This window comes from Triticum urartu, chromosome 2A (assembly GCF_056163025.1).
Source record: "Triticum urartu cultivar PI428250 chromosome 2A, HENAU_Tu73, whole genome shotgun sequence".
Lineage (NCBI taxonomy): Eukaryota > Viridiplantae > Streptophyta > Magnoliopsida > Poales > Poaceae > Triticum > Triticum urartu.
In genome coordinates, this window is record NC_141874.1 from 764,914,751 (window position 1) to 764,986,839 (window position 72,089).

Consider the following 72,089-nt stretch of genomic DNA (forward strand, 5'->3'; position numbering starts at 1 on the left):
AGTAGCGCGTTAGTCGAATAGTGCGCTACTACTACAATTGCCACGGTGTTGCCTCCAGACTAGGTATAGTAGTAGCGCCGTTTTCCTTAAACGCGCTATTGCTAATGTACTTTAGCAGTAGCGCTTTATCCTAACGGGCGCTACTATTAAAGCCATCATATCTTCTCCAACCAGCCGTCCCTCACTCTCCCCTCTCCACTCCACTCTCGCTCTCCCCCGCATCCCCCAGTCGTCCGCCGCCGCCGCCGTTCACTGACCACCGTCGTCGCCCTCCCCGACCAGTGTCGTCGCCCGCCGCCGCCGACGTTCCTGCTCTCCTCCACTAAGGTAGTTCCTCCATCCTCCATCCTTCCACCTCCCTCCCCGCCTCGTCCCTCTCCCGATCCCTCCCTCCCTCCTCACTCCCCTGCCTCCTCCCTCCCACCTCCCTCCCTGCCTCGTCCCTCTCCGGTTACCTCCCTCTCCCTCCTCACTCCCCCGCCTCCTCCCTCCCACCTCCCTCCCTGCCTCGTCCCTCTCCCGATCCCTCCCTTCCTCCCTCTCCACCCTCACTCACCCCTCCCTACTCCCTCCACTTAGTGTAGAAGTTTGTCGGTATTAAGAATAGAAATTTTTAGGTATTAAATTTAGTAATAGAAGTAAGCAAATTTAGGGTAGAACTAGGCTACAAATTTAGGGGAGAACTAGTTTATTTAGTAAGTATTTAATAGAACTAGTTTATTGAGTAAGTGCTTAATAGAACTAGTTTAGAGAGAGACCTATATTGGCAAATTTAGTTATACTTCAGAACAATTAAAGACTACTCAGATACATGTTGATAGAATATATTTTGTTTATATTTGTTTATGCAGAAATCAAGTATTTGCCCCTGCCTCATCCCCGCAGTCGTCCCCATCACCGACCCCTTAAGACCTCTAGGTGAGAATAGCCAAATCCCCATGTTGTTGATATAGATGACAATGTGTTGTAAATGTCGATGATGAATATGCTACTGCTACTAGCCATCACTAGTAGAAAAAGGCTCATTTGTCCCGGTTCATAAGGCCCATTTGTCTCGGTTCGGGAACCGGGACTAAAGGGTCAGTACTAAAGCCCAAAACCTTTAGTCTCGGTTCGCCCACGAACCGGGACAAATGAGGCTCCACGTGGCCGCTGCGGCTTTCCTAGGCAGGGGGGCCTTTGGTCCCGGTTGGTAGCACCAACCGGGACCAAAAAGCGTCCACGCGTCAGCAGTTCAGGGGATGGGGTTTTTTTGAAAGGGGGGGGGGTGGGGGGTTTTGTAGGGTTAATTTAGGGAGTTTCATATATTGTTTTAGCTAGCTAATAGAGAGAAGTGTCCTCTCTTATCTCCGTGCTTGGTCGACGCTATGTACTACACGTATAGAGAGGACTCGACACGCTAGCTAGTAAGCAAATAAAGGAAACCATTAAGTACACAAGATCGTCATGAACATATACAAAGAGAAGTGATCGACCTCTCTTTCTCCGAGAGATTGGTCGAACAACAATTTTTCGTACATCAATCCGGTGCTACTAGCTACATATATACAATATAAGATCTCTTACAATCCCTAGCATCTGATGTCAAGTTCCACATGGTATTCTCCGTCTTTATCTATGACGTGGTCAAGAAAAAATCCCGCCAATTCCTATTGAATTGCTTTTATGCGATCTTGTGGTAGGAGTTCATCCCGCAGCTGCCAAAGCTAATTTGAAGAAGGGGGTCAATACATATATATATGAATGAAACTCAACCCAAATGATGGTAATAAAATAAAATTGTGAATATTATTGCTTACGCACTTCATAATCTTCTTTAGAGTAGCCCCGCTTAAAGGTCATCGCGTTGTAGATGTACTCGCAAATGTAGTATCCACAAAAATTATTCCCGCCTTCCTGCCACAACCACTTTATAAGAAATAGAGGTCAATCAAACTGATAATCAAGCATTATAAATGGTATTGATGAAACTAGCTAGAATCAATGGGAGATGCGCGGAACTACCTAGTAGCACTTACTTTCGGGTGTGTAAATCGCAGCTTTGATGACATCCATGACAAAAACATCATTCTATCTGAACAATGGTAGGAGCCCCTGCTTTGTTCCTTTTGGCCTCCTGCCTTGGCTTTCTTTCTTCCTTTTAGATTGCTTAGCATGCATGTTGTTTGAAGAAATGGCAGTGAGGAATGTGGTCTGCGAAAGCCATGTTGGATTCTGGAATCCCCTGAATCCCTGATACATAGGCCTATGTATCGGATAATATTTGAAGGCGCGACACTAGTAGAAAAAGGGCCATTTGTCCCGGTTCATAAGGCCCATTTGTCCCGGTTGGTGAACCGGGACTAAAGTGTCGTTACTAATGCCCTAGGCCTTTAGTCCCGGTTCTTATACGAATCGGGATAGATGGGCCTCCACGTGGCCGTTGCGGCGAGCCCAGGCAGGAGGGCCTTTAGTCCCGGTTGGTGGCACCAACCGACCAAAAGGCATCCACGCGTCAGCAGCTGGCAGGAGCTGAGGTTTTTTGTTTTTTTCTGAAAGGGGGTGGTTTAGGGTGCAATTTAGGTGTGTAAGCTAGCTAACAGAGAGAAGTGTCCTCTCTTATTTCCGTGCTTGGTTTACCAACGCTACTGCTATGCCTAAACATGGCTTAGATTAAAGTGAAGGCAACATGTAGTGCATGTCGAAAGTAATATTAATCCTAACTTGATCAAGTTTGGATTAGTACTATTTTCGACATGCACCTTATGCTTGTTGCCTTCACTCTTCATGCCCGCATCTTGCATCATCGTAATAATAAGTCCTACTAATCGTCATCATACAACTTCTACTCGTTATTAATAACAAGTCATACGATCATCATCCTGATAGTCATCGAACCAACCCTACTTAATTGTTCTAGGCACATGATCATCAGAGTATTAGGTAGGACCTAAATACCCACTTTAAGGTAAAATAGCATAAAACAATATAGACCCTGACTCTCCATTATGGAGAATGGAGATCATCCTGTCTCCAATTCTTGCGCTTCGCTTCCTTTTGCTTCCAAGAACCTCCTTACGACTGTCCATACATTTTTTCCATTCTTTGATTTTCATGTCTCCACTTCTTTTAGAAATCCGGTATGGACAGTTGAGATTCATAGGATGACCTGGCCGTATGTTCAAAACATCAAGGCGACCATGCTCATACATCAGATGAGGCACACAATCATTCGGGATTATCTGTTGAAAAACATAGTAATATAACCTCATAGTTATCAATAATGTACTAGTTTTAGAAGTATGCAAAAGATGCAAGGATGTCGTAATAGTAAAAGATCTTACCAGGGTATCTGCATGGAAGTTACTGTTGTTCAACACGTGCACTAGTGGCACGTATTGACCATAATGTTGAGGAGTTTGATTGTAGATATTGTAATTCTCAAGATCAGTACAAAATGCGGTCAGATGATTTTTCTCCTGATAAGTTAATTCGTAGTCATTGGTGCAGTGGGTTTTGTCTACCATCTTCCGCACATTCTTTGAAGAATGAAAATAAGCTGTCAACATTTTGAAATAAACAATATAAATTAGTTAATAACTATGTTTGAGAAACTCACATAGCGGTAGAATTGGAGGCGTATCAATAAGGACCCAAATGTCCAGATTGTTTTGCTCGATTTCAGGATCACCAAGATCCATGGTGACAAGCATATCCTCATGAAAACCATACATCTTGCAAAGTGATTCCCAATTTTTGCAACCAAAATGGGTTACGCTCTCAGAATTGTACAATTTTACTTCGAAATCCATACCATGATGGGTCCTTAGGTGAATTTTCTTTGTTTCGAAATTTTCATGGTCTTCAAAACCCATCCTCTTCAAGACATAGCGTCTTGCATAGCATGGGATAAGCTAGTCGAACTGAAATATATAGTTGAAGTCGTGCTTAATTATGAAAAAAAACACTTGCCGTCGTTGCGTACCGTTTCAACATCGACGGTCTCCTCGAGCTTAATGCTGAAGCGTCGATCTTCGTCCAGCTCAATGAACCTATCGCACTGACCTCGGTCGTCATGGCACCAGTCGCACTCCCCCGGGAGACTTTCGTCGTTCGAGTACGACATTTCCTATGTTCATAATTCAAATATTAAATGTCTACAATTAAATATATGTACTAAAAAACCTAAGTTAGATCATTATTATTCATCACGGGTTGACTATCGGTCTGTCGAGTCTTTTCTTCAAAACTCTCAGCTCACGTGGTGTATACATTCGACTATTGGTGATGGTCGCTCCTCCATTCATCCCCGAGTGCATTACACCAAAATGTCTAGCACACGGGAATGAAGGAGAAGCGACCCCCACGACAACAGTTGGGATTCTTCGTCCTCTCATATATATATATATAGTGGAACTCTCCCTCACTGATTCCTCTGTGACATTTGCGACCGTCAGTGATGGTAGCTCCTCCTTTCGTTACCGAGTGCATTACACCAAATTGTCTAGCACACGGGAACGAAGGAGAAGCTACCCCCACGACAACAGTCGGAATTCTTCTTCCTCACATATATGGTGGAGACTCAACAGACTTAAAGTCAACCCGAAATATCGTTTAATTATCTACTAATCATATGCATACGCCTTGCATAGTGCTCTCCAATTTTAGCATTCAAAGTAGGAGTAGTTTTCCAATTTGAGCATTCAATAAGAAAACCAAATCGTAAAATAAAGTAGTATTCAAATTAGCATGCATTCAATTATAAGCAAAACTACATCACCTCTTGCGTCCGTACATCGTCGAATATTATCTTGAATACTATCATACATATAGCATCGCTAGTACAGCTAGAACCGTAGCGCCCGACGGGTATCGGCGCGGGCGGTGGACACCCAAAGGGAAGGAACCATCACAGGATCATAGCTCCAGTGAGATCCCTGAAGAACCTGCCAGGTATTGTCGAACCTGCCCTCCAACGCAACCATGTAGCGACGGACGTGCTCGTCCTCCTCGCTGACACGGTGACGTACCACCTCCGCGGTGTCCGGAAGCCTCGGCACCGTCACTGGCCCACGTGACCGCCACCAAACAAGGATCGGGTCAACGACGGGCTGGCTCCTCACCAACCTACACCCCCCGTAAGGTAGCACCTCCCAAAACCAGCCCGGCGGAGCCCAGTCCCGGACATGGCCCCTCTGATCAAGCCGGCCTCCTCCGCCGAGTCGACGACGAGGATGCGGGATAGGCATCGTCGACGTCGATGCGGGAATAATTGCTTTAACTAAAAAAATAAACTAGTTCTATTAATTTTCTTGCTAAAAATAAACTACTTCTATAGTAAAATAAACTAGTTTTATTAAATCAACTAGTTCAACTACTAAGCACTTACTATAAATAGAATAAAGTAGTACTTACTAAAAATAAACTAGCTAGTTTAACTAGTTCTATTATTTTTCTAACTAATTCTATTAAACACTTTCTAAGTAGTACTTACTAAAAGTTATCGGGGAGGGGGGTATATCGACAACGACATACCCGATAAAAAATAAGAAGAGGAAGAAGAAGAAAAAAAAAGAGGAGAAGAAGAAGAAAGGAATAGAGGAGGAGATCGAAGAAAAAAAAAAGAGGAGAAGAAGAAGGAATAGCTTCTTCTCCTCTATTTCTTCTTCTGCTACTCTTTTTTTCTTTTTTTTTCATCTTCTTATTTATTTCTCCTCTTCTTCCTCTCCTCTTCTTATTCTTCTTCTTCTCCTTCTTCCTCTTCTTATTTTCCTCTTTTCTCTCCTTCTTTTTCTTCTAAATATGAACATACATAAATGACTTTGATCATACAATTTTCAGATTCCTACACAATATGAACATATACATAAATTGACAAAGAAAATTTTATGAACAAAAAAAATCATAAAAATTCTATGAGCAAAATTACAACAGAAAAAAATCATAAAAATTCTATGAAAAAATTGACATATTCTTTGCATATGAACATACAAACATTTGCATATTCAATAATAATATCACCAAAAAAATCTAAACTACACATCTAAATTAATACATATAAATTACAACAACTAAATTAACTATACATCCAAATTAATACAACTAAATTACAAATCTAAACTACACATAATAGCTAGGGGGCGCGGCGGCGCGGCGGCGGCCATTACAGGGAGGAGGAGGAGGGGATCGGGTGGCGCTCACAGGGTGCGCGGCGACGGCGACGAGGAGGCAGCGTCGGGGCAGGGGCGGCACGGGGCGGCGATGGCGTCGGGGCGGGGCGGGACGGCGTCGGGGCGTGGCGCAGGGGCGCGGCCGGTGACGGCGTCGGCGTGGGCTCGGGGGCACGGGCGACGGCGACGGCGGCGGGGCAGGCTGGCGGCATCGAGGAGGTCGGCGTCGTCGGGTGGCAACTGGCGATGAAATATGAAAAAAATGCGAAGTGCTGGCTTATATAGGGAAGGCTTTAGTCCCAGTTCGTGGCAAGAACGGGGACCAAAGCCACCCTTCAGTCCCAGTTGGTGCCACCAACCGGGACTGAAGGTTGGCTTTGGTACCGGTTCGTGGCACCAACCGGGACCAATGCCCCGCTTTAGTCGCGGTTGGTGCTACCAACCGGGACCAAAGGCCTGCGCCTGCCAAAGCCGTAGTGCGGTGGGATGTTTAGTCCCACCTCGTTAGCCGAGGAGTGGCATGACCTGTTTATAAGCCCTGCCCTGCCATCTCCATTGAACTCCTCTGAATTGCAAGCCTCTGGGTCTAATCTCGCACAGCTATGCCTGTGGGCCTGCTGTGCTTTCTGCGGGCCTGAATCCTGGCCCATTGATGGGTTTCTAGTCGTATTCACGCCGTGGTTGTCTAGTAGGTGGCATTTTTTTTATTTTTTCACAGTTTATTTATTTTCTTTTTGCTTTATTTATTTTATTTTGTTTCTACTTACAACAAAATACTTATTTATTTTATTTTATTTTGTTTCTAATTACTTATTTATTTTATTTTATGATAATTCTTTTTTCTATTAAAGTTTCTAACAAAAAATGTTTTTATGAAAATTCCTTTTGCTTTTAATGATTTTGAACAGAAAAAACTTTGATAATTTTAGTTGCATCAATTTTATATAATTTTAGTTTCAATAATACTAGAGGTTGCTTTTAATGTTTTCAACTGAAAATACGTTGATAATTTTAGTTTCATAAATTTTATTTATGTTATTAAAGTTTATTTTATTTTGTTTCTACTTATATATTTTATTAAAGTTTATTTTATTCTGTTTCTAATTACTTATTTATTTTATTAAAGTTTTTTCTGTGTTTAAAATGCACCATTCAAAGACACATCATCAATTTTCAACCCTTTCTGACTTCATTTGTTATTTTCCATGCATTTACTGATTATTTTGAGCTATAAGACCCTGAAATTGAAAAGCACTACAAATGAACTCTGAAAAGGTTGAAAGTTGGCATGGTATCATCATTTCACCCACATAGCATGTGCAAGAAAGTAGAGAGGGTTACGGCAAAAACTGGATGCACTTCGTGTACAAAATGGACAATCTGTTTCGAAGTATCAGGATTTCATACGGAAACTCGTCTGTTACAACAGGCATTTCAAATGAACTACGAAAAGGTTGAAAGTTGGCATGGTATCATCATAATAGTTGTGGAGAGAAAGTCTTCGCTTTTTTTGCTTGTGTGCTTTGCTTATTGTGCCGTAACCACGGATAGTCTTCATCGTTTATCAGGATCACTACTAGGGAAAAGCTTAGCAGCAGCGCGGGTTTTGGGTGTATCAGTAGCACGGATGCCCGCGCTACTGATACGGCGCCACAACTAACTTGTAGCAGTAGCGCGTGTTGACACACGCTACTGCTATACATGATTAGCTGTAGCGTGCGTTGCAAACAGCGCTACTGCTAATTAGCTGTAGCGGGTCTTATACCCCGCGCTACTGCTATTACTTTCAAAAACAAAAAAATCTCGATCCCGTGCGTGTTGTCAATGGCAGCAGTGGTTCGATCTAGCGATGATTGGCGTCGCCGGAGGCATGAACGGACAACGGAAGACCAGATCCAACACTGGTTGTTGGAGAGGGCCCGTTTCTATGGCAGAGCCAGGCCGCAGCGTGGGGCTCCTCTTCCCGACCATGCCAGATAGCTCCTGGTCGTCCATGGCGACGACCTGCATAGGCATGGACATGGGAGGGTGAGTCAAACCAGAGAGAGAGAGAGAGAAAAGGAAAACCGAGGGAGAGAGGAAGGTGATGTAGGGAGCAGCAGAGCTAGTCACCGGTGGTGAGGTGCTCCGGTGTGGTGGCGCGAGGCGGCGGCCTCCTAGACGTCGGTGGAAGACCGGCGAGCTCCTAGACGCCGGTGGCGCGAGGCGGCGGCCTCTTTCGGCGCCACGGAGGAGGATGGGCGCATGGGCAGGAGGTCCATGTGAGAGCATATGGAAAGTGAGAGGAGAGAGTGGTGGAAGAGAGGAGGGATTTGGGGGAGGAGATGGGGATTCGACCGAGGATATGGTGACTTCACCTACCTCATACTTAGTAGTAGCGAGGGATATAAAACCGCGCTACTACTATCAACTTAGTAGTAGTGCGGGTTTATACCCCTCGCTACTACTATGGCATGTGTCGGGGGGCACGGTAGAGACCGCTTAGTAGTAGCGAGGGTTAAAAACACGCGCTACTACTATCAACTTAGTAGTAGCGAGGGGTAAAAACCCGCGCTACTGCTAATTAGCAGTAGCGCTTCTTTTTGTGCCGCGCTGCTGCTAAGATTCTGTGTATAAGGTTTTCCCTAGTAGTGGATGCTTGGGTCAGCCTTGACTTTGAAGGGAGGAATTTCATTAAAATTTTCATAATCTTCAGACATGTCTGTCTTGCCCTCCATTCCCACGATGTCCCTTTTTTCTGAAAGAACTATGTGGCGCTTTGGCTCATCGTATGATGTATTCACTTCCTTATCTTTTATTTTTCTCGGTTTGGTAGACATGTCCTTCACATAGATAACCCATGCCACATCATTGGCTAGGACGAACGGTTTGTCAGTGTACCCAAGATTGTTCAGATCCACTATTGTCATTCCGTACTGTGGGTCTACCTGTACCCCGCCTCCTGACAGATTGACCCATTTGCACTTAAACAAAGGGACCTTAAAATCATGTCCGTAGTCAAGTTCCCATATTTGCACTATGTAACCATAATATGTGTCCTTTCCCCTCTCGGTTGTTGCATCAAAGCGGACACCGTTGTTTTGGTTGGTGCTCTTTTGATCTTGGGCGATCATGTAAAATGTATTCTCATTTATCTCGTATCCTTTGTAAGTCAATACAGTCGAAGATGGTCCCCTGGACAACGAGTACAGCTCATCACAAACAGTGTTGTCACCTCTAAGACGTGTTTCCAACCAACTGCTGAAAGTCCTGATGTGTTCACATGTAATCCAGACGTCACCTCTGAGACTGTTCTTGTGTTCATCGACATACGGGGTCACCAAGGTAGAGTTCTGTAAAACTGTGTAGTGTGCTTGAGACCAAGAATGCCCGTCCCTGCATATTATTAAGTCCGCTCCTAGCGTGCCTTTTCCAGTCAGTCTCCCATCATACCGCGATTTAGGGAGACCTGTCTTCATAAGGCCAGGAATGAAGTCAACACAAAACCCAATGACATCCTCTGTTTGATGGCCCATGGAGATGCTTCCTTCTGGCCTAGCACGGTTACGGACATATTTCTTTAGGACTCCCATGAAACTCTTAAAGGGGAACATATTGTGTAGAAATACAGGGCCTAAAAAGTAGCCATAAAGCCACAACTGGCTGGCATAAGAAAGATAGAGAAACTAATTGCCTATCCTATTACATGACCGTCATCCAAACTGGTTGAACATATTCCGTGCTACCATCTTCCACCGGATAGATTCAGTAACCAAACGCTCCCTGGCCTCCATCGGAGTGAGTAGCGACCACATACGGATGAACGCAGTAGCACGGAAAATAACCTGCAAAAAATGAATATTTGTTGTTCTGTTAAAAACCAAATCATTTCTGCAGTTCCAGACTGCCCATAATAAAGCACGTACTCCTACGCGAATGTGTCTCGCTGTTTCGGACTCTATCCCGTTAAGCCACGTTCCAAATAACATGCTGACGGAATTCGGAGGAGTAATGTTAAAAGCTATGTGGACCGTCCGCCAAAGAACCTTGGCCAACGACCAATCAAGAAAAAGGTGTTTGATAGTTTCATCCCGATCACAAAAACTACACCTAGTAGGTCCTGTCCAGTTACGCTTTGCCAGATTGTCCTTAGTTAAGATGACTTTTTATGTACAAACCACATAAACACTTTAATTTTCAAAGGAATTTTGACTCTCCAAACATATTTGGAACTAGGAATGGAGCTAGAATTGATAACATCGAGATACATTGATTTAACTGTAAACTCCCCAGTCCTAGTAAGCTTCCAGCGCAACTGATCGGGCCGTTAAGACAGCTAAACCTCCATCAGTCTACTCACTAAATGAAGCCACGCTTCCCAACGATTACCGGCTAGCGTCCTCCTGAATTGAATATTAAGGGGGGTGGACTGAAGTACCGTTGCAACGAAAGCATTGCGTCGTTGGACAATGCTATAAAGAGACGGGTATTGAAGCGCGAGGAGTGTCTCTCCTAGCCAAGTATCCTCCCAGAATCGCGTGTTGGTGCCATTTCCGATTATAAACTTTGTTCTATTGATAAAGGCTAATTTGACTCTCATGAGCCCTTTCCAAAAAGGCGAGTCCGTCGGTCTCGCTTTCACCCGAGACAAAGTTTTGGAGTGAAGATACTTACTACGGAGAATCTGCGCCCATGTGGCCTCAGTCTCTACAGATAACTTATACAGCCACTTGCTGAGAAGACATTTGTTCTTCACTTCAAGATTTTCAATGCCAAGACCCCCTTGGTCTTTTGGTCGACAAATAATATCCCATTTGGCGAGTCTATATTTCCTTTTTAGTTCATCACTCTGCCAGAAGAATCGGGATCAATAAAAGTCCAGCCTTTTTCTAACTCCAACTGGAACCTCGAAAAAAGACAAGAGAAACATAGGCATATTCGTGAGAACCGAATTAATGAGAATTAATCGGCCTCTGTACCTGTGGTGATGTTCGCATCCACTTGCAGGTTCTTAAAACTGCCATTTCTCCCTTCTATAAAAGTAAGGTACGCCTTTGGCATACTCTCAAAACAAATTCTCAATGCATTGCTACTATTAAAGAAAAAACAATGTCACAAACCACAAATTAACTCATGGACCAATCGTTTCCTCCCCATCTTGATTATTTTCCAATCCTCCTTGGGGATAATGCTTCATCAATCACGATTTGTCTAAAAGAAAGTCATTGCGACGCATGGCGCATCAAGAAATAAATTGCCAAACACAAGACTTGAACCAGGTTGGCAAGGATAGCACGCACCCATGAAAACCAACTCTACTAGCCAATACTCTTGTGCATAAACAAAGGACTGGAGAAATAAATATATCAAAGAAATAAATTAGAACCAAACAATCACTGAATTTGAGTCGAACTCTGCATCTATCGCGGCCTTTACTACCCTTCTCGTATATAATGGCGATCAGAGCGGGGTAAATCTCTGGATTCAGAGAGACAATCGTAGCGCGATAAATCAATTCTTGATTGATTACATCAAACAAAACGCATGCTGCATGCTGAATCAACCACACATAAATTAACTACGTTGTTTCACTGTCTTTGGCAAGCAAGCAGCACTCTGGTCACACTCACACCAAATGGCCGGGGTTGTGTGGCCTTACGTGGTAGACACAACACACCCACGGGACGGGCACATCAAACCTTCATTATCATTACAGGCACACTCATTACAGCAGACCAAATCAAGCCACACACAGATGATACAAAGTATCATTCTTCACGGGAAAATAATTAATCAGGTGCACACACGCAGCGTCAAACCAGCACCAATTTATTCTTGGGAAAAAAACACAATCTTGGCAAGAAAACACCTGAACCGTTGCGGCAACGACAGCAGCCGACAACAGCAAGATGCCGTCGTCGTTCTGCAATAACCGAGCCTACACAACACAGGTAATGATAGTATGTATATAGTATGTAACAGAGTATTTAATCACAAAAAGTCTCTGATGTGTGTGTACCTGAATAGTGTCTGGTCGGCTCACCGGAGAACTGAGACTCTAGGCAGGGGCTTCTTGTAGTACGCCGAGTGGCGCGGCTGGAAGAGGGAAGGGTCGTGGCCGGCCTCTGGCCCATCCCACTCCAGCTTATCCCACCAGTCCTTCTCACAGTTCACAATCGGACGACTGTCTCGGTCAACGGCTGGGAGGCGCTTGAGACCCCAGCATCCCCTGACCCTGATGGTCTCAAGCTTGGGAGCAAACATCTTGGCTTTGCATATGTGTTGCAGCTTGAAGAGCTGATGCAAGTAGATATGCTTCAGGTTTGGGAATTCTAGTACACCTTTATGGTAGTTAGCTATTCTTGTCAGAACCTCTGGCGCCACAGGGAACACCTGCCTTAGATCACCACAGAAGACGATGTGGAGGGTCTCCAAGCTTCCCAAGGTGTATAACATGGAGAATGGGAGAACAAATGTGAGCCTCGGACATGAGAAAAGGTGTATGCTCTGCAGTTTTGCAAAGGAAATATGGTCTCTAAGATACCACGTCCTTTCTTTGCTCCAAATGCAATGGGTCATCGGGAGATCAGCTGCCCAAAAGTTCACTAGTTCTTCAAAGTTGCAGTAATTATTGGTAATACTAAAGGCTGTATGCATCTTGGGGCATCTCACCATATGACAAGATTTCAGATGTCGCCATGTAAGTTTCTCATTTCCTATGGACATCATATGTTCAGGTATTGTAGTGGTGATGCAGGAATTGTCGTGTGCATGCAATGACTCAGCCTTGTTCATCACAAAGATGATAGCCTTCACTCCTCTTTTGTTGTCCGTTCTGGTGAAACTAATTCCATCACCAATCTCAACATGGGATCCCAACGGCTGAAACTGCATTCCATTGTTGTAGTCGTGATCAATAATTATGTTGTCAATAGAGACATCAATGTAGGTGTTGTAAGTGTTGGGGGTTAATGATTTTGGTTGAGGAGGACCCATTATTTTCCCACTATTACAAGGGTCCATCTTGTCCTTCATATAGCTTTGTCCCTTAACATTGACGGTACAAGGGACACAGAGATTTAGATGGTACCTATTGCTCTTCCAACAAAATCGAACATTGCTTTGTAATACCAAGGACTGGAAAAACCTTATGTCCATTATAGTAACATAAACTTCAGGTGGTTTTGTTTGAGCAGGACTGGCCGAGGAATCAATGTGCAGCACTGTCAGTGTTGGCAGACCCTCTTCTGGCCATATAATTGCACGGAGTTGCAAACATTCCAATAGAATTATTTGCTGGAGATTTGGGGCTTGTACCACCTGAGTTGTGAGGTCAAGTGTCTTGACTCTTGTGCTTGAGAGGTCCAACTCCTCAAGGTTTGGAAGTGATCCACGCAGTGTGAAGTCAGACAATCTTGCACAACCAGCCATGGAGATGCGGCTTATTTTGGCTTCCTTGTAATTATCCTTTCTTGGTCTTGCATGTAAGCTGAATGATTCAAGTGATGGAGGGAGTCCTTCAACGTGCTCCAAACCAACACAACCATCTAGAACTAGAGTCTTGAGGATAGTTGATCTTGACAAGCTGGGCAAAACTGTGAATTCATCCTTTCCGCCCGTCTCACAAGAGCAAGTAGGGTCAATTACTCGAAGCTTGCGAAGGTTCTGCAGTTGCCCCAATGCAAAAATGATGTACCAAAACCTTCCGTTCTTTATATGAACTTCCCTGATGTTTGCAGACATCTGCTCTATTCTCTCTGGTGATGAAGGCAGATCCCAATCTGTATTGCATATGTCTATCACCCATAGGCTCTTAAAAAAATCCATTGTTGTCATATCTTGCTTCTTGGGTTCTTCCGCTTGTTGATCTTTGCAACTATCTAATCCGAGGAATCTTAAGTTGAGGCAAGAATGGAAAGGAGGTGAAGAAAAATTGAAGCTGCAGTGGCATAACTTGAGCACACGAAGTTTGTCTGACTGATGAAACATGCCATTGGGTAATAATGGAGGATCAGATCCACTTGTGGCTGCTCCGAGAAAAAATGATGTTGACTCTGGATGCACAAAAGACCTGTCCTTGACAAATATCCATCGTTTTGGAGGCGTCTCCAATTGTGCACCAAAATAGGGCAGTGCATTAGATGAATAATCATCTATATTTAGGTGTTGATGCAGAGCAGCTGCAACCTCCCATGCTTCGTCACCCTGACCTCCTTGTATGATCCCATCGCAGACCCAATAGTTAGAAGCATGGGGGGCCCAGTCATAGTCCATGATGTTGCCTCCTTGATAATTTAATGATAGCAGATACAAGCAACACTCTTCAACTGCTTCTCCAAGCTTATCCATGTACCCGGAAATTTCTCTAGCCTCATTTTGTAGCAAATAATTCCAAGGTTTAATCAACGAGTCCTCATAAAGAAAAAGATGTGAATTATCCACCTTCTCACTAATTCCTGGGTTGAGCCGAAGCCTTCCTCGAAATGTCCACAATACTTTACTGCCAAATGCAAACCACTGATCCATTAGAGGTTGGGGAATACCAAAATCATTCAAGTCAATTGTGTTGCCGCTTCCATTGTGGAAGAACACTAAACATATGTGTTCTCGTAAGGCTCGATTGATCTCTGCCCCAGCGTCTTGTATCTCAGCTCTAGAGCTTTCGTCTACCCCTCTGAAATCATCTTCTTGATCTTGCTTGTCAAAAATATCCATTACCCTCTGAGGAAGCTTGAGTTCTTCTGCGATCAATCTCTGGAGTGCTCTTCGGCTTTTCCACTTCGAGCAATCGACGTGTATGATCTTGTCAAATTTCTCCACCAGAGATGGTGGATGGTGTTCAGCTATGGCTCTAAGCACCGCCGAAGCAGCCAGCCCTTGCCATCCATCAAAATATATGGCCTTGTGTGCAGTATTGCTCGTATCCTCCAGATAAGGGATTATCAGTCGCACCGCTTGTTCGACGGTGTCCGGACCAATCCACTGCATAATTAGTTAATGGTAATTAGTTGAGGTGGCTCACTTTAGCAGTTTTCGACTAGTAACATACTAAATGTAAAAGGTACAACTATTTTTTTTATTTGGATCAAGACTAATTAATTAAAATGCAGGCACGGACGGCACTCACACCAAGCTGTGCACTGGTGGCGGCATACGTGTTTTCATTAGGAGAGAATTCCTTATTTGACACTACTTCAAAATATGTTCCCTTATTTGACACTAGAATTTTCTTTCTTCTCTATTTGACACTTGGTGGCGGCGCTTCGATGGCTCGGCCAAGATGGAGTCTTGGCGAGCAGCGAGCGGCTGGTCAATCCTGCGCGGCGTGGCGAGCGGCATTGCTCTTCTGCTAGTGTCGCCTGGGTTCTTCCGTGGAGAGGCAGGTCTGGTCAGACGCAAGGCTGTCCCTTGGTGGGTGACAACCGTCGCGGGCGTCCCGGACCTGGCCGGAGGTGCTGGTTGGCTATGGTACGCCTAGGCATACTCTCCAAAAAAAACTATGTAACCAAAGCAGGCAGCTTGATCATTGATGGATTATAGGTAACACACAACACACGTACGCGGAACCGCAAGTTGCTAGAGGCGCCATACAGTTTCAATAGTTCCGTGACTCAGGTCATTTCTCTCCCCGCGTGTGTTGCTACCTAGTCCGTGGCTCAACTCGTTGCATGTAACATGATCTTGATATAGCATTTATGTAACATGATTTATTTAGCTGTGTAGAAAATCCAGTCATCAAATATACGGATCTCAGATGGCCATTTAACCTTGACCACATATCTCATATACTTCTTTGTCTTTTTTTGGGTGAAACATATATTTCTTTGTCTTTAATAGTAAGAAATTGGGTCGCAGAATGCATCAAGGGTAGTAACGTCCTTTTACATCTCTACTTAACACCGTTGGAGTTAAAAATGAACTAGAGTGTCATACAGGGAATAAAATTTACGCCTGGTGTCAAATAGGGAAGAAAAACTTTTTCAGTGTCAAATAAGGAATCAGATTTTAAGATAGTGTCAAATAAGAAAATCTCTCTTTCATTATCTGGTAGTTTTATAGTACTTAGTTATGAGAGTTTGTCTTACTTTTGGTGAGCTGGATCCTATGTGATCATGGTTGCCAGATTTTGCTACTCCCTCCATCCATCTATATAACATAGGGTCTAGTTCATTCTTTAAGGCTAACTTTGACCATATGCGTATGTCAAAGCAATAATATATGACATGAAAATTACATAAACCATACCGTCAAATTCGTACGTGAAAGGAGCTTTCAATGTTATAATTTTCACATTATACATCTCATATACTATTAAGCTTATATATAGTAACACTATTCATCAACCAGGGTGCAGAATAAGTTATTCTTCACCCGAGGTAATCTTACGATCGTTTCATAAATAAATTATATTTGAAATACAAATAGGTACATTCATATTGATTAAAAAACGTAAAATTTGACATAAGAAAACAAAAATATAGGTCGTAAGAGACCAAAAAAATTGTATTTTATGTATATTTTACATATGTTTTTTACATTTGAAGTTTTACGTAGCATAAAATATATTTTTACGATGATTTTATATTTTCTTATGTTCTCTTTTCACACATGAAATAAGACAAAATTTACGGAATGTAAAATTATAGTGCATTGATGTTAAAACAGAGAGGGGTGAAGAATAACTACTCCTCACCCAAAGTGAAGAATAACTATTCTACCTCATCAAGTAGTGTCTTTGTGTTAATGCTGATGAACTGTAGCTATTGAATTAGCTTTAGGTGGTCTCTTTGGTGTCGATTTTAAGATAGTTTGTAATTGGCTCTAGGAATATGTTTTGTGAAACTTAGCAATGTAGTGTCTTCAAAAGTTCTTTATATGCAACACCGACAGTGATAATTATGTTGAGTAGCAGATAGTTCCATGGCTCTTGCTATAGTTTAATTGTGTATAGTGACGGAAATATCTTTAATGCTAAAACTAAAGGATCTCCTTTTTGGAATGGGATCCAAGCGGTGAAACCTGCGTTTACGGTTGGGGCCCGTTTCCAGGTGAATAATGGAAAATCCACGAGATTCTGGCTGGACGCTTGGTTGGGGCCTACCCCCCTTTTGATGAACCACGGGCCGCTCTTCCAGCTCGCAACGGACATGGAGCTGATGGTTGACGCTACGTTGCGTACATCGCCGCCAGCCGTCAGCTTCAAGAGAAATCTGAATCCTGTTGAGGGCGATGTTGGGATGACTTGGTGCATTTGATCGGGGCGCGTGCACTAAATGATGCGACTGATGTGGTCTCCTGGATCTTGACCGCCTCCGAGAAATTCTCCGTAAAACCCCAACAAACGTACCGAAGGTGATACGTTTGACATAGCTAGGGGCTATGGAAATCAGGGATCCCACTCAAGATCACAATCTTCCTTTGATAAATGTTCCGTAACCGTCTACCATCCTCGGAAAACATAGCAAAGCATAACGGACCATATAATGGGTCCTGCACTGTTTTCGGATTGACGGAGGGTGCTAACCATGTGTTCTTTCGGTGGCACCTAGCACGTTTTGCCTGGAGTGCTATGCGGGAGGCGTTCGGACAGAACTGGAACCCGGCTTCGGGTGCTGACTTGCTCGCTGTGCTGCAAACACAGCGTGGTGCTTTTGCTAGGATCGTGTGGCGTAGCATAGGGGCGCTCCTATGGGCTCTTTGGACTATCCGCATCAAAATTACTATTGAGAAGAAATTCCCCTCCCACCCCGTTGATGTGATATTCAAATGCCACCTATTTCTTGAGGTGTGGCCACCTTTGGGAAAGGAGCGTAACGTTGAGATCATGCAGGATGTTATGGGGCAGATCAAAAGCATTCAGATGGTCGCTCGACACGACACGACGCCCCTTTGATCATCTTTTGGAGTCCTTGTTCGTTGGCCGGAGCCCGGAGGCTAACACCAGCTAGCTATTTTGCTTTCTATCTTATGTCGTCCTAGGAGCCATGGTGCCTGTAATGCCTTGGTTGTACTATTTCGTATGGTCTGTTTCAAACTATTTGTGTTTGCTGGATGATGTATGTTGGGCTTTATTAATTTAAAGCCGGATGTTTCTTGCGTCTTCGTTCTAAAAAAGAGTATGATATTTTGTAATTCATCTAGATAGTGCTTTTTTGGTGGCTTCTATACGATTTTCAATGACTACTGCATATGTCATTGGGATAGTAATGGTAAATCACCTATCATGGCAGTTGATGTTAAAGCCTGGCCGACTCATAAAACATATCATGGCAGTTGATGTTAAAGCCCGACCGACTCCTAAAACTTGTCATGGCGGTTGATGTTAAAGCTCGACCGACTCCTAAAAGGCGACCTTGCATATCATAGATACAAGGTCCAGTTTGTTTTCCCATGCTATCATTAGTTCATTACAACTTCCATATGTGTCGTGGGCGGTTTTTTCTTTAATCATGCAATAATGTTGATTGATGAAGATTAAACCATGTTGCTATGTTTCATAGGGGCATAGCTCTAGTGTCTCTTTGGAATGAGAATACCGCACATACGGAAGATCTTAATGTGAACAAAATGATAAAAATGGTGTCAAAGAAAGGGTGCTTTCTTTGATTATGGTTGCACATTTAGAAAGCCCGAATGTCTTATTATGTATTCTCTGCTGTTACTTTGTACTAATGTTTTGCCCCTGTTGATAGTAACTCAATGCTAACTCTTTATTTGGTGCTTTTATTACAATGTTACTAAGTCTGTCCTCTAGCTATGGTTCATGCTCAACATAGGTAATGCAGATGTTTTTGCTTGATCTGCGCAAGAGGTAGACTTCCGTATAAAGTCTTTTTGCTTACCATCTATGATGTGGCCTGACCGGCAACGTAATGGGCAGGTTTCATGATACTCTGCATCCTGTTCAGCTGATCGCCAAGAAAGGCTGCCAATTTGAATCCAACCAAATGGAAATGAGGACCGCGGCGGAACTGTCCACTATGAGTACTCATGTGGCCATGATATTTCTTTTTCTTACATGATTTCTGTAACATTTGATGTGTATTTATAGATGTTCTTTTCAAGGGAAAAAATTAGGTGGACAGCCTGCAAATTAAGTTCAAACCAACCAGAACTACTGGTTTCTATCATACAACGAATGTACCCGTAAATCGATAGTGGGGGCTAATGCTTATATGTGTACCAAGGACAAAAACCATTTAAGAGACCGGACACTAACCGTCACGTCATACTTAAGGTCTTGAATTAGCCGATAAGGCTACAAACATTGCTCGTTTTCACCATGTTTCCTCCTCCTTTAGGCTATCTACTTATGCGGTAGCTGCTGTGTATCCAGGGCCGGCCTCGAAGATGAAGACTTGTGCGTTAATCCAACAAAACTGATGCATACGCCATGACCGCTATGATTTCATCACTAGGAAGGTGATGGTGGAGGAGACGAGGGAGCTAGGACGAGATAGATCATAGCTAGAGCATACCTGTTGCTGTTTGGTTGTTAGCTGCTGGGGTAGAATCTAGCTAGCTAAGGTTTGTTCAATGAGATACTCCATCCGTTTCTAAATATAAGCCCTTCTAGAGATTTCAATATGGACTATGTACTAAGTATATAGATATATTTTAGAGTATATATTCACTCATTTTGCTCCGTATATAGTCCTTATTGGAATCTATAAAAGGCCTGATATAGGTACTGTATTTGGTGTGTGCGTGGATGTGTGTGTGTGTTCACTCATTGTATGTGTGTGTTTGATCTATGCCACCGTTGCTAGCTTCATCCTTGGAGCGAGCTAATGAACATGTAAACCTTGAACATATCATTTAGTATATTCAAGAACAAATTAATACAACCATCCCAGACATGCTTAATTGTTATACTATGAACAAGTGCCATGTCTAGATGTATACTACCACAAGAATTAAATTAGTATTGCCACTTTAGATTGAGAATTGCATGCATGTATCGGTAGAAAAATACCACTTCCGGTCCCGGTCCAGGTAGCCGTCGCAGTCGCAGTCGCTGTCGCGGCATGATGACTAAAATTTCAGTGAAGGCCTGGTAAAGACAGGAAAGCTCCAGCTAGCTCCTGATTGATAGTTAAAAGAGGAGCATAGGTGTTGGTATGTTTGTCCATAAACAAAACGAATATTGTCAGTCGATGCATAATATGCTTGTTTGTTGCTGTAGAAACTAAATTAAAATCAGGCCAATGTGAGCAATAAACACTAGACATATACTCCCTCCGGTCCTTTTTACTCCGCACATTAGCTTTGTCTGAAGTCAAAGTTTGTTAAGTTTGACCAAATTTATATTAGAAAATATTAACATCTATAACATCTAATAAATATAATATGAAAATATATTCCGAGATGGATTTAATAATAAATGTGTTGTTATGTTAATGTTAATAATTTTTTGTATAAACTTGGTCAAAGTTAGATGAGATTGACTTCAGACAAACCTACTATGCAGAGTAAAAAGGACCGGAGGGAGTACATAGTAGAAGAGCTGAGATCACATATAGTAGTAGTAGTAGTAGTAGTAGTAGTAGTAGTAGTAGTAGTAGTAGTAATTGTTGTTGTTGTAGCACCCCGCCCGTTAGTGGAGGCTGAGATGTGTTGTGTGGTGGTTTAGTGCTACTTTGAGTACATGGATAGCTTAGAAAGAGTTTGACCAGCATATATACCCTTGTGGTCCAAACGTAGCACCTCCGGGTTAACCCTTTTACAAGAAATGAGGACGAAAGTGTAAGAGAGGTGCTCTATATGCGTGATCCCACCTCACAGGTGGGCATGGTATTGAGCGAATTTGAGTTGGTGTGTTGTTACATTGTTGCTAAGGAGTGGCTTTAATTTTGCCAAAGCAAGCATGGGAACATACTATATGAAAAGGTGTGCACCTACTTTGTTTTGTTATTAGCATTACCAACACTAAACTGCATGCATGGGAAATCATCTCACTGGGGAAGGAGATGGTGGCTGTGTGTTTTGATTAGCACTTGGCACCATGCCACCATGGTGGTTGGTGCAGCCATTAAGACAAGACAGGTGGCAGCGACTAGCTAGCGTGTTTCAGGCTGCAAGTGGACGTGGGCCGCCCACGGTGCCCACTTAAAATCCCACATATCTTGCGTTCGTGGACACCCGCGTATCTAGCGTATTTGGAAATGGATTAAGTGGGTTGTCCCGCGGACGCCACATAGAACCCACATCATCTTTCTCGTTCGGTGGTTGCTAAACGAAAACGTCTCCTCATACTTGTTCGAACGATGCAGAGAGGGTCAGGCCGCGCGGAAGCTTAACGGCAGCCGTCCGCTTCCTCCATGGCCGGCGGCGGCGAGCTGCGAGCTCTACACGCGGTGCCAGCGGAGCGCGATGCCGTGGTGGGGCTTGAAGCCTGGCCAGCCGGCGTGGTGGCACTGCAGCAGCTTGCGGCGGCACGGCACGTTGCGGCAAGGCCAACGAAGGTGCGACGGCCGTCAGGGCCCGTGCTGCTTGGCTCGCGGCATCTGCACGCAGAGCTCACGCGAGACACGCGACATGGCCAGGGGTGGCGCACGCCTGTACCACGGTAGAGCGCGTCAGCACTCGGACTATGCCTAGCGGCGGCACGCGTGATGGAGGACGATGGCCATCGGCTCACATGCTTAAGAAAACAGACGACAAGACGCAGCGGACGGCAGGATATGTCTCACGGAGCTTGGAGTGCGGGTGAGCCAGCCACTAATTCCATGTCCAATGGAACATGGCTTCACATGCGGGCGCCATGGCTACACATGGCAGTGATGGCATGCAACGAGGCTGCATGGCGGGCGTACACTAACCAGCATCGCTCAACAAACGCGGCGGACAAGTCCTGCTATCTTTCTAATTTGCATGCCTGATTATGTGGGTAAGTGGTACCCGCGAACAGAAAGCTAACGCTAAATGGGTTACCCACATAATCCCACTTAAATTATGTGGACAATGCGGCGTTATGTGGGCAGCCCGTGGATCGTCCCACTTGCAGCCTGAAGCGTGTTGCTATGAGAAGTGGTAGATAATCGCATCCTCAATTTGGAGTGGTCTTATTCGCTATTGCATATCTTCAAAACTTCAAATGTGGATCAGATTAACTATATATAGGGGCCATGACGCATAGCACCTGCCAGCAGCAGGCATGATCCGACGTCGTCTACGCATGAGTCGTTGTGCGTAGCACCTGCCAGCGACACATCCGTACCACTCGCCGTGAGTAGCACCTCTTGAGCTGGATCGAACCCGTCATTGTAGTAACATGCACGTACGCGTCAGGGTCTCAGATGCGGCGGATAAGTGTGACAACGGCTGAATCGTATGGCCGTGTCAAAGGTTGTTATATCTCTATTAAAGGTTGTAATCAGCTGTGTGCGTAAAGTGAGAAGAAATACAGAAAAGTGGCACAAGTTGTGTGCGGTGCCAAGCCCCTATGTGTGTGTGTGATTCTTTTTCTTCCTCGGACTGTTCCAACACTTTTTACATCTTTGACATGGATGTTAATTAGTATTTTGAACAAGAATAGTTCTAGTCTAGATTGTAGCAAGAGCAAGCATGTGTAGGTACCTGTCGTGGCATCAAGACAAGAAGCTCCAAAAATCTAACCCATGGATCTGCACCTCCGATCCAGATGAATCAATTTGCTAGCTGCTACACCATCTTGATGAAAAAATACAATAAATAAATAGCAGGATAATTAATATGTGGTTTCTAGTAAGTAGTTGTGTCTGTGCATGAGCAAACGCTAAGCAACTAACATCAGATGTATAAAGCAGAAGAATTAATCATACACCATAGCAGAGTACCTTAATTTGCAGGCACACAAATCTTGCTTGCGCCAGGAGCAAAATGTTGATACGAAGGAGGAGAGGGGCAATGAACGAACCACCAGGGATATTGGGAGCAGTGAACCAGCTAGCTATGGCATGGTATGTAGTGAGTGCAGTGCCTATATTTTTTGGCTTTGCTTTATGAGGTGGTCCATTCCTTGCCTTTTGTTTTTGAGAAATGTCCATTCCTTGCTTGAGGCTGGAGCAAAGATGGAATTGTAGCCATGCCTCTTTTCTTCTTTCTTTTCCTTTCTCTTTGAAATAAAGCAAGGGTGGGGCAGGCCCTAGACTTTGGATCGGATTCCATTTGATTCCCACGATACAAATCATGCATGAGTACTAATTACAACTCCATTCATTCCAAAACGTAGTGCATATTTGTTTGTTCAAAAGTCAAACATGTATATGTTTGATCAAGTTTACATAATAAACTATTAATATCTATGGATACTAAGTAAATAAAATATAAAAGTACACTTCTTCATGAATCTAACGGTACTAGTTTTGGATTTTCTCTATAATATTTGTCAAAAGTAGACATGTTTGACTTTCAAAAATAAAATATGCACTGCGTTGTGGAACAGAGGGATATATGTATGCCTGGGAGGTATATGCCGGGTGGTTTTGGCCCTTTGCCGAGTGTCCTTGGCACTCGGCGTATAACGCAATCCCAGTAGTGCTACTCGCAGGAGCATCTTCTCTTCCGTACCCTTCGCACCGCTTGTGGGGCTCGCACGAAGACCATATGGTAACCAAAGTCCTAGTCGCGCCATGCGCATGCACAATAGCGTGGCATGTGGTGCGTACGTACGTACTCGATCGGTTGGAGCAGACGCGCTTCCCTGCTACGCTGGAGGTAAGGGGACTCAGGAGCCTTGAAAAATGGTGCTGGAAATGTTCTTTGAAGAATGATTGCATTTCCAGCTGGCCTCTTGGAGGGGGGAATGGAGGACTATGGACTGGTCATTGTTTGTTTTCCCTATTTTTCTCTTTTGCTCTCTGTATCTATCAGGTTCTTCTTTTTCCTTGTTTGTATTGGCCACCTTCTATAATGCATGCAAAGGCAGAGCTTCATGCTGAGGATTTGGATGAAAGAAAGTACGACCGCGCGTAGTATATATCCATTCTTCATTGCTTCATGCAGAGGATTTGGATCACAAACAATGCTCAGAAGAAACGAGCTGCAGATAGAGGTGGCAGAGGAAGCTAAAGGAGTCACACATTTTTTTGTGTGCTCTAGTCGGGCCTCGGAATATATGTATGTATGTATGTATGGTGACATGAGCTTGGTTTTTGCCGGCATAATCAAGCTAGGGTTATAATCATAACATAAGCAGCATGGTAGTGTACAGTGATACTCAACAACTCCCATAGACATGTCATGGAGTGATCGTGTCTAGGTTTACATAGGTAGTTTTCTATTGCCATATACTGCATATACTAATATCGATGCAACGCTCACTGTGAGCAGCGAGTGTTGTCCACATATTACATATGTGTATTCGTACACATATGCTCAGTTCCATAAACCCATATGAACACACGGACTCACACCTTACCCCTATGACCCCTTGAGTAGTACAAAGCATATCATTTTCTTTTCTCATTCTACCTTCTATATAAAGTTAGGTTCATTATGACGTGATACCTAACAATTTCTTCTCCAGGGATACCATAGGATAAAGCAATTGAAAGACAATTATGAGTAAGTCATAATACATTTCCAGGCAGCACACATATGCGTGCTAGCTGTTGAATCAATTGCACGCAAATTAACATTGTTTCATACATTGTCTTGGACAAACAACACTCTCATAACACCAATGAGGCTGTGTGACCGTGCTAGACCCAGATCACCCACATGCACATCACCCCTAATCTATAATACATAAATAGTTGATCCCCACACTAAGTCTAATTCTCTTAACATGCAGCCCTTCACATCACCAAATGTGCCATGTCATCATCCACTAGAACTATTTTGTAGCACATGCATAACCCAATTTAATTATTCCATCTCCAATAGTCCAACGTATATGCATATTCTTTGTTCACATAGAATTACTTCCGAAAATAATAGTTTTCGACTTAGATCATTTCATGCATATAGAATGTATTCAAAATTAGTTTTTAAAATCCCGCAGCAACGTACAATCACAAACCAACCCAAACCACACTCATACGGTATGCTGTCTCCATCACACCGGAAACACCAAAAATAAGCTTAGGAACAAAAACCACACTTCGCCATCAGGTCGTTTACCTTTGATCATTTTCTTCAGTGAAAAAAATAGAGCTAATAGCACTGTCGGTGCACAAACTTTCATGGCCCAGATGGTGTTAGTCCATCAACTCGTGAAATGGAATGTCGTCATGCAAAAACTTGCAAGGTGGGAGCAAAAACTGTCCAAAAACTGTCTATTTGATCATTTTGTTTTATGCAATGTTTTTATATAAAAATAAACCTCTGTTTGATAAGCTAAGGTAAACTTTGTTTGATGAAAAGGCAGAGGGGGCGGTGCTTTTCATTGATCAATAGAGAAGAAACATTTGTGGTCCTTCTCCCCAAGCGAGATGGAATCCACATCCCCTGTTGTATTCCATCCAATCTCCCTATTAACTGTGATGTAAAGATCCTCTGCTCGTGGGCTCGCCTCCAGGCCGCAGCAACAAATCAGCATTCTCGTCGACGTCGATCAATTCGGCTTCATCACCGGCCGCAGCATATCCGATCTTTTTGTTTATGGAGCTGGTGCAATGCTGACAACAGAACTGCTCCCACCTCGGTCTTGAAGCTTGACTCTGCCAAAGCCTTTGGTTCATCAATTGGATCTGAGGAAGATCATGGAGGTCCGGCTTCTACGAGAGGTCTAACTTCTTGCTAGGAATCGCATCAGATTGTAATGTAGGCTGATCCATCGTTATTCTGGAGGGTTCATCCCTTCGAACCAAAAGGACTCTAAAAGAAGAAGAAAATATCATATGGGTTGGAATTCTACAAAATCTTTTGAACTAAAGAGGCCCTTAAAGAATGCCCACACTTCAATGTTATTTTCTGCATGCGTTGCTTGTCATCTACTCCCTCCGTTCCAAATTAGAGTATTTAACCAAAAACTACCACATTTGCCGGAAACGTGACGGAAAACAACCACTCTACGTTTTTGTGCGAAAAACTACCAAATTTTTCCTAAACCGTGACAAAAAACTACCAACTTGCAAAAACGCTCGCTTCGCCCGCGCTAACCCCGTTTCTGACCGGTTGGGCCCGCGAACAGTTGCCACGCGGGCTAACGGGCGGGCGGCGCGCGTTGACGGCCGTTAACGGCGCTTCCGCTGTCGGAACGGCGGCTGTCGGTCGGGTGATAAGTGAGAGCGAGCGAGCTCAGCCACTCGCTCATTCTCTTCCTCCTCGCTCGCTCTCACTCATCCTCATCCTCTCCCCTCTCCCTGGTGCTGTGAGTTAGGTTAGCCTATCGCTGTCGCCGCCACGGCCATTGCTGCCGGTAGAAGTTGAGGATGCCATCCTGGAATGACGAGGAGAGCTCGGACGAGGACATCAACATGGTTTCAATGGATCCTTAGCTCTTTGTAAGTGCATAATGGTGGAACAGAGTTAGGGTTAGGGTTAGTTCATCCAAGTTGGAGATTCCAAGTTGCTTTTGGTTTGATTCGAAGTTTCTTTTGCAGGAAACCCCTGACACTGTGGTGGAACCATTTTTCTGTGGTTCTTACACTGAATCTGAGCCGACGTGCATGATGCATCATCAGAGGCCGAAGAAGATGGTGGCTTTTGAAGGTGCTTTGACTGGGAGGCGATTCCTGGGTTGTCCTGTGCAGCAGGTATTAAATCTTGAACGCTAACTTGTTTTGCTGGTGGAGATGTGTGATGTGTTTTGCTGCTGGAGATGTGTGGTGCAGCATGTGGTGCAGAGATGTGTGATGTGCAGAGATGTGTGCTGTAGTTTAGAACTGAAACTTGAAAGTGCCATACATATGGAAGCTATATGTGAAAGTAGATCTTTAGTTAACTGAATTCAATACATGACTGAACCTGAGAACACCTACATGCAGAGATCTTTAGTGTACTGTGAACTGAATGTATTAGTTAGGTGTTTACTGAATATAGCTGTTAACTAAAAAAACAGATTTAAATGAATTTATATTTACTGCTTAATATAGCTATTAACTGAATTTATCTCTGATGCCAAGTCAGGTGTTGTGTGCTTACTATGAAAGAATTATGTTTGCATAATTCAGAGAGCATATTGATGTAGGTGTGAACTTTGGTTATCTGTACTTAGTTTGTTACTAAGTGATTTGTGCTTAATTATAAATAATTGCTTCTGTAGGATGTAGGTGTGAACTGTGGGGTTGTGGAGTGGGTGGACAGTCCTTGGCCAGAGATTCTACAAAGGTGCCTAACAAGGATTTGGGACATGTACCATGAGCAGAACTTGGGGAGGGTGAAGGACAAACAAGCCCATGAGAAAGAGGTGGCCAAGCTACAGAAGGAAATTGATTTCCTGTCAAACAACTACAGCCAGTTGGTTGAAGATGTATCCAAGCTTTTTGACTATCAAGATGGCAAGATGTCTCATCACATGGACTATACCAGTCAGGCAATCAATGATCTAAATGCAAAGAAGAAACAACTTGAGGATCAAGCAAAGATTGAGATAAGTATGGAAAAGATGAAGCTTGCCAAGGAGCAAAGGTGCATTCTTCAAAGCCAAGCAGATATCATTCAGAACATGAGGAAGGCCATGAAGAAAGTGGAGGGGGACAGGGACCTACTTAAGAAAGAGAAGAAGAAGCTGGAGTATCTGATTGCTGATATGGTCAATGCTGGGCATGCCAGCAAAGATAAGCTGAAGAGGATCAAGGCAATTATGAATGAGTGAAGTGCTTGGTGTGTGGGTTAAGTAATTAGTAGGCCTATATATATAGCTGGCCTTGGAATGTCATGCATGTTAGGTGTATATTTTGGGAAAGTTTTATGTGCTTTCAGAATGGTATGAGGGAGGGAGGTACTCTTATGGTTTAAGAACTAGTTGGTTTTATCTATGATGTAATGACTTTTATGTTAAGACCTACTATGCTAAGTGAGTACTCATGCTAAGTTAATTAAGTAAGAATGTTTTATCTATGATGAGTCTGTTTTACTCTGCATATATCATGTGTGGATAACTGACAGTAGTGACATAGTTGGAAGTAGAAAGCAGCAAGTAACATATATAGCAAGTAGCTTAGATAGTCTGACAAATAACTTAACATATGTAGGAAGTAGCAACTAACATATATAGATAATCTGACATAGATAGATAGTACTACCATTCATAGTCTGACATAGATAGCAACTAGTAGTAGATAGTGCCTGACATAGATAGCAAGTAGATAGTGCTGACGAAACTGAACCTAGGAACTTACTGAACTTACGAAAGTTCAGGACTGACGAAACTGAATTTTTTTGCACTGAACTAACTGAAGGCAGCACTTCACTCCTCCTTGTTCAGCATCTTCAGGCGCTGGGAGCGGCGCACTGTAGTCACGGCCGCCCTCTTCTTCTTGCCCGGCGCCGGCTCCACCACATCTTCCTCGCCGCCATCTTGTTCTTGCTTCACCACGACGCCTTCTGGGAGATCGACCTCCGGCAGCGCATCCACGTGGATTGGGAGGTTCCTGTCCCCCTCCACGGCGTCAAGGACGGGAGCCAGCAGCTGCACTTCAGGCTCGTCGTCGGAGAGGACGACGACCTCATCCACCTCGTCGTCAGATTCGTCAGATGACTCCTCCTCATCATATTCACTGGAAATTTGCATAGATGTGCCTGAGGCAGTATCTCTGAGGGGAATCAGGGAACACCTCACTTATAGCCTTAAGAAGACCCTGATTATAAATTAATAACCATGGTCATGAACAAAAACAAATAAAGCCAGTAATAACTATATTTATCTGAACTACTAACTAAGATAGGTTGCATACCTTTTGCCTGTCAGAAATAATGTTGTAGGTTCCAAATTTGCTTCCACTTCCAATGCAACATCTTAGTTGGGTTAAGAACCATGTCCAACTTTCTGAATCTTCCTTATCAACCACACCAAAGGCTATGGGGTAGATGTTGTTGTTGCCATCTCTTCCTGTGGCTGCAAGAATTTGCTGTCCAGTGGTTAGCTTGATGAAGCAACCATCAAGCCCTGCATCCATACCCAAATTAGCTACCAAAAAATTACAACAAGATATTTTGAACAAAATGCAGTTATATATTTACCTATAAAGGGCCTGCAATCATTAAGAAATCCTTGCTTTGATGCATGCAAGCAGTAGAACATGTACTTAAATCTAGGAGTTGGGGCAGGGTTTTCTGGGTCCTCAAATGTTGTAACTACACACCTGCTACCAGGGTTTGTGTCAAGAACTGCTTGTAGGTAGTCCCTCAGTCTATAGTACTACTCCTTCTGGTCACCTTGTACAACCTTAATAGCCTTCCTCCTTGCCCTATAGGCCACACTCTTTGATACATCAATTGAAAACTTGACTTTGTTGTTTTTAATTAGTGAATCCACAGGTGCGCTAGGATCTGCTCTAAGAGAAGGCTCAACTGCTTTGGAAAGCCACTTAGTAGTAACCTTTGTGTTCTCTGCTGATGGTGGACAAGTGTGCTCCGTGTTACACTTCTTAATGCAAAATGTTCTTTCATGAGCTATCCTGGAGGCACACATGTAAAATTCACATCCATGCTTTCTCTGTGAACACAAAACAATAATTCTTGTTGGAGTGTTCCTGTGGTAGTGAAAAGACCTCAAAGTCCTTATATGAAAATCTCTTAATGCTAATCAAAACACAAGCTCTTGCACAACGGTAAATGTGAATTGGGAATTGAAGGGTCAAAATATACCCTTTCCTTCATCTTTTTCTTACTACTCTTTGTCTTTGGCTTCATGATGTATGGTAGTTCAACTTCATCTTCTTCTTCCTCATCACTTATGCCTGCATCACCAGCAAAACAAAACTCATCTGCTTCAGGAAACCAATCTTCAAAACGTTTTTTCTCTACCTCATTGTGACATGTGCTAGTTGGTCCAGGGTTCTTCACATGTTTCACAATAGAAGTACTTTGCAATGCTGTTTCCTCTTGAGAGGCACACTCTATTTCCATTTGTTGAACAGTTTCAGCACTCCCATCTAAATGAACTGAATCATCAGAACAAAATTCAGACACTTCAGTGTCTTCTTCAAAGTGGTTCAAATCTGCCTCTCTTTGAATCCTGCTCCTCTCAAGCTGAGCCTTTCTATCATCTATCTCATTCTGAAGCTCAGATTGCTCCACAACCTTTTGCACACAGCAACTCTCTTGAGTGTTCATGTAATTCTGAATAGCCTATGTGCTTATTCCAGGTTCAACATCTCTCACAACCTTTATGTTCACAACATTAACATGATTAAAAAACTCCAACATTTCATGAACACTAGCTTCATTACCTAAATACTTTACTCTTTCAGATCCAATTTCCTCCTCCTTCACATAGTACATGTAATCACTCTGCCCATACCCTTCACTAGCAATGAGTGATTGTAGAGTAACAAAAGATATATCTGACTCATATATACCCCTTTTCACAGGGTTTCTTCCTTCTAAATGAAACCATATCTCCCACTTCTTGTCAGCAAAACTGCAGAAATAGGTGCTCATGAATTGAATTGAAAATGACAGAGCTACAAGTGCAATACAGTTTACTACACAACAATCTCTAACAAACACATCTTACTAATATGCCAGATTGAAGCAGCTAACCAATTCATGAGCAGCTAACCAAATTGACATATTGAAGCAGCTAACCTAGCAGATGATATTTCCATACCTGCAACCCATTGGCGATGACTGGGCGAGCTGTGCCTCCTGCTGCTGCGACCCGGCCTGCGTCGAGAAGCTGGTGCTCCCCAACCAATTGTCGACTGAGCCCGCAGCGTCCAAACTTGTGCCACCGCCGCCAGCGTCGCCGCCGCCACCACCCATATCGCCGACACCCCCCTCCGGAACCACCGCCGCCATCGTCGTCGCCGCCGCCGCCACCTAGTTCAGAGAGAGGGAGAGGACGGAGAGAGTGCAGCGAGAGGGGAGAGGATCAGATCTTGACCCATTGGCCGACCGACAGCCGCCGTTCCGACAGCGGAAGTGCCGTAAACGGCCGTCAACGCGCGCCGGCCGCCCGTTACCCCGCGTGGCAACTGTTCGCGGGCCCAACCGGTCAGAAACGGGGTTAGCGCGGGCGAAGCGAGCGTTTTCGCGAGTTGGTAGTTTTTTGTCACGGTTTAGGAAAAATTTGGTAGTTTTTCGCACAAAAACGTAGAGTGGTAGTTTTCCATCACGTTTCCGGCAAATATGGTAGTTTTTGGTTAAATACTCTCCAAATTACTCGTCGCAGAAATGGATGTATCTAGAATTAAAATACATCTAGATACGTCCATACCTGCGACAAGTAATTCAGAACGGAGGGAGTAGTAGGTTCAGGTCTTCTAGGTTCGGATACCTGCACAAACATAGCGAAATCAACCATAAAGTTTACAGAAATTCACCGGGCTCCGCAATAGTCAAGATCCTTGGATAAGCCAAAGGCTAATACATGCTTGTTTCATACTCCTAGCTTTCAACAACACCAGGCTGGTCTAATTCGGCGATAAATGGAGCTATATCCTTCCAAACAGGTTCGTTCATCTCGCCACACCGTGTGGGTGTGGACTGTGTCGGTAGGTGAGTTCAGTCACATCGTCCTGGTTCTTGGATTGGATTAGAAGAGTTCGTCTACAGCATATCAATCAGTTCCCTCCATGCATTCCTTGGGCTTTATCCCTAAGTTATCCCTAGTACATTCCTGTATCTACCCACAAGCTTATTCTTGGTTCAATACTCTTTTTGTGTACCATGCATAAGCTGCCTTCTATCCTACTTAACATTGCTCAGATAGCTCCCTTGCAGACGTGCACGTAGACGCATCAAGCACCTAGGTCCTCATATCCCTGGCCTGGCATTATATATATGAACAACTTTTCCTCCCAAGTCCAAGTACCAGGCAGGGATGTGATCTTCTTCTTCTTCTTCTTCTTCTTCTTCTTCTTCCAAATAAGTTCACTGGGACAACAATGGCGACCGCATCGCACGACGAAAACCGGCCTCGGAGATTCGATGCTACCATGTCAAGGAGGACAATAAGAAGACCAGCCGCTGCAAGGTTGGTCACTGCTGGTTGCGACCGAGATGCTCATCAGCTGAAGCCACCGTCTGAGCACAAGACATCGCCGGAGCTAGACGGAGATGATGGAAGGATGGCGTGTCACCTCCAGGAGCCGCAGGAGGAAGGTCAGGATAACTCGCGTAATTTCTCGCTACAGGAACTGATAGATGAGCCGATCAACGGCGACGACGACAGGGACCCCGGCACTGCCACCGGAAGCCAAGGAGAAATCAGCGTCGCCACGGCCGCTCTCCGTGGTCATGGAGTTGAAGAACCAGTTGCTGGTGCAAGGAAACAGCTGCCTGGACATGTGGTGGGCAGGAGGGTGGTCCGACTGGTGCGCCGGTACGTTAGAGTCAAGGCCAAGCACGCGCCGGAGAAGAAGGCCGTGCCTTTACGCATGGATGGTTGGTGCAGAAACACGGCGACCGACCGGCCGGCAGTTTAATTAGCAAGTATATACACCATCTGTTTGAAAATATATTTTCTTTGCCGAAAAGAATGCGCTGCTTCGTATTTTGTACTGATTATTATATTCCTAAATAATCGATAATTATAATTGTAAGCCTAGGACTAGCTAAGTGTTGATTGATGGTTCTATTTTTTTTATCATGGACATAGCGGTAATGTCGACAATATTTAAGGACACGATGTTAGTAGAACACTTGTGTTGAATTGACCCTAATTGTATGTTATACTTACAGATGATTTCATCACAAGTCTATATAGTCCATAGCATGGGAAGTTGTATGCACAATTTCATAGACCAGAGAGTATCAAAGTCACTTCATAAATGACGATACACTTTCAGACGAGCCCTCAACTTAAATTCCTTCCTAAAATTTATTTTGTTTACTTAGGCGGATCCTCGTTGGTGTGCCGACAAAATGTCGTGTCGGGAGAAGAACATTGAAAAGGAGAGTGGATTTTTAGATCCCGGGTGTCCAGGCACCCTTTTATCTGTACCATTCATTTAAAATATGATGCTTCGAGATATGTGCGTCGTCTTACTGTAGCAAATGATTCTATTAGCAGCTCATCAAGCATAGAACAGGGATAAAAAACAAACAAATCTGGGCCTAGTCTAGACCTGCCTTTCCTGGCCTCAATCCCCCTATTCTAATTGTAAAAACAGTGTCCGTGGCACTACTGTTCCCGACAAATGTGGCTGCAGCATCCTCATCTCTCTCCTATTTCTTTTTGGTAGAATATAAAACAACAACACTGTTGACTACAGGCTACTTTAAACTATTCTGCTCCTTTTTCCTTTCTCTCTCTTGCACACAACGCCTCTCTCTCTCTGCTCTTTTTTCTCTTACACACAATGCCTCTCTCACTTCTCTCTCATAGCACCTCTCTGAGAAAGAGAAAAGCGCCCTCTCTCTCCAGCGGTCTCATTCACGAGAATAAAGCTTCACATGCAGGCGAGCCAATGGTTTCCAGTGATGGGACGGAACAGACGGTCTCTTTCGCATGTATACAGTGGCTCAGCCTGCAAAACAGTTGCCTAGGACCGGCCCTACTCTGTCTCCTGCAGTCCTGATCACACCCTGCAAAATGGCTGCCTAATTAACATGCGCATGCGCATGCCTGCTGCTGACTATTCTTCTGCACGAATCTTCAAGTCGCTGGACACGCGGGATAACAGGGTGTCGGGCACCCGGGTGCTATGGCACCTTTCCGATTGAAAAGTGGACCAGTCCAGAGTGGTAGTAGGTTGATGTGTGCTCCAGCTCACTGTCAAGGCGACCTCATCATCACTAGTGTCATGGACAAACATGTAAGTAACAACCTCCATTTCTTCCATGAATTTATTCTTCATGCGCCGGCGCAACGGCTTGCACTCAGTTCAGATGCATCCATGAACAACATGTAAGAGCATCTCCAGCCGTTGGCCCCTCAGGGGGCGCCTAAAATCGCCGTCTGGGACTGAGCCGCCGTAAAAAGCGGCCTGGGGACGAGTTGATCCTCAGCCGCCGGCCCCAGGGCCGCCCCAGTTGCGTTCAAAAAATGAAAGTATATAGCAAATTTCGGCAAAGTTCGACGAAGTTCGGTTAAACACGACAAATTCCGTCCAACTTGGACATATATTTCAACAAAGTTTGCGGATTTTCATTACATAGCAAATATATAAACTAATTTAAAAAAGAAACTGGCTGAACACCGAGTAGTCGCCGTCATCGCCGCCATCGTCACCGCCGTCGTCATCGTCGGCCTTCTCCTCCTTGACGCGGGCGCCCCTGCTGGACCCGGCGTCGCCATGGCGGACTGGTGGCGGCGGCGGCGCGTCATCGTCGTCGCTGTCGCCGATGACGACGACTCCTCCTTCGTTGCGGCCCCAGCGGCGCTCCGCGAAGCGCCGCAGGGCGGCGCACTGGCGCTCCCTCACCATCTTCAGGGAGTCCTGGCGTGCCCATTCAAGGGCCGCGTCGTCGTCGAGCTCGACCTCGCCGTGCTCCGTCTTCATGGCGGGGAGACCCGGCTCCGCCTTCACCGGCGCGAGCCCCGGCACCGTCTTTGGCTTGACGAAGCGCGGAGGAGGAGCCGACGAGGAGGCGCGCCGGCTGCCCTCGTTGATGACGATGCCGGCGCTGCGAGTGCGCCGGCCGAGCGGCGTCTCCGCCGCGGGCTCGGCCTTGACGCTGAGCAGCGCCGGAGTGCCGGAGGAGTGCGAGGAAGATCGCGAGGAGGAAGAGGAGGAGGAGCCGAACCTCCTTGGCGCCCATGGCCCGTCGTGTCGGCGGTGCGCCGCGGCGGCCGCCCTCGCCGGGGGTACGCCAACGGCGGGTTGTTGCCGCCCTCGAGGTGCGTCAGCACGCCCTCGAGCGTGCGGCCGGGGACGCCCCACCACAGGTGGCGCCCCTCGTTGTTCTTCAGGCCGCAGACCACCGCCACGCCGTTGGTGGACGCCAGCCGCTGCTACTGACGGTGTTGGAAGTACGCCGCCCAAGCCGCGTGGTTGTCGGCGGCGTACTGGAGGAGGGAGAGCTGGGCGTCGGTGAGGGAGGCACGCACGACCTCGACCTCGTCGGCGAAGTAGGAGGGTTTAGCCATGGCGTCGGGCAACGGGGGAATGGGCACTCCCCCGTAGCTGAGCTTCCAGCCCGTCGGCCCAGCGCGCATGTCCGGCGGCGCCGTGATGTTCGCCTGGAACAGGAGCCACGACTCATGTTCGCGGAGAGTGCGGTGGCCGAAGTCGTTGGCCGCCGCCTCGTCTCTGGGAAAACGCTCGACCATCGGGAGAGGGGGAGGGAGAGGGAGGGCTCGGCGGCGGCTCTCGGGAGAGGTAAAGCTCGGCGGCGAGGGCGGGGCTGGTGTGGTCACAGGCGAGCGAGGCCACCGGCTTCTATAGCCGCGCCGCGCCCGTGTGTACGCGTGCGAGGGAGGGGAAGCGTCGGCGCGCCGTCCCGTGACGCGCCGCCCGTGAGGAATCAATGGCAAAGCTCACCGGTGGCAGCCTTGCCATTGATTCCTCGCGCGGGAAACCGAGACGTTGGGGGAGGACGAGGCGCGGTGTCGCTGACGCGGTTGGCCCGCGGCTTTTTCGCGCGAAAACTGCTCGCCCCGGTGCCTCCAGCGCGCCGGGTTCGGCTTGGATCCCCCGACGCTGATTTCGACCCAAGCCGGCGAAAATCGGGCTCCTAATGATGCGACTGGGCCGTTTTTCGGTGCCAGCGCGAAAAAATCGCCTGGAAAGGTCTCCCTGAGGGCATGGCTGGAAATGCTTAACAATCTCCAGCGCACGGCCAGGGAAGAAGACACCGACGCCGTCGACCCTTTGGCCCGCGCCTTTCTTCCTCCACATGCTCGTTGGGGACGACATTCTGGCCGCTGCCCGTGCAGACGTACCGTGCCTTCGGACTCAAGCTGCCCTGCCGTGCTGAGCTGAGCGAGCAGTCAAGCTGCTCGTCAATGACGAGTCGTCATGTACCTGAACTGCTGTGTTGGTGGTCCTGCATGCATGTTGTTTGAAGAAATGGCAGTGAGGAATGTGGTCTGCGAAAGCCATGTTAGATTCTGGAATCCCCTGAATCCCTGATACAGAGGCCTATGTATCGGATAAGATTTGAAGGCGCAGACGCCCCATTAGATTCTTCATTCATGGAGAATAATGATTCGCCCGGCCAAGTAAGAATAATGATTTCCTTTCTTCATTCATGGTGTAACTCCTATTTGGAACTTCTGAATTTATTTATTCAATACTAAGTAAAAAAAACTTCATTTTTATGCAACAATCACAGGAAGACAGAGTCAGCGCGCTGACTGATGACATTTTGCTGCCCATCTTGATGAAATCTGACCTAATTACAGCCGTAAGGACAAGCGTGCTCTCTACACGCTGGACAAAGCTGCCTTGGTTGCTGCCTGAACTCAAAATGGACGTCAAGGATTTCCTATCTGTTCCACACCGACACCCAATCGAGTCAAAAGACATGCATGAAGGGATGGTGTCCCTAACCAAAGCAACTAGGAGCTTCTTTGGTAAACCTGATCTGGGAGAAGCAACCTTCACAAACCTGCAGCTTAAGCCCATTCATAAGTTCGCTAGAAAACATCAAGGGAAATTCATCAGATCGTATGCCGAATAGAAGAAAGGGATCTTTTACTTTGGTTAGAACACAGTTGGCTATGGTAGTAGTTTAAGTTGGATTTAACCACTGAAAAGTTGCACAACACGGCGATACTAAGTTTGCTAGATGATATTTTTTTAAGTTAATCATTTTTTTCGAGTCATTATTTTGCTGACGTTCGCAGTAGTTGTAGTTGTACAGATAGTAGTTCTCAATTGGATATGATCATTACACAGTGATGCCAAGTTTGCTAGATGATGCTTTTTTTAAGTTAATTTTTTTAGTCACTTTTTTTGTTGGCAACTGTAGTAGTTGTAGTTGCACACACAGTAGTTCTTAGTTGGATATGATCATTGGGAAGTTGCACAACACGACGATACTAAGTTTGCTAGATGATGTTTTTTTTCTTAAGTTAATTAATTTTTTCTATTCGCCTTTTTTGTTGGCATTTGCAGTACTTGTAGTTGCAGACATAGTAGTTCTTAGTTGGATATGATACTTTCAGAGTTACACATCAACCACCAGGCAGTTGGCCGAGGCAGCTTCCAAAGTTGCACATCCTATTGGTAGGGGTAATTGGGACAGGGTGTCCACATGTAGGGGAGAAAGACGCACATTGACCGCTAGACAGCTGGCCATGTCTGTAGACGAAGTTGCATATCTCACGCGGGAAAGGGTAGTTAGGGATGGTGGAAACTGCACATCCACAGGGTAGGGGGAAGTTGCACATTACCTGCTAAGAAGTTGGTCAGAGGAGCTGACAAAGTTGCACATCGATTGATAGGTAGTCGGCTGAGAAAGCACAAGAAGTTGCATAACAACTAGTAGACAATTGGCCAGGGCGGCCGACAAAGTTGCATATCGCAATGGCAATGGTAGCAGAGGTGGTGAAAACTGCACATCCACGGGTAGTCGCTCACATCGACGTAGTAGCTCATGCACGATCAGATCTCACGGCACATATTGTCAACTGTTTGAAACAATGTTTGATATACCAGAATTTTCAGTAAAGACTGATAAGTTGAACTTCCACCTAGAGCAATAGGATTAGACTTCTTCACAACTGAACAATGGAGTATGCCTTGAATTGTCAGTTGGCGTGTAGAAGTTTCGCCTATTGTCAGCTGATACGTGGCTACCGAAGGCTAAACCCCACGGGTTGAGCTTATTAGTCATACTCCGTACCTTCTCATGAGCTTTCTAGAGATCACCCAATCTCATAGACTGTGACCAGCAGTCGGGCTCACATAGGTATGTTCCTCAAAAGAATGCTCTGTAGGTTAGCATCTTTCTTACATAAGCTTTGGAACACATTAAGACAACAGTTATTGCATCTCCAACGGAGTGGGTTAATTAAGGATACTCTACTCAGTTGACCGCTGGATTGTTTTCCCAGGTCCTAATTCACGGAATCTCCAATCATAGGTTGGGTTACCCTCATGGCAACTTACGTGGGTCTCATACCCATCTTTACAGATGCATTTTCTATCACAATCCATGATAGCCCTTTTGTAAAAGGGTCTGCCAGATTCTTAGTCGTCTGGATATAATCCAACGCTATTACTCCGGAGTTTCTTGATTTTCTGACAGATTTTAATCTTCTTCTTATGTGCTTTGTGGATTTCAAGTTGTCCTTTGAACTCTTAGCCTTGGCAATCACTGTTTGATTGTCACGGTTCATAAGGACAGCCGGGACTGGTTTATCAACCACCGCCAAATCCATCAAAAGCTCTTGAAGCCACTCTGCTTCCACGCATGATGTGTCTAATGCTGTGAGTTCTGCTTCCATAGTCGATCTGGTTAAGATCGTCTCCTTGCAAGACTTCCAGGAAACAGCACCACCACCAAGTGTGAAGACATATCCACTTGTGGCTTTCATCTCATCAGTATCAGATATCTAGTTAGAATCACTCTACCCCTCAAGTACCGTCAGGTACCCAGAATAGTGAATCCCGTAGTTCACAGTACCTTACAAATAGTGCATCACTCGCTCAACAGCATGCCAATGCACATCTCCCGGACTGGAAACAACCCGGCTCAGTTTGCACACAGCAAATGAGATGCCAGGGAGAGTAGCACAAGCTAGCTACATGAGTGAACCAACCACTTGAGAATATCTCAATTGATCTACAGCCATGCCTTTGAACTTTCGAATCCGCATGCTAGGATCATATGGTGTTGTAGAAGGTTTGCAGTCCGAATATCCAAAATGGCTCAAAATCTTCTCAACACAGTGGGATTGCAAAAGTGTAATTCCACCCTCAGTATTTCTCAGTAGCTTGATGTTCAAGATAACATCAACCACGCCCAGGTCTTTCATCTAAAAGTTATGAGATAGAAAAGCCTTGACCTCCTCAATGACTTCGAGGTGGGTCCCAAATATCAGTATGTCATCGACATACAGACACAGTATAACTCCTTCGCCATCACCATAGCGATAGTATGCACATTTGCCAGCTTCATTAACTACAAAGCCAGCAGATGTCAGAGTAGTGTTGAACTTCTCATGCCATTGCTTAGACGCTTGTTTCAGGCCATACAAAGATTTCATTAGCTTGCACATCTTTCTTTCCTGACCATTTACTACAAAGCCATCTGGTTGTTGCATGCAAATTTCCTCGTCTAGTTCTCCGTTGAGGAAAGCTATCTTAACGTCCATCTGATGAACGAGAATACCATGCGAGGCAGCCAATGCGAGTAACACTCGAATGGTTGTCAGTCTAGCCACAGGTGAGTAAGTATCAAAGAAATCATCTTCTTCTTTTTGGGTATAACCCTTGGCCACAAGCCTAGCCTTGTACTTCTCAAAAGTACCATTGGGCCTAAGCTTCTTCTTGAACACCCACTTGTATCCCAATGGTTGGCAACCATAAGGACGATCAGTGATCTCCCATGTCCCGTTTGCCAAGATTGAATCCATCTCGCTACAGACTGTATCCTTCTAGTAGTCAGCATCCAGAGATGCATAAGCTTCTGAAATGGAACTGGGAGTGTCATCATCCACGAGGTACACAAAGAAATCATCACCAAAAGACTTTGCAGTCCTTTGTCTCTTGCTCCTAACAAGAGCTTCCTCGTCATCCTCCGTGGAACTTTCATCACTTTTGTGTTCATAGTATTCCATCGGAATGGCAGGTTCAGGAGTCTCATCAGTTCCAGTCTAGAAGTGCTTTGCATATCTCTCCTGGGGAAAATATCGTCAAAAAATGTAGCATCCTTAGACTCTATGATTGTACCGACCTTCTGGTCAGGTACCTTATATTTCACTACTAGAAATCTATAGCCAACGCTATTCTTAGCGTAGCCCAAATTAACGCAGTCCACAGTCTTTGGTCCAAGCTTATGCTTTTTGGGTATCGGCACATTGACTTTCGCCAAATAGACCCAAGTGCGCAAGTAAGAGAATGTAGTTCTTTTCTTGTGACACCCCGATAGTTAAGCTACAGTAAACCCCTGTTAATGATGCCAGGTCATCATAATTAAAATTTTGCTAAACCCAACTTGCTTCAAACTGAGTTCAAATACAAATTCAAATAGCAAGTCAAATAATAGTTTCAACATAAAAAATAAAAAATTTGTTGGGTTGCAAATATTCACAAACTAATTGTCATGTATGATCCAACATTATTTGAGCACCTAAAATGCCATTAACCTATTTAAATTTGGAGAAGTAGCATTTAATTTACCCGTTACAATTTAAAGAAATGGTGGAACTTTTCCAAATAAATTGAGACCTTGTATGCTGCTTCAAAATCCTACCTAGTAATTATGTGCAAAATTGCACTTATAACTAAATTCATTTACTATAAAAAATGATGCGAAACAGGAAAGAAATACAAAACAGTCTATAAAAAAAAGGAGGCAATGAGCCGTGCGTTGATATTCCCCTCTCCCACTCGTGCTTCTCCTGTGAACCTCGTGTCCGAGGTGTCGTCGATGCGCCGTCGCCGTCCCGGCGGCCACTGGCCTCCCCGGCGACCAGGAGGTTGTCCAGGGACTTCCTCGTCGTCGACTCCGTCATCCCCATGTGTCCGTTCAACCGGAGCCGCACCATACGCTTGGATCGAGCCGTCTTCCCCGCCACGGCCGCCACCGTTCGTCGTCAGATTTGCTGCCTCCCGAGCTCCCCCGACCTCCCAACGTCGTCCCCGAGCACCGGGGTGAGCCCCTCGGCCGATTCCCTCGCATATCCTTTCGACCCGTATAGTTTACCACTGCTCCCGTGCCCGTCAGTTGTCGCCGTAGCCGAAGCTCTGCTCCCCGCACGCTCACCGCCCGTGGTCACGCTCCCGCCCCGTCCTAGCTGCCCTGGGTCACTCCTTGGCCACGCCATGCCCCTGTTCCTCGCGCGTCGCCCGCACCTTGCCTTCCGACGGGCCGCGCTCACCGCGCTCCGCGTCTGCTGCCCGCTGATACCGGCGCTGATGCTACTGCTTGCTTTGGCCGCTACCGCCTCCGATCGCCGCTCCCCGCGCCAGCCTCCGGCCGCCCGCATCCGCCTCCGCTCAACGCTCCTCGTGCCCACAACCGTTGTTGCCCGCTGGTGCTTCGTGCTGCTCCGCCGCCGATGTACTGCTGGTACTGCCGCCAGGCCACGCGCGCCCGCTACCGAGCCCCGGTAGCCTGTCCCGCCTACTGCTTACTGCCGCGTACTGTTGCTGCTTGCTGCACTGCGAGCTGCTGCCTGCCGCTGCGTCGTGTTGCCGCTGCCACTGCATACCGCTGCTGTGTTGCGGCCATTGCCACTGCTCTACGGTGCTCCCGTGTGTGTGTGCCTGAGTGTGTGCTGTGTGTGTGCACCTGAGTGTGTAGATTAGTACTGCTTAGATTAGCATCACTAGGTGTAGCTAGAATTAACTAGTGCTAAATTACTCTAGTAGTAGATGACATGTGGGCCCATTTAATTAGGTTAGTTTTTATTTATTTGTTTAGTTATAGTCTATGCCATGTGGGACCCCTGCACTATTTTACATTTGACCAGTCAAGTGTACTTGGTCAACTCGAATTTAAAATAAATCCAAAAATTTCAGATTATTGCTAAAACTTTGGAAATTCATAGAAAATAATCCGTAACTCGGATAAAAATACTTTATACATGAAAGTTGCTCAGAACGATAAGACAAATCAGAATACGCAGTGCGTTCGTTCGCCACGCGTCCCTAGCATAGCAAACATGCAACCTTCCCCCTCCGGTCCGTTTGTCCGAAAACGCGAAACACCGGGAATACTTTCCCAGATGTTTCCCCCCTTCGCCGGTATCGCCTATCTCTACGTTAGGTCGCCGCTAGCAAAACGTACTGTCGCGTCTTGCTTTGTGTTACATTTGATTGCTCTGTTATTTATCGTGTTCCCCCACCGTTACTCCTTTCCGGTAGACTCCGAGACCGCTGCCGTTGTCCGTGTGTTCGACTACATCGAAGATGACCCCTCCTTCTTGCCAGAGCAACCAGGCAAGCCCCCCCCCTTTTGATCACCAGATATCGACTACCCTTCTCTCTACTTCTTGCATTAGAGTAGTGTAGCATGTTACAGCTTTCCGTTAATCCTATTCTGATGCATAGCCTGTTCTTGCTACTACTGTTGTTACCTTTACTTGCAATCATAAATGCTTAGTATAGGATGCTAGTATTCCATCAGTGGCCCTACATTCTTGTCCGTCTGCCATGCTATACTATCGGGCCGTGATCACTTGGGAGGTGATCACGGGTTTATACTTGTTTACACATGCGTGATACATGTGGTGACTAAAGTCGGGTCGGCTCGTAGAGTACCCGCAAGTAATTCCGTTGTGGGGGCTGAAGGGGCAGGTGGTTCCACTCAGGTAGTGGTGAGCCTGGGTTCTCAACGGCCCCCAACTGTTACTTTATGGTGGAGCGACAAGGCAGGTTGAGACCACCTAGGTGAGAGGTGGGCCTGGCCCTAGTCGGCGTCCGCAGTTACTTCAAAATAACACACTTAACGAGATCTTGGTATTTGATCTCAGTCTGGCCACAAGCCTATATGCACTAACCAACTACGCGGGAACAGTTATGGGCACTCGACGTCGTGGTATCAGCCGAAGCCTTCTTGACGTCAGCGACTGAGCAGCATGCGCCGGGTTGGACTGGAACGCCTGCTCTTGTATAAGGGAGGCTAGGTCTTCTCGCCGGCCGCGTACGCAACGTGCAGGTGTGCAATGGGCGATGGGCCAATACCCCTGCGCGCTTAGGATTTAGACCAGCATGCTGACTGTTGGGGAACATAGTAATTTCAAAAAAAATTCCTACGCACACGCAAGATCATGGTGATGCATAGCAACGAGAGGGGAGAGTGTTGTCTACGTACCCTCGTAGACCGAAGCGAAAGCGTTGATGCAACGTACAGGAAGTAGTTGTACGTCTTCCCGGTTCAACCGATCCAAGCACCGTTACTCCGGCACCTCCGAGTTCTTGGCACACGTTCAGCTCGATGACGCACCCCGAGCTCCGATCCAGCAAAGCTTCGGGGAGGAGTTCCGTCAGCACGACGGCGTGGTGACGATGATGATGTTCTACCGGCGCAGGGCTTCGCCTAAGCACTGCAACGATATGACCGAGGTGGAATATGGTGGAGGGGGGCACCGCACACGGCTAAGGAACGATCACGAAGATCAACTTTTTTGTGTCCATGAGGTGCTCCCTGCCCCCGTATATAAAGGAGTGGACGAGGGGAGGGCCGACCCTCTCTATGGCGCGCCCTAGGGGAGTCCTACTCCCACCGAGAGTAGGATTCCCCCTTTCCTAGTCCAACTAGGAGTCCTTCCATGTAGTAGGAGTAGGAGACAAGGAAGGGGAAGGGAGAAGGGAAAGAAGGAGGGGGCGCGGCCCCTCCCCCTAGTCCAATTCGGACTAGGCCTTGGGGGGGCACGCGGCCTGCCCTAGGCAGCCCCTCTCTCTTTCCCGTATGGCCCAATAAGGCCCAATACTTCTCCCGGCTAATTCCCGTAACTCTCCGGTACTCCGAAAAATAGCCGAACCACTCGGAACCTTTCCGATGTCCGAATATAGTCATCCAATATATCGATCTTTATGTCTCGACCATTTCGAGACTCCTCGTCATGTCCCCGATCCCATCCGGGACTCCGAACTCCTTCGGTACATCAAAACTCATAATATAACTGTCATCGAAACCTTAAGCGTGCGGACCCTATGGTTCGAGAACAATGTAGACATGACCGAGACACGTCTCCGGTCAATAACCAATAGCGGAACCTGGATGCTCATATTGGCTCCTACATATTCTACGAAGATCTTTATCGGTCAGACCGCATAACAACATACGTTGTTCCCTTTGTCATCGGTATGTTACTTACCCGAGATTCGATCGTCGTTATCCAATACCTAGTTCAATCTCGTTACCGTCAAGTCTCTTTACTCGTTCCGTAATACATCATCTCGCAACTAACTCATTAGCTGCAATGCTTGCAAGGCTTAAGTGATGTGCATTACCGAGAGGGCCCAGATATACCTCTCCGACAATCGGAGTGACAAATCCTAATCTCGAAATACGCCAACCCAACATGTACCTTTGGAGACACCTGTAGAGCACCTTTATAATCACCCAGTTACGTTGTGATGTTTGGTAGCACACAAAGTGTTCCTCCGGTAAACGGGAGTTGCATAATCTCATAGTCATAGGAACATATATAAGTCATGAAGAAAGCAATAGCAACATACTAAACGATCGGGTGCTAAGCTAATGGAATGGGTCATGTCAATCAGATCATTCAACTAATGATGTGATCCCGTTAATCAAATAACAACTCTTTGTCCATGGTTAGGAAACATAACCATCTTTGATTAACGAGCTAGTCAAGTAGAGGCATACTAGTGACACTCTGTTTGTCTATATATTCACACATGTATTATGTTTCCGGTTAATACAATTCTAGCATGAATAATAAACATTTATCATGATATAAGGAAATAAATAATAACTTTATTATTGCCTCTAGGGCATATTTCCTTCAGTCTCCCACTTGCACTAGAGTCAATAATCTAGATCACATCGCCATGTGATTTAACATTAATAGTTCACATCTTTATGTGATTGGTTCACATCTCCATGTGACTAACACCCAAAGGGTTTACTAGATTCAATAATCTAGTTCACATTGCTATGTGATTAAGACCCGAAAAGTGATCATGTTTTGCTTGTGAGAGAAGTTTAGTCAACGGGTCTGCCACATTCAGATCCGCATGTATTTTGTAAATTTCTATGTCAACAATGCTCTGCACGGAGCTACTATAGCTAATTGCTCCCACTTTCAATATGTATCCAGATTGAGACTTAGAGTCATCTGGATCAGTGTCAAAACTTGCATCGACGTAACCCTTTACGACGAACCTTTTGTCACCTCCGTAATCGAGAAACATATCCTTATTCCAGTAAGGATAATTTTGACCGTTGTCCAGTGATCTACTCCTAGATCACTATTGTACTCCCATGCCAATCAGTGTAGGGTATACAATAGATCTGGTACATAGCATGGCATACTTTATAGAACCTATGGCTGAGGCATAGGGAATGAGTTTCATTCTCTTTCTATCTTCTACCGTGGTCGGGCTTTGAGTCTTACTCAATTTCACACCTTATGACACAGGCAAGAACTCTTTCTTTGACTGTTCCATTTTGAACTACTTCAAAATCTTGTCAAGGTATGTACTCATTGAAAAAACTTATCAAGCATCTTGATCTATCTCTATAGATCTTGATGCTCAATATGTAAGCAGTTTCTTCGAGGTCTTTCTTTGAAAAAACTCCTTTCAAACACTCCTTTATGCTTTGTAGAATAATTCTACATTATTTCCGATCAACAATATGTCATTCACATATACTTATCAGAAATGCTGTAGTGCTCCCACTCACTTTCTTGTAAATACAGGCTTCACCGCAAGTCTGTATAAAACTATATCCTTTGATCAACTTATCAAAGCGTATATTCCGACTCCGAGATGCTTGCACCAGTCCATAGATGGATCACTGGAGCTTGCATATTTTGTTAGCACCTTTAGGATTGACAAAACCTTCTGGTTGCATCATATACAACTCTTCTTTAATAAATCCATTAAGGAATGCAGATTTGTTTATCCATTTGCCAGATTTCATAAAATGCGACAATTGCTAACATGATTCGGACAGACTTAAGCATAGATACGAGTGAGAAACTCTCATCATTGTCAACACCTTGAACTTGTCGAAAACCTTTTGCGACAATTCTAGCTTTGTAGATAGTAACACTAGTATCAGCGTCCGTCTTCCTCTTGAAGATCCATTTATTTTCTATGGCTTGCCGATCATCGGGCAAGTCAACCAAAGTCCACACTTTGTTCTCATACATGGATCCCATCTCAGATTTCATGGCCTCAAGCCATTTCTCGGAATTTGGGCTCATCATCGCTTCCTCATAGTTCGTAGGTTTGTCATGGTCAAGTAACATGACCTCCAGAACAGGATTACCGTACCACTTTGGTGCGGATCTCAATCTGGTTTACCTACGAGGTTCGGTAGTAACTTGATCTGAAGTTACATGATCATCATCATTAGCTTCCTCACTAATTGGTGTAGGAGTCACAGGAACAAATTTCTGTGATGAACTACTTTCCAATAAAGGAGAAGGTACAATTACCTTATCAAGTTTTCTACTTTCCTCCCACTCACCTCTTTCAAGAGAAACTCCTTCTCTGGAAAGGATCCATTCTCAGCAACGAATATTTTGCCTTCGGATCTGTGATAGAAGGTGTACCCAACATTTTCTTTAGGGTATCCTATGAAGACGCACTTTTCCGATTTGGGTTTGAGCTTATCAAGATGAAACTTTTTCACATAAGCATCACAACTCCAAACTTTAAGAAACGACAACTTTGGTTTCTTGCCAAACCACAGTTCATAAGGCGTCGTCTCAACGGATTTTGATGGTGCCCTATTTAACGTGAATGCAGCTGTCTCTAATGCATAACCCCAAAACGATAGTGGTAGATCGGTAAGATACATCATAGATTGCACTATATCCAATAAAGTACGGTTATGACGTTCGGACACACCATTATGCTGTGGTGTTTCAGGTGGTGTGAGTAGTGAAACTATTTCACATTGTTTTAACTGAAGAACAAACTCGTAACTCAAATATTTACCTCTGCGATCATATCGTAGAAACTTTTATTTTCTTGTCACGATGATTTTCTACTTCACTCTGAAATTCTTTGAACTGTTCAAATGTTTCAGACTTATGTTTCATCAAGTAGATATCCCCATATCTGCTCAAATCATCTTGTGAAGGTCAGAAAATAATGATACCTGCTGCAAGCCTTAATATTCATCGGACCACATACATCAGTATGTATGATTTCCAACAAATCTGTTGCTTGCTTCATTGTTCTGGAGAACGGCGTTTTAGTCATCTTGCCCATAAGGCATGGTTCGCAAGCATCAAGTGATTCATAATCAAGTGATTCCAAAATCCCATCAGCATGGAGTTTCTTCATGCGCTTTACACCAATATGACCTAAACGGCAGTGCCACAAATAAGTTGCACTATCATTATTAACTTCACATCTTTTGGTTTCAATATTATGAATATGTGTATCACTAAGATCGAGATCCAATGAACTATTTTCATTGGGTCTGTAACCATATAAGGTTTTATTCATGTAAACAGAACAACAATTTATTCTTTTACTTAAATGAATAACCGTATTACAATAAACATGATCAAATCATATTCATGCTCAACGCAAACACCAAATAACACTTATTTAGGTTCAACACTAATCCCGAAAGTATAGGGAGTGTGCGATGATGATCATATCAATCTTGGAACCACTTCAAACACACATCGTCACTTCACCCTTAACTAGTCTCTGTTTATTCTGCAACTCCCGTTTCGAGTTACTACTCTTAGCAACTGAACTAGCATCAAATACTGAGGGGTTGCTATAAACACTAGTAAAGTACACATCAATAACATGTATATCAAATATACTTATGTTCACTTTGCCATCCTTCTTATCCGCCAATCACTTGGGGTAGTTCCGCTTCCAGTGACCAGTCCCTTTGCAGTAGAAGCAGTTAGTCTCAGGCTTAGGATCAGACTTGGGCTTCTTCACTTGAGCAGCAACTTGCTTGCCGTTCTTCTTGAAGTTCCCCTTCTTCCCTTTGCCCTTTTCTTGAAACTAGTGGTCTTGTCAACCATCAACACTTGATGTTTTTCTTGATTTCTACCTTCGTCGATTTCAGCATCACGAAGAGCTTGGGAATTACTTTTGTCATCCCTTGCATATTATAGTTCATCATGAAGTTCTACTAACTTGGTGATGGTGACTAGAGAATTCTGTCAATCACTATTTTATCTGGAAGATTAACTCCCACTTGATTCAAGTGATTGTAGTACCCAGACAATCTGAGCACATGCTCACTAGTTGAGCGATTCTCCTCCATCTTTTAGCTATAGAACTTGCTGGAGACTTCATATCTCTCAACTCGGGTATTTGCTTGAAATATTAACTTCAACTCCTGGAACATCTCATATGGTCCATGACGTTCAAAACGTCTTTGAAGTCCCGATTCTAAGCCATTAAGCATGGTGCACTAAACTATCAAGTAGTCATCATATTGAGCTAGCCAAATGTTCATAACATCTGCATCTGCTCCTGCAATAGGTCTGTCACCTAGCGGTGCATCAAGGACATAATTCTTCTATGCAGCAATGAGGATAAACCTCAGATCACGGATCCAATCCGCATCATTGCTACTAACATCTTTCAACACAATTTTCTCTAGGAACATATCAAAATAAACACAGGGAAGCAACAACGCGAGCTATTGATCTACAACATAATTTGCAAAATACTACCAGGACTAAGTTCATGATAAATTTAAGTTCAATTTAATCATATTACTTAAGAACTCCCACTTAGATAGATATCCCTCTAATCCTCTAAGTGATCACGTGATCCAAATCAACTAAACCATAACCGATCATCACGTGAAATGGATTAGTTTTCAATGGTGAACATCATTATGTTGATCATATCTACTATATGATTCATGCTCGACCTTTCGGTCTCCGTGTTCCGAGGCCATATCTGCATATGCTAGGCTCGTCAAGTTTAACCTGAGTATTCTGCGTGTGCAAAACTGGCTTGCACCCGTTGTAGATGGACGTAGAGCTTATCACACCCGATCATCATGTGGTGTCTGGGCACGACGAACTTTGGCAACGGTGCATACTCAGGGAGAACACTTCTTGATAATTAGTGAGAGATCATCTTATAATGCTACCGTCAATCAAAGCAAGATAAGATGCATAAAAAGATAAACATCACATGCAATCAATATAAGTGATATGATATGGCCATCATCTTGTGCTTGTGATCTCCATCTCCGAAGCACCGTCATGATCACCATCGTCACCGGCGTGACACCTTGATCTCCATCGTAGCATCATTGTCGTCTCGCCAATCTTATGCTTCTACGACTATCGCTACCGCTTGGTGATAAAGTAAAGCATTACAGGGCGATTGCATTGCATACAATAAAGCGACAACCATATGGCTCCTGCCAGTTGACGAGAACTCGGTTACAAAACATGATCATCTCATACAATAAAATTTAGCATCATGTCTTGACCATATCACATCACAACATGCCCTGCAAAAACAAGTTAGACGTCCTCTACTTTGTTGTTGCAAGTTTTACGTGGCTGCTACGGGCTTAAGCAAGAACCAATCTTACATACGCATCAAAACCACAACGATAGTTTGTCAAGTTGGTGCTGTTTTAACCTTTGCAAGGACCGGGCGCAGCCACACTCGGTTCAACTAAAGTTGGAGAAACTGTCACCCGCAAGCCACCTCTGTGCAAAGCACGTCGGGAGAACCGGTCTCGCGTAAGCGTACGCGTAATATCGGTCCGGGCCGCTTCGTCCAACAATACCGCCGAACCAAAGTATGACATGCTGGTAAGCAGTATGACTTATATCGCCCACAACTCACTTGTGTTCTACTCGTGCATATAACATCAAACCATAAAACCTAGGCTCGGATGCCACTGTTGGGGAACGTAGTAATTTCAAAAAAAATTCCTAGCACACGCAAGATCATGGTGATGCATAGCAACGAGAGGGGAGAGTGTTGTCTACGTACCCTCGTAGACCGAAGCAGAAGCGTTGATGCAACATAGAGGAAGTAGTCGTACGTCTTCCCGGTTCAACCGATCCAAGCACCGTTACTCCGGCACCTCCGAGTTCTTGGCACACGTTCAGCTCGATGACGCACCCCGAGCTCCGATCCAGCAAAGCTTCGGGGAGGAGTTCCGTCAGCATGACGGCGTGGTGACGATGATGATGTTCTACCGGCGCAGGGCTTCGCCTAAGCACTGCAACGATATGACCGAGGTGGAATATGGTGGAGGGGGGCACCGCACACGGCTAAGGAACGATCACGAAGATCAACTTTTTTGTGTCCATGAGGTGCTCCCTGCCCCCGTATATAAAGGAGTGGAGGAGGGGAGGGCCGGCCCTCTCTATGGCGCGCCCTAGGGGAGTCCTACTCCCACCGGGAGTAGGATTCCCCCTTTCCTAGTCCAACTAGGAGTCCTTCCATGTAGTAGGAGTAGGAGACAAGGAAGGGGAAGGGAGAAGGGAAAGAAGGAGGGGGCGCGGCCCCTCCCCCTAGTCCAATTCGGACTAGGCCTTGGGGGGGCGCGCGGCCTGCCCTAGGCAGCCCCTCTCTCTTTCCCGTATGGCCCAATAAGGCCCAATACTTCTCCCGGCTAATTCCCGTAACTCTCCGGTACTCCGAAAAATACCCGAACCACTCGGAACCTTTCCGATGTCCGAATATAGTCGTCCAATATATTGATCTTTATGTCTCGACCATTTCGAGACTCCTCGTCATGTCCCCGATCCCATCCGGGACTCCGAACTCCTTCGGTACATCAAAACTCATAAACTCATAATATAACTGTCATCGAAACCTTAAGCATGCGGACCCTACGGTTCGAGAACAATGTAGACATGACCGAGACACGTCTCCGGTCAATAACCAATAGAGGAACCTGGATGCTCATATTGGCTCCTACATATTCTACGAAGATCTTTATCGGTCAGACCGCATAACAACATACGTTGTTCCCTTTGTCATCGGTATGTTACTTGCCCGAGATTCGATCGTCGGTATCCAATACCTAGTTCAATCTCGTTACCGGCAAGTCTCTTTACTCGTTCCGTAATACATCATCTCGCAACTAACTCATTAGCTGCAATGCTTGCAAGGCTTAAGTGACGTGCATTACCGAGAGGGCCCAGAGATACCTCTCCGACAATCGGAGTGACAAATCCTAATATCGAAATACGCCAACCCAACATGTACCTTTGGAGACACCTGTAGAGCACCTTTATAATCACCCAGTTACGTTGTGACGTTTGGTAGCACACAAAGTGTTCCTCCGGTAAACGGGAGTTGCATAATCTCATAGTCATAGGAACATGTATAAGTCATGAAGAAAGCAATAGCAACATACTAAACGATCGGGTGCTAAGCTAATGGAATGGGTCATGTCAATCAGATCATTCAACTAATGATGTGATCCCGTTAATCAAATAACAACTCTTTGTCCATGGTTAGGAAACATAACCATCTTTGATTAACGAGCTAGTCAAGTAGAGGCATACTAGTGACACTCTGTTTGTCTATGTATTCACACATGTATTATGTTTCCGCTTAATACAATTCTAGCATGAATAATAAACATTTATCATGATATAAGGAAATAAATAATAACTTTATTATTGCCTCTAGGGCATATTTCCTTCACTGACCTCTCTATTGTGCCTAGGTGGGGCTGTGACGTGTTGATCTTCCGAGGCCGGGCAAAGTGTGTCCGGACAAAGGGGATCGAGCGTGTTGAGAAATGTGGTGCACCCCTGCAGGGAAGTTGATCTATTCTAATAGCCATGTCCCTCGGTAAAGGGACGACCCGGAGTTGTACCTTGACCTTATGACAACTAGAACCGGATACTTAATAGAACACACCCTTCCAAGTGCCAGATATAACCGGTGATCGCTCTCTCACAGGGCGACGAGGGGAGGATCACCGGGTAGGATTATGCTATGCGATGATACTTGGTGAACTTACCACCTACTCTCTTCTTCTGCTGCAAGATGGAGGTTACCAGAAGCGTAGTCTTCGATAGGACTAGCTATCTCCCTCTTATTCTGGCATTCTGCAGTTTAGTCCACATATGCTACCCCTTTTCCATTTGATACCAATGCATGCATATGTAGTGTAGTTCCTTGCTTGCGAGTACTTTGGATGAGTACTCACGGTTGCTTTGCTCTCCCTTTTCCCCCTTCCTATACCCGATTGCTGCGACCAGACGTTGGAGTCCAGGGGCCAGACGCCACTGTCGATGACGACTCCTACTACTCGGGAGGCACCTACTACTACGTGCAGGCCGCTGACGACGATCAGGAGTAGTTTAGGAGGATCCCAGGCAAGAGGCCTGCGCCTCTTTCGATCTGTATCCCAGTTTGTGCTAGCCTTCTTAAGGAAAACTTGTTTAACTTATGTCTGTACTCAGATATTTTTGCTTCCGCTGATTCGTCTATGATCGAGCTCTTGTTTTTGAGCCCTCGAGGCCCCCTGGCTTGTAATATGATGCTTGTATGACTTATTTTATTTTTAGAGTTGTGTTGTGATATCTTCCCGTGAGTCCCTGATCTTGATCGTACATGTTTGCGTGTATGATTAGTGTACGATCAAATCGGGGGCGTCACAAGTTGGTATCAGAGCCGACTGCCTGTAGGAATCCCCCTTCCATACTCCTTGGCCGAAGTTGAGTCTAGTCATTACAAAACTTTTACTAACATGGCTGTGTGGCTTACGGGCCCACGTCGCCATTTGGGTGGTATTAGGATCTTTTATTCCTCGTCTATACTCTGGGACTCTGATCTGTCTTCTATTCGGGTTAAAAGATTTTGCTAACTCTAACTTTAGGTTCTCGTAATTACTTCCTTCCGGAGAGCCCCTTATTACAGATGATCGTCTGCCGCACCAGAAGATTCCGAGGTTACTCTACGATGTTCTCCCGAGACACTTGTACCCATCGTCTTTGCAATTCCCTACCACCGTATCCTTATGGATAACTACATACACTTGCCATTCATACGATCATTCCCCGTTGATCTTTTTATACCTCGAATTTCTCTCTATTGTTCCGAGAATACTTGTGCCTACTGCCTTGCAGTTCCTTGCCACCTCAATACCCCTACGGATAATTCCTCATACTTACCAAGTATCGCTCATCCCCAGTTGTTCATGTGTTTCAGAAAGGTCTTTGAAATACTATTCGATCTTCCAAAAATCCTCAGCAACTTATTGCTCTTGAAATTCTCGCTTGCTGCATTATGGTTAACCCCATAAGTAATCTTATTGGCATCCTTTGTCACTATCATTTTGAGTCCATTGATTCAATAAGTTGCCAATGCTTGCAATCCTTAGTCGGATCCTAGAATTCATCCTTCTGGCTCAGGCATCATTTTAAACATGAGTTGGTTCTCGACCAATCAAATTGCCGACGATTGTACCTCTAAGACTATTCAACTTATCCATCCCTAGTCAGAGCATTGCTTCTGATCCCTTGACTTGGAATTAATAATTCCTTTCCATTTCATCCTTGAGTTAGTCAGTTGTTTCTATAACCTTATCTCCTTGCATTCCTTCTTCCTCTGAATGAGTACCGATACTCACATCAGCCCCGTAGTGGACAACCAGACCCATTACCGGGTTATTATCCGACAGTGTCCTTCACATCCAAAATTCTTGTGAGTTCTTTCCCTGATACATAATGCCTTTGGTAAATTGTATCCTCTACTTTAGTAAACCATGCTATGCTTATGAGCTTGTGTTATTTACTCGTGAAGTTCGTGGTATATGTTCCTAAGATGCCCCTATGGGTTGAACCTATGCCTTCTTTAGTCTGTGTGAACCCGAAGTTTATGCGGGTTATATCTACTGGTGTTTTGCCAGATAAATTTTCAACTCCATAACTTCTTTGAAGATGGGAAGTGAATGAAAGGTTAGGCATTGAAGAAGTGGGAGTCGACCTTGAACTTTGCGTTCATGCCCATGGACACGATGCAGATATTTTCGTGGAAGCTTCTCATGAAAATAATTACCCCCTTGTTACAAGTTCATCTTGTATCAGTGGTTTGATCATTTACAATTGTGGTTCCGACCAAATTGTTCTCCTTTAATTCAGTTTCTCAGACAAGTTAAAGCACTTGTCTTTTGCAGATTAATGCATCTCCGCAACCTCTATTTTGATCTTCCTCCAAGTATTACCCTCAGGTATCTCGATAATATCACCGAACCATGTTGCTTATTAGGAGCCTTCATCAAGTATTATTCCTCACCGATTCCAATGTTTCCTGGTTCCAAGTTGTTATTCACTCAAGGACACCGATAACTAAATCGGGTCCTCACCACGGTTAAACAACTCTTAGTAATCTCCTTTACTTACGAGTTTGTACTCGATCACGTCATTTCTAGCCTGATCGGCTATATCATTAGCGTTCTAAATTTTAACCATGCTACCTGGTCCTTCCTGGAGCACAATTTTTGACGGTGAGCTAAGGTTACTTCGCTCTTCCTCGTCATATCGTTTCACCTCGAACAGCAAGCTTGATTCCGAGTTGGAGACGTATCCGTGGTTCCAATAATCTTTCGCTACAACACTCCTTTTGCTTGATGCAATCATTGTTCGATTGCTTCTTCGTGGATCCTCTCGACAAAATTTGTCGTGGTCATCATCAACATTTTGACTCCTTCCAGAATAGCAATCAAATTCATAATAAGAAGTACCATCCTTGCCCTCGATGATTTGTGTTATCATCGACCACTTTATTGCCTTCCGTTCAACACAAACTTGTTCGTGTTTCGTGTTATACCTTGAGATCCTTGCTATCTAGCATTTGTTCTTTACCTTGAGTATTACCATCTTTTATGTCAAGAATGTCGTGAGAGTTTCACCACCTCTTAAGAATTCTTGGTATAGTGATACTTCTCACCATCGCCATTCTTTCTCGTGTTGTTTCTAGCCGGAATACCGACAAATGGTCTGTGATATGTAAAATTCAAAAATTCTAGCAACCCTATTGCTTTGACGTTAATGGTCGATAGCTTCATTCTGAGTCTATTGCTCACTGATCATCATTCAAACATTGATCGTGCTACCTAGTCCAGATTTTCGGGTGCACTTTTCTGTTGGGGAACGTAGTAATTTCAAAAAATTTCCTACGTACACGCAAGATCATGGTGATGCATAGCAACGAGAGGGGAGAGTGTTGTCTACGTACCCTCGTAGACCGAAGCGGAAGCGTTGACACAACGTAGAGGAAGCAGTCGTACGTCTTCCCGATCCGACCGATCCAAGCACCGTTACTCCGGCACCTCCGAGTTCTTAGCACACGTACAGCTCGATGATGCTCCCCGGGCTCCGATCCAGCAAAGCTTCGGGGATGAGTTCCATCAGCACAACGGCGTGGTGACGATGATGATGTTCCACCGACGCAGGGCTTCGCCTAAGCACTACAACGATATGACCGAGGTGGAATATGGTTGAGGGGGGCACCGCACACGGCTAAGGAACGATCACGAAGATCAACTTGTGTGTTCTAGGGTGCCCCCTTGCCTCTGTATATAAAGGATCCAAGGGGGGGTGCGGCCGGCCCTAGAGGAGGCGCGCAGGAGGAGTCCTACTCCCACCGGGAGTAGGACTCCCCTCCCTTTCCTTGTCCAAGTAGGAGAGAGGGAAGGAGAGAAGGAAAGGGGGGGGGGTGCCGCCCCTCCCTCCTTGTCCAATTCGGACTAGGGGGAGAGGGGGCGCGCGGCCTGCCCTGGCAGCCCCTTCCTCTTCTCCACTTTAGGCCCATGAGGCCCATTAACCCCCGAGGGGTTCCGGTAACCCCCCGGTGCTCCTGTTTTATCCGAAACTTCCCCGGAACGCTTCCGGTGTCCGAATATAGTCGTCCAATATATCAATCTTTATGTCTCAACCATTTCGAGACTCCTCGTCATGTCCGTGATCACATCCGGGACTCCGAACAAACTTCGGTACATCAAAATGCATAAACTCATAATAACTGTCATCGTAACGTTAAGCGTGCGGACCCTACGGTTCAAGAACAATGTAGACATGACTGGGACAAATCTCCGGTCAATAACCAATAGCGGGACCTGGATGCCCATATTGGCTCCTACATATTCTTCGAAGATCATTATCGGTCAGACCGCATAACAACATACGTTGTTCCCTTTGTCATTGGTATGTTACTTGCCCGAGATTCGATCGTCGGTATCCAATACCTAGTTCAATCTCGTTACCGGCAAGTCTCTTTACTCGTTCCGTAATACATCATCTCGCAACTAACTCATTCGTTGTAATGCTTGCAAGGCTTATGTGTTGTGCATTACCGAGAGGGCCCAGAGATACCTCTCCGACAATCGGAGTGACAAATCCTAATCTCGAAATACGCCAACCCAACATGTACCTTTGGAGACACCTGTAGAGCACCTTTATAATCACCCATTTACGTTGTGACGTTTGGTAGCACACAAAGTGTTCCTCCGGCAAACGGGAGTTGCATAATCTCATAGTCATAGGAACATGTATAAGTCATGAAGAAAGCAATAGCAACATACTAAACGATCGGGTGCTAAGCTAATGGAATGGGTCATGTCAATCAGATCATTCACCTAATGATGTGATCCCATTAATCAAATAACAACTCTTTGTTTATGGTTAGGAAACATAACCATCTTTGATTAACGAGCTAGTCAAGTAGAGGCATACTAGTGACACTCTGTTTGTCTATGTATTCACACATGTATTATGTTTCCGGTTAATACAATTCTAGCATGAATAATAAACATTTATCATGATATAAGGAAATAAATAATAACTTTATTATTGCCTCTAGGGCATATTTCCTTCAGTCTCCCACTTGCACTAGAGTCAATAATCTAGATTACACAGTAATGATTCTAACACCCATGGAGCTTTGGTGCTGATCATGTTTTGCTCTTGGAAGAGGCTTAGTCAACGGGTCTACCACATTCTGATCCGTATGTATCTTGCAAATCTCTATGTCTCCCACCTGGACTAGATCCTGGATGGAATTGAAGCGTCTCTTGATGTGCTTGGTTCTTTTGTGAAATCTGGATTCCTTTGCTAAGGCAATTGCACCAGTATTGTCACAAAAGATTTTCATTGGACCCGATGCACTAGGTATGACACCTAGATCGGATATGAACTCCTTCATCCAGACTCCTTCATTTGCTGCTTCCGGAGCAGCTATGTACTCTGCTTCACATGTAGATCCCGCTACAACGCTTTGTTTAGAACTGCACCAACTGACAGCTCCACCATTTAATGTAAACACGTATCCGGTTTGCGATTTAGAATCGTCCGGATCAGTGTCAAAGCTTGCATCAACGTAACCTTTTACGATGAGCTCTTTGTCACCTCCATATACGAGAAACATATCCTTAGTCCTTTTCAGGTATTTCAGGATGTTCTTGACCGCTGTCCAGTGATCCACTCCTGGATTACTTTGGTACCTCCCTGCTAAGCTTATAGCAAGGCACACATCAGGTCTGGTACACAGCATTGCATACATGATAGAGCCTGTGGCTGAAGCATAGGGAACATCTTTCATTTTCTCTCTATCTTCTGCAGTGGTCGAGCATTGAGTCTGACTCAACTTCACACCTTGTAACACAGGCAAGAACCCTTTCTTTGCTTGATCCATTTTGAACTTCTTCAAAATCTTGTCAAGGTATGTGCTTTGTGAAAGTCCAATTAAGCGTCTTGATCTATCTCTATAGATCTTTATGCCTAATATGTAAGCAGCTTCACCGAGGTCTTTCATTGAAAAACTCTTATTCAAGTATCCCTTTATGCTATCCAGAAATTCTATATCATTTCCAATTAGTAATATGTCATCCACATATAATATCAGAAATGCTACAGAGCTCCCACTCACTTTCTTGTAAATACAGGCTTCTCCGAAAGTCTGTATAAACCCAAATGCTTTGATCACACTGTCAAAGCGTTTATTCCAACTCCGAGAGGCTTGCACCAGTCCATAGATGGATCGCTGGAGCTTGCACACTTTGTTAGCTCCCTTTGGATCGACAAAACCTTCTGGTTGCATCATATACAACTCTTCTTCCAGAAATCCATTCAGGAATGCAGTTTTGACATCCATCTGCCAAATTTCATAATCATAAAATGCGGCAATTGCTAACATGATTCGGACAGACTTAAGCATCGCTACGGGTGAGAAGGTCTCATCGTAGTCAATCCCTTGAACTTGCCGAAAACCTTTTGCGACAAGTCAAGCTTTGTAGACAGTAATATTACCGTCAGCGTCAGTCTTCTTCTTGAAGATCCATTTATTCTCAATTGCTTGCCGATCATCGGGCAAGTCAACCAAAGTCCATACTTTGTTCTCATACATGGATCCCATCTCAGATTTCATGGCTTCAAGCCATTTTGCGGAATCTGGGCTCACCATCGCTTCTTCATAGTTCGTAGGTTCATCATGATCTAGTAGCATGACTTCCAGAACAGGATTACCGTACCACTCTGGCGCGGATCTCACTCTGGTTGATCTACGAGGTTCAGTAGTATCTTGATCTGAAGTTTCATGATCATCATCATTAGCTTCCTCACTAACTGGTGTAGGTGTCACTGAAACAGTTTTCTGTGATGTACTACATTCCAATAAGGGAGCAGGTACAGTTACCTCGTCAAGTTCTACTTTCCTCCCACTCACTTCTTTCGAGAGAAACTCCTTCTCCAGAAAGTTTCCGAATTTAGCAACAAAAGTCTTGCCTTTGGATCTGTGATAGAAGGTGTATCCAATAGTTTCCTTTGGATATCCTATGAAGACACATTTCTCCGATTTGGGTTCGAGCTTATCAGGTTGAAGTTTTTTCACATAAGCATCGCAACCCCAAACTTTCAGAAACGACAACTTTGGTTTCTTGCCAAACCATAGTTCATAAGGCGTCGTCTCAACGGATTTTGATGGTGCCCTATTTAACGTGAATGCGGCCGTCTCTAGAGCGTATCCCCAAAACGATAGCGGTAAATCAGTAAGAGACATCATAGATTGCACCATATCTAGTAAAGTACGATTACGACGTTCGGACACACCATTACGCTGTGGTGTTCCAGGTGGCGTGAGTTGCGAAACTATTCCACAATTTTTCAAATGTACACCAAACTCGTAACTCAAATATTCTCCTCCACGATCAGATCGTAGAAACTTTATGTTCTTGTTACGATGATTTTCAACTTCACTCTGAAATTCTTTGAACTTTTCAAACGTTTCAGACTTATGTTTCATTAAGTAGATATACCCATATCTGCTTAAGTCATCTGTGAAGGTGAGAAAATAACGATATCCGCCAGGAGCCTCAATATTCATTGGACCACATACATCTATATGTATGATTTCCAACAAATTTATTGCTCTCTCCATAGTACCGGAGAACGGTGTTTTAGTCATCTTGCCCATGAGGCACGGTTCACAAGTACCAAGTGATTCATAATCAAGTGGCTCCAAAAGTCCATCAGTATGGAGTTTCTTCATGCGCTTTACACCGATATGACTTAAACGGCAGTGCCACAAATAAGTTGCACCATCATTATCAACTCTGCATCTTTTGGCTTCAACATTATGAATATGTGTATCACTACTATCGAGATTCAATAAGAATAGACCACTTTTCAAGGGTGCATGACCATAAAAGATATTACTCATATAAATAGAACAACCATTATTCTCTGATTTAAATGAATAACCGTCTCGCATTAAACAAGATCCAGATATAATGTTCATGCTCAACGCTGGCACCAAATAACAATTATTTAGGTCTAATACTAATCCCGAAGGTAGATGTAGAGGTAGCGTGCCGACCGCGATCACATCGACTTTGGAACCGTTTCCCACGCGCATAGTCACCTCGTCCTTAGCCAATCTTCGCTTAATCCGTAGTCCCTGTTTCGAGTTGCAAATATTAGCAACAGAACCAGTATCAAATACCCAGGTTCTACTGCGAGCATTAGTAAGGTACACATCAGTAACATGTATATCACATATACCTTTGTTCACCTTGCTATCCTTCTTCTCCGCCAAATACTTGGGGCAGTTCCGCTTCCAGTGACCAGTCTGCTTGCAGTAGAAGCACTCAGTTTCAGGCTTAGGTCCAGACTTGGGTTTCTTCTCTTGAGCAGCAACTTGTTTGCTGTTCTTCTTGAAGTTCCCCTTCTTCTTCCCTTTACCCTTTTTCTTGAAACTAGTGGTCTTGTTGACCATCAACACTTGATGCTCCTTCTTGATTTCCACCTCCGCAGCTTTCAGCATTGCGAAGAGCTCGGGAATAGTCTTATTCATCCCTTGCATATTATAGTTCATCACGAAGCTCTTGTAGCTTGGTGGCAGTGATTGGAGAATTCTGTCTATGACGCAATCATCTGGAAGATTAACTCCCAATTGAATCAAGTGATTATTATAACCAGACATTTTGAGTATATGCTCACTGACAGAACTGTTCTCCTCCATCTTGCAGCTATAGAACTTATTGGAGACTTCATATCTCTCAATCCGGGCATTTGCTTGAAATATTAACTTCAACTCCTGGAACATCTCATATGCTCCATGACGTTCAAAACGTCGTTGAAGTCCCGATTCTAAGCCGTAAAGCATGGCACACTGAACTATCGAGTAGTCATCAGCTTTGCTCTGCCAGACGTTCATAACATCTGGTGTTGCTCCAGCAGCAGGCCTGGCACCCAGCGGTGCTTCCAGGACGTAATTCTTCTGTGCAGCAATGAGGATAATCCTCAAGTTACAGACCCAGTCCGTGTAATTGCTACCATCATCTTTCAAATTTGCTTTCTCAAGGAACGCATTAAAATTCAACGGAACAACAGCACAAGCCATCTATCTACAATCAAACATAAACAAGCAAGATACTATCAGGTACTAAGTTTCATGATAAATTTAGGTTCAATTAATTTACTAAAAGAACTCCCACTTAGATAGACATCCCTCTAATCCTCTAAGTGATTATGTGATCCAAATCAACTAAACCATGTCCGATCATCACGTGAGATGGAGTAATTTCATTGGTGAACATCATTATGTTGATCATATCTGCTATATGATTCACGCTCGACCTTTCGGTCTCCGTGTTCCGAGGCCATATCTGTATATGCTTGGCTCGTCAAGTATAACCTGAGTATTCCGCGTGTGCAACTGTTTTGCACCCGTTGTATTTGAACGTAGAGCCTATCACACCCGATCATCACGTGGTGTCTCAGCACGAAGAACTTTCGCAACGGTGCATACTCAGGGAGAACACTTCTTGATAATTAGTGAGAGATCATCTTATAATGCTACCGTCAATCAAATCAAGATAAGATGCATAAAAGATAAACATCACATGCAATCAATATAAGTGATATGATATGGCCATCATCATCTTGTTCTTGTGGTCTCCATCTTCGAAGCACCGTCGTGATTACCATCGTCACCGGCGTGACACCTTGATCTCCATCGTAGCATCGTTGTCGTCTCGCCAATCTTATGCTTCCACGACTATCGCTACCGCTTAGTGATAAAGTAAAGCATTACAGCGCGATTGCATTGCATACAATAAAGCGACAACCATATGGCTCCTGCCAGTTGCCGAGAACTCGGTTACAAAACATGATCATCTCATACAATAAAATTTAGCATCATGTCTTGACCATATCACATCACAACATGCCCTGCAAAAACAAGTTAGACGTCCTCTACTTTGTTGTTGCAAGTTTTACGTGGCTGCTACGGGCTTAAGCAAGAACCAATCTTACCTACGCATCAAAACGACAACGATAGTTTGTCAAGTTGGTGCTGTTTTAACCTTCGCAAGGACCGGGCGTAGCCACACTCGGTTCAACTAAAGTTGGAGAAACTATCACCTGCAAGCCACCTCTGTGCAAAGCACGTCGGGAGAACCGGTCTCGCGTAAGCGAATGCGTAATGTTGGTCCGGGCCGCTTCGTCCAACAATACCGCCGAACCAAAGTATGACATGCTGGTAAGCAGTATGACTTATATCGCCCACAACTCACTTGTGTTCTACTCGTGCATATAACATCAACATATAAAACCTAGGCTCTGATACCACTGTTGGGGAACGTAGTAATTTCAAAAAAATTCCTACGTACACGCAAGATCATGGTGATGCATAGCAACGAGAGGGGAGAGTGTTGTCTACGTACCCTCGTAGACCAAAGCGGAAGCGTTGACACAACATAGAGGAAGCAGTCGTACGTCTTCCCGATCCGACCGATCCAAGCACCGTTACTCCGGCACCTCCGAGTTCTTAGCACACGTATAGCTCGATGACCCTCCCCGGGCTCCGATCCAGCAAAGCTTCGGGGATGAGTTCCGTCAGCACAACGGCGTGGTGACGATGATGATGTTCCACCAACGCAGGGCTTCGCCTAAGCACTACAACGATATGACCGAGGTGGAATATGGTGGAGGGGGGCACCGCACACGGCTAAGGAACGATCACGAAGATCAACTTGTGTGTTCTAGGGTGCCCCCTTGCCTCCGTATATAAAGGATCCAAGGGGGGGTGCGGCCGGCCCTAGAGGAGGCGCGCAGGAGGAGTCCTACTCCTACCGGGAGTAGGACTCCCCTCCCTTTCCTTGTCCAAGTAGGAGAGAGGGAAGGAGAGAAGGAAAGGGGGGGGGGGGCGCCGACCCTCCCTCCTTGTCCAATTCGGACTAGGGGGAGAGGGGGCGCGCGGCCTGCCCTGGCAGCCCCTTCCTCTTCTCCACTTTAGGCCCGTGAGGCTCATTAACCCCCGGGGGGTTCCGGTAACCCCCCGGTGCTCCTGTTTTATCCGAAACTTCCCCGGAACGCTTCCGGTGTCCGAATATAGTCGTCCAATATATCAATCTTCATGTCTCGACCATTTCGAGACTCCTCGTCATGTCCGTGATCACATCCGGGACTCCGAACAAACTTCGGTACATCAAAATGCATAAACTCATAATAACTGTCATCGTAACGTTAAGCGTGCGGACCCTACAGTTCGAGAACAATGTAGACATGACTGGGACAAATCTCCGGTCAATAACCAATAGCGGGACCTGGATGCCCATATTGGCTCCTACATATTCTATGAAGATCTTTATCGGTCAGACCGCATAACAACATACGTTGTTCCCTTTGTCATCGGTATGTTACTTGCCCGAGATTCGATCGTCGGTATCCAATACCTAGTTCAATCTCGTTACCGGCAAGTCTCTTTACTCATTCCGTAATACATCATCTCGCAACTAACTCATTAGTTGTAATGCTTGCAAGGCTTATGTGATGTGCATTACCGAGAGGGCCCAGAGATACCTCTCCGACAATCGGAGTGACAAATCCTAATCTCGAAATACGCCAACCCAACATGTACCTTTGGAGACACCTGTAGAGCACCTTTATAATCGCCCATTTACGTTGTGACGTTTGGTAGCACACAAAGTGTTCCTCCGGCAAACGGGAGTTGCATAATCTCATAGTCATAGGAACATGTATAAGTCATGAAGAAAGCAATAGCAACATACTAAACGATCGGGTGCTAAGCTAATGGAATGGGTCATGCCAATCAGATCATTCACCTAATGATGTGATCCCGTTAATCAAATAACAACTCTTTGTTTATGGTTAGGAAACATAACCATCTTTGATTAACGAGCTAGTCAAGTAGAGGCATACTAGTGACACTCTGTTTGTCTATGTATTCACACATGTATTATGTTTCCGGTTAATACAATTCTAGCATGAATAATAAACATTTATCATGATATAAGGAAATAAATAATAACTTTATTATTGCCTCTAGGGCATATTTCCTTCATTTTCAACCATTGTTTAAATTGTGTATGTTTTCTTTGCATACATCATTATATCATTTGATCTGTCAAATGTTATCTCCTTGTTCACATAATGGTGGAAATCCATCTTTTGAAAATCTCAATGAAGTATCGTTGTGTCCTTCAGCCAGCTCCTCATCCTCTCCTTGGTTTAATGATGAAATCTTGTTTTGGAACTCACTTCCTGATACGTCTCCAACGTATCTACTTTTCCAAACACGTTTGCCCTTGTTTTGGACTCTAACTTGCATGATTTGAATGGAACTAACCCGGACTGACGCTGTTTTCAGCAGAATTACCATGGTGTTATTTACGTGCAGGAACAAACGTTCTCGGAATGACCTGAAACTTCACAGAGACACTTCTCAAAAAATAAGAAAAATACCTGCCAAAGATGAAGGCCAGGGGGCCCACCGTCTTGCCACGAGGGTGGGGGGCGCGCCCCCTACCTCATGGGCCCCCTGTTGCCTCTTCGACTGCAACTCCACCTCCATATATTGAGTTTCAATGAGAAAAAAATCAGAGAGAAGAAATCATCGCGTTTTACGATACGGAGCCGCCGCCAAGCCCTAAAACCTCTCGAGAGGGCTGATCTGGAGTCCGTTCGGGGCTCCGGGGAGGGGAATCCGTCGCCATCGTCATCATCAACCATCCTCCATCACCAATTTCATGATGCTCACCACCGTGCGTGAGTAATTCCATCGTAGGCTTGCTGGACGGTGATGGGTTGGATGGGATCTATCATGTAATCGAGTTAGTTTTGTTAGGGTTTGATCCCTAGTGTCCACTATGTTCTGAGATTGATGTTGCTATGACTTTGCTATGCTTAATGCTTGTCACTAGGGCCCGAGTGCCATGATTTCAGATCTTAACCTATTATGTTTTCATCAATATATGAGTGTTCTTGATCCTATCTTGCAAGTCTATAGTCACCTATTATGTGTTATGATCCGTTAACCCCGAAGTGACAATAATCGGGATACTTACCGATGCTGACCGTAGTTTGAGGAGTTCATGTATTCACTATGTGTTAATGCTTTGTTCCGGTTCTCTATTAAAAGGAGGCCTTAATATCCCTTAGTTTCCGTAAGGACCCCGCTGCCACGGGAGGGTAGGACAAAAGATGGCATGCAAGTTCTTTTCCATAAGCACGTATGACTATGTTCGGAATACATGCCTACATTATATCAATGAACTGGAGCTAGTTCTGTGTCACCCTAGGTTATGACTGTTACATGATGAACCGCATCCGGCATAATTCTCCATCACCGATCCATTGCCTACGAGCTTTTCATATATTGTTCTTCGCTTATTTACTTTTCCGTTGCTATTGCTATCATCACTACAAAATACCAAAAACATTGCTTTTACTACGGTTACCTTTTGCTACCGTTATCACTACTATCATATTACTTTGCTACTAAATACTTTGCTGCAGATATTAAGTTTCTAGGTGTGGTTGAATTGACAACTCGGCTGCTAATACTTGAGAATATTCTTTGGCTCCCCTTGTGTCGAATCAATAAATTTGGGTTGAATACTCTACCCTCGAAAACTGTTGTGATCCCCTATACTTGTGGGTTATCAAGACTATTTTCTGGCGCCATTGCCGGGGAGCATAGCTCTATTCTTTGAGTCACTTGGGATATATATCTGCTTATCATTATGAAGAACTTGAGAGATCCTAAAACCAAGATCTATCCCTCAACTACGAGGGGAGGTAAGGAACTACCATCTAGCTCTGCACTTGATTCACCTTCTGTTTTGAGTAAGCTTGTGACACCTACACCTGCTTCTGCTATTCGTTCTGATATGTCGCATGTTATTGATGATGCCACTTCTGCTATGCATGATACTTATGATGAAACTACCTCTATGCCTGATACTACTATGCCACTTAGTGCTTTTCTTGATGAACAACTTGCTAGGGCTAGAGAAATTGAAAATATTGAATCTTATGATACTGATGAAAGTGATGATGAAGAACCACTTGCCATTCCTAAGGGTTATGTTTTTGATCAAGATGCTTCTTTAGCCATTTTAGCTTGCAGAAATAGAACTGAACTTAAAAAATTATTAGCTAAATGGAGTAAGCAATCTCTAAATGATAGAATGAAACCTGACCCTGCTTTTGCTACTTCACCTATCTTTGTTACTGATAAGGATTATGAATTCTCTGTTGATCCTGATATAATTACTTTGCTTGAATCTGATCCTTTTCATGGTTATGAATCTGAAACTGTTGTGGCACATCTTACTAAATTGAATGATATAGCCACCCTATTCACTAAAGATGAGAGAACTCGCTAGTTTTATATCCTTAAAATATTTCCGTTCTCATTAAAGGGTGATGCTAAGATATGGTTTAGTTCTCTTGATCCTGGTTGTGTGCGTAGTCCCCAGGGTATGATTTATTACTTCTCTGCTAAATATTTCCCTGCTCATAAGAAACAAGCTGCTTTAAGGGATATATATATAATTTTGTGCAAATTGAAGAAGAGAGTCTCCCACAAGCTTGGGGGAGGCTTCTCCAATTACTTAATGCTTTGCCTGATCATCCTCTTAAGAAAAATGAAATACTTGATATCTTTTATAATGGACTAATTGATGCCTCCAGAGATTACCTGGATAGTTGTGCTGGTTCTGTTTTCAGGGAAAGAACACCGGATGAAGCTGAAATTCTATTGAATAATATGTTGACAAATGAAAATAATTGGACACCTCCGGAGCCAATTCCTGAGCCTATTCCTAAACCAACTCCGAAGAAGAAGGGTATTCTATTTCTCAGTCCTGAAGATATGCAAGAGGCAAAGAAATCTATGAAAGAAAAGGGTATTAAAGCTGAAGATGTTAAGAATTTACCTCCTATTGAAGAAATACACGGTCTTAATTTACCGCCTGTTAAAGAAACATATAATCCAAATCCTTTACCCATTGAAGAAACTCATGGTCTTGATAACCCGACATAGGTAGTAAAGGTAAATTCTCTCTATAGATATGATAAAGCTGTAATCCCATTTACTAAAATTGCTAGCCCATGCTTAGATGAGTTTGATAAATTTATGGCTAAGCAAGAAGACTTTAATGCTTATTTTGGTAGACAATTAAAATATAATTCAAATATGCTTGGACACTTGGGTGATTATATGGCTAATGTCAAAGGTGAACTTAAACTTATTAGTAAACATGCTTCTATGGTTACCACTCAAGTAGAACAAGTACTTAAAGCTCAAAATGATTTGCTCAATGAATTGCATAGTAAAGATAATGATTATGCTGTTAGAGTGGCTACTAGAATTGGTAGAATGACTCAGGAACCTTTGTATCCTGAAGGCCATCCTAAGAGAATTGAGCAAGATTCTTAGAGAAATAATATAGATGCACCTAGTTCTTCTAAAAAGAAGAAAAAGAAAAATGATAAGACTTTGCATGCTTCTAGTGATCCTATTGTTGAAACACCTGAGAATCCAAATGATATTTCTATTTCTGATGCTGAAACACAACCTGGTAATGAACCTGAAACTAATGGTAATGTTCATGATGATGTTCATGATGATGCTCAACCTAGTAATGATAATGACATAGAGATTGAACCTGCTGTTGATCTTGATAACCCACAATCAAATAGTGAACATTATGATAAGAAAGACTTCGTTGCTAGGAAAAATGGTAAAGAAAGAGAGCCTTGGGTTCAGAAACCCATGCCTTTTCCTACCAAACCATCCAAGAAAAAGGATGATGAGGATTTTGAGCGCTTTGCTGAACTGATTAGACCTATCTTTTTGCGTATGCGATTAACTGATATGCTTAAAACCAATCCTTATGCTAAGTATATGAAAGATATTATTACAAATAAAAGAAAGATACCGGAAGCTGAAATTTCCACCATGCTTGCTAATTACAGTTTTAAGGGTGGAATACCAAAGAAAATTGGAGATCCAGGAGTACCCACTATACCATGCTCTATTAAATGAAACTATGTTAAAACTGCTTTATGTGATCTTGGAGCCGGTGTTAGTGTTATGCCTCTCTCTTTATATTGTAGACTTGACTTGAATAAGTTGAGACCTACTGAAATATCTTTGCAAATGGCTGATAAATCAACTACTATACCTGTCGGTATTTGTGAGGATGTGCCTGTTGTAGTTGCAAACGTTACTATTTTAACGGACTTTGTTATTCTTGATAGTCCCGAGGACAATAGTATCTCTATTATTCTTGGAAGACCCTTTTTGAATACTGCAAGGGCTGTTATTGATTGCACTAAAGGCAATGTCACTTTTCATGTTAATGGTAATGAGCATACGGTACACTTTTCGAGGAAACAACCTCAAGTTCATAGTATCAACTCTATTGGAAAAATTCCATCGATTATATTTGGAGGTTTTGAATTTCCTCTTCCTACTGTCAAGAAGAAATATGATATTCTTATTATTGGGGATGTGCATATCCCCGTTGAGGTAACATAGTGTTATTCGAAATTTCTCCGGTTCCATGTTATTCGAAATGAGTTCGTTAACAAGACTTGATCAACCTTGTTAGTGGATTCCTTTTGAGGACCATGAGATGGATGAAACTAGAAGGCACAACCTCCTGTACCCACTTTTACTTTCTGTTATTTATATTAAATAAAATTAAAATAAATATTTTTCTGTCTGTTATCTGATTATCCGTGAAATATAAAAATACCTCGAAAATAGAAGTTCTCCAAATGCCCTAAAAATTAAATATGATTTTTCCTAGAATATTTGAGGATTTATGGAACTGAGAACACACCAGGGGGGTCAACCACCTGCCCACGAGGGTGGAGGGAGCGCCCCCTGCCTCATGGGCCCATGGTGGCCCTCCTCCACTTATTCCTGCACCCACACACTCCTTCTTCCTCCCCCAAACATGAATAACCAGCTCAAACCCGAGTCCAAGCTCGTTTTGCTGCCATTTTCGATCTCCTTGCTCAAAGCACCTCTCACAAAACTGCTTGGGGAGATTGTTCCTTGGTATGTGACTCCTCCATTGGCCCAATTAGTTTTTGTTCTAGTGCTTTATTCATTGCAAATTTTTGCTGCTTAGGTGACCCTGTTCTTGAGCTTGCATGTCAAATTTATATGGTCAAGAGTAGTTTTGATGCATGATATAGGCCCTAGGCACTTGTAGGAGTAGTTACTATCAATATTATTGAGTTTGGTTTACTTTTATTTTGAAGTTACTAAAAATTTCAGAATTTTTCAGAAAATGATGAGGAGACTTTTGAGGGGCTCATCGAGCCAAAGCTCGAAGGAAAAGGCACCGAAGCCTAAGTATGATCTGCCTCGCACCGCAGAGGTTCGGCCGTGTGAATGGCCTTCCGAGGATTTCTTAAGAGCAGCCAGGATTTATGAATATTTTCATGAATTGGCTCAGACTGCAGGCTTTACCGCTTTCCTCCATGATTAATGCAATCAGTATCTCTTGCTCGGGAGCGCGGAGTGCTACAGTACACCCCAGCTGCTAACGAGACCGAGCGCGAGTGTTCCCTTTTCTCCGAACCCCCCTCTACGTTGTGCATGGGCCTCCTTTTATATGCTCAAGGGGTCACCGACAGGTGGCAACGTAGACAAGGGTAAAAATGGAAAGGTGTTGCGGTTGGTACAGCTACCTGCTACAGTGTATCATACCTAACCCTGACGGCAGGGGACAAGGGCATTAAATGCCCGTCTACGTCGCCTAGATAGTGCAAAAGGGACCGTTCGGGACGCCACTGCTCGCCACGATGGCAATCTTGTCAGCGCCGCTTGCCACCGCGCACCGCTGGCTGCACAGCCTCCTGCCACGTACGCCTGGAAGGGTCCCAGAGCGACACGTTGGTGGATGTGCTGGAGCGCGGGCACAGAGTGGTGGCTTGCCGCGGCAAGCGCCTTGCCGCGGTCGTTGTCTTGTCGCGTCCGGGAGCTTGTCGCTCACCGGGCCTTGCCGGGACGCATGGCGCGTCGCGGCAAGCTCCTTGAGATGCCTTGGTTGGCCTTCCCGGCAAGCTCCTCTTGCCGGGGTCTTGTCTCCTTAAGCGCCTTGCCTTGGTTGGCCTTCCCGGCAAGCTCCTCTTGCCGGGGTCTTGTCTCCTTGTCTTGGATACTTTGTTCTTGAATGGCTCCAAAGGAACCACGGAGGACCTTGGCGGTCACCCGGCAAGCCTTGCCGCGGGATGCTGCGACTGCCCGTGCACAAGTTCGGGATACTAGGGTACCCCTACTCTAGTACACCGACAGGAGCCCCCGGGCCTGGGCCATACACGGTGCCGAGCGCTGTTGGGCCAGGCCCAAAACAGGGCACGGGCACGCGCGGCCTAGGTTACGCCGTATCTCTCCCCGGATCCACCGTGCCCTCCCCGAACGGCATGCGTTGAATGCGGCGTCGTGGGAGAGATCGTGGGTGGTTTCTTTATTCGGAAAGGCGGAACGTCCGCCCCCTCCCTCTTTATAAGCAGGGGAAACATGGGTAGTTCGCCCATTCGCCGGTTGCTACTCCAATCTCAGAAATCTCCGCTGCTCCCTCGTCTTCCCAAATCTGAAAGAGAGCAGCGCCCCGCCCCCCATCGCCACCAGCACCACCGACGCCGTCAACCTCCTCCACCACTTCCGCCATGGCTCCGAGAGCCGACAAGGGGAAGGTTGTGAAGTCGACCGAGGCGCAGCGGCTTGCGGCGCTGCGAAAGGAGTGGGCAGTCTTCCCCCCCAAGCTCGCCGCGAGGGAGCTGAGGGAGAACTACTACCTCTTCTGGTCGACGGAGACGCGAGCGCATTCGCGCACGAAGGTACTTCCAGCCGCCGCTTGGAAAATGGCTCCAAACGGATATCCCTTCTTCGCCTTGTTCTTCTACTGCGGGCTCTGCCCGCCTTTCTCTGAGTTCTTCTGTGATATCATGAACACCTACGGGTTCCACCTCCTTGATTTCACTCTCAATGCTGTTCTGACCATGGAAGTTTTCGCACATCTCTGCGAAAACTTTGTCGGAGTCCATCCCAATGTAGCCCTTTTTCGTCACTTCTTTATGCCCCGAGTAAAGAGAGGAGAGCCTTTATCCGGCGGAATCGCCTGGATCTCAAGGGTCGGCAAGAAGGACACTTATCTGGAGGGAGAGTTCCGCGGCAAGTGGGAGGAATGGAGAGCAGAGTGGTGCTGGATTATCGAGGAGAACCCGCAGCCGTTTACCGCCCGGCGCCAAGTCCCAGTAGCACGCGGCAGCGATTGGAGTGACATGGCCCCGGAAGACGATAGGCTGAGGATTGCCATCACCCGGATCCTACGCCTCAGGCTTGCCGGGCTCACTGTAGGCGCTGTTGGCGCAGATTTTCTTCGTCGCCGCATCGCCCCCCTGCAGGAACAGGGGAGACCCGGCTGGGAATTTAAGAATGCGGCGGATATCATGAGGCTGCGTCCGGGCCTCAACTTCAACTTCACTGTTCGGGAGCTCCACGCGATGCTCCAGGAGCTGTTCAAGTATGACCCTCAACATCCCGAAGTATTCAGGTTGCCGGGGGTGTCGTGCCGCTGTGCAACAACTCCACGCTCGACCGCATCCGTGCAATGATGCCGTTGTGCGATTCGCATGGAATTGTGCCAACTTGGCAAGAGCCTGCAGACGACATCGTGCAGGAGTTCTTTGACGGCTTGGTAGAAGTGCCGGTCCGCTCCGACAAAAAGGATAGCCTCACCCGCGACACCACCGATGCAGAGATGACACGCATCGCCACTAGGCTGGAAGAGGCGGCGGCAGCCGCAGCCGCGGGCGAATTTGGTTTCACCGTGGAGGAGGCAGATGCAGCAGAGGCGGCAAGCCGTGCCGAGCGAGAGGAGCGCGTCGGCGAGAAAGAACTTGCCGGGCATGGCGTCGAGTCGAGCGAGCCCGCCGAGGATACGAGCGGCTCGCTGGAGATCAACTCCTCTTCCTCCTCATCTTCAGGCAGCTCACCGCAAGCAGAGCCTCCATCCCCACCAAGAAGGCGTCTCCGCAAGGCCGGGGACGTAGCGGAGCGGCAGACGAGTCAACAGCCGCCGTGCCTCGCGACACGCTCCACCGCGGCAAGTACTGTTGCCACGGGAGCGCCTCACGCTGCTGCGGCAACTGGAGCGGGGTCTAGCCGGACCACCGCTTCTGCTCCTGCTGCTTCTCATGTTGCAGCGGCAGCCGGAGCGGGGTCGTCTCAGACCACCGCCACTGTTTCCGCCAAGCGGCCAAGGGAAACTACTCCTCCGCCTCCTCGCGCTGGATGTGAGCCGGACTTCGACTTCTCCGCGTTCAGCTCCGACGAGGAAGAAGAAGAGTAAGATTCT

The 72,089-nt window shown here is 45.0% G+C and overlaps 2 protein-coding genes across 3 annotated transcripts; one reads left to right on the forward strand and one right to left on the reverse strand.

Moving 5' to 3' along the window:
* Window positions 1–11,683: 11,683 nt before the first annotated feature.
* Window positions 11,684–23,084, reverse strand: LOC125540503 (uncharacterized). Of its 2 annotated transcripts, XM_048704113.2 has the most exons (5): window positions 22,946–23,060; window positions 22,707–22,799; window positions 20,104–20,212; window positions 12,148–15,110; window positions 11,684–12,066 (listed from the first exon to the last, which is right to left on the reverse strand). In XM_048704113.2, exons 3-4 carry the CDS (start codon window positions 20,155–20,157, stop codon window positions 12,168–12,170), a joined length of 2,997 nt encoding a protein of 998 aa, XP_048560070.1. In that variant the 5' UTR covers window positions 20,158–20,212; window positions 22,707–22,799; window positions 22,946–23,060; the 3' UTR covers window positions 11,684–12,066; window positions 12,148–12,167. The 2 variants fall into 2 exon arrangements, with proteins under 2 accessions (XP_048560070.1, XP_048560072.1); XM_048704115.2 differs by lacking the exon at window positions 20,104–20,212 and having other exon boundaries at window positions 22,946–23,084.
* Window positions 23,085–26,683: 3,599 nt separating this feature from the next.
* On the forward strand, window positions 26,684–27,870 carry LOC147988055 (uncharacterized). Its single transcript, XM_087540503.1, has 2 exons — window positions 26,684–26,809; window positions 27,319–27,870. Exons 1-2 carry the CDS (start codon window positions 26,723–26,725, stop codon window positions 27,868–27,870), a joined length of 639 nt encoding a protein of 212 aa, XP_087396629.1. The 5' UTR covers window positions 26,684–26,722.
* Window positions 27,871–72,089: the final 44,219 nt, after the last annotated feature.

Bases quoted from the DNA above. Each gene is read 5' to 3' on its own strand.
- LOC147988055 (XM_087540503.1), top strand. From the start codon at position 26,723: ATGATGCATCATCAGAGGCCGAAGAAGATGGTGGCTTTTGAAGGTGCT. The intron at 26,810-27,318 runs GTATTAAATCTT...TTGCTTCTGTAG, and splicing joins TGGGTTGTCCTGTGCAGCAG to GATGTAGGTGTGAACTGTGG.
- LOC125540503 (XM_048704113.2), bottom strand. From the start codon at position 20,157: ATGCCGCGACAGCGACTGCGACTGCGACGGCTACCTGGACCGGGACCG. The intron at 15,111-20,103 runs GTATTTTTCTAC...CTAATTATGCAG, and splicing joins CTGGACCGGGACCGGAAGTG to TGGATTGGTCCGGACACCGT.